This window comes from Physcomitrium patens, chromosome 3, assembly GCF_059467195.1.
Source record: "Physcomitrium patens ecotype Gransden chromosome 3, ASM5946719v1, whole genome shotgun sequence".
NCBI classification, from domain to species: domain Eukaryota; kingdom Viridiplantae; phylum Streptophyta; class Bryopsida; order Funariales; family Funariaceae; genus Physcomitrium; species Physcomitrium patens.
Genome location: NC_143412.1, coordinates 17,799,758 through 17,871,846, shown reverse-complemented (window position 1 = coordinate 17,871,846; position 72,089 = coordinate 17,799,758). Strand labels below are relative to the sequence as shown.

The 72,089-nt window shown below is 32.0% G+C and overlaps 3 protein-coding genes across 15 annotated transcripts; 2 read left to right on the top strand and 1 right to left on the bottom strand.

Moving 5' to 3' along the window:
• The first annotated feature begins 11,830 nt into the window (after positions 1-11,830).
• LOC112280343 (NAC domain-containing protein 79) lies at positions 11,831-15,963 on the top strand. Of its 4 annotated transcripts, none has more exons than XM_024515733.3 (4): positions 11,831-12,182; positions 13,056-13,823; positions 14,014-14,297; positions 14,463-15,963. In XM_024515733.3, exons 2-4 carry the CDS (start codon positions 13,619-13,621, stop codon positions 15,246-15,248), a joined length of 1,275 nt encoding a protein of 424 aa, XP_024371501.1. In that variant the 5' UTR covers positions 11,831-12,182; positions 13,056-13,618; the 3' UTR covers positions 15,249-15,963. The 4 variants fall into 4 exon arrangements, with proteins under 4 accessions (XP_024371501.1, XP_073388987.1, XP_024371502.1 ...); XM_073532886.2 differs by having other exon boundaries at positions 11,900-12,148; XM_024515734.3 differs by having other exon boundaries at positions 11,900-12,264.
• A 21,369-nt stretch (positions 15,964-37,332) lies between these two features.
• LOC112279856 (uncharacterized) lies at positions 37,333-41,252 on the top strand. Of its 8 annotated transcripts, XM_090249075.1 has the most exons (6): positions 38,163-38,625; positions 38,810-38,890; positions 39,218-39,384; positions 39,743-39,793; positions 39,930-40,063; positions 40,257-41,252. In XM_090249075.1, the coding sequence occupies exons 1-5, from the start codon at positions 38,382-38,384 to the stop codon at positions 40,041-40,043; spliced, it is 657 nt and encodes a 218-aa protein (XP_090105201.1). In that variant the 5' UTR covers positions 38,163-38,381; the 3' UTR covers positions 40,044-40,063; positions 40,257-41,252. The 8 variants fall into 8 exon arrangements, with proteins under 8 accessions (XP_073388922.1, XP_073388925.1, XP_073388923.1 ...); XM_073532822.2 differs by having other exon boundaries at positions 38,155-38,625; positions 39,743-40,063; XM_073532823.2 differs by having other exon boundaries at positions 38,165-38,625; positions 39,930-40,265.
• On the bottom strand, positions 40,222-50,023 carry LOC112280615 (C2 and GRAM domain-containing protein At1g03370). Of its 3 annotated transcripts, none has more exons than XR_016502203.1 (14): positions 49,133-50,023; positions 47,258-48,292; positions 46,559-46,758; positions 46,044-46,231; positions 45,240-45,708; positions 44,941-45,099; positions 44,161-44,494; positions 43,661-43,843; positions 43,181-43,461; positions 42,874-42,990; positions 42,352-42,602; positions 41,685-41,921; positions 41,260-41,538; positions 40,222-40,916 (listed from the first exon to the last, which is right to left on the bottom strand). XR_016502203.1 is itself a non-coding variant. In XM_024516279.3 (14 exons), exons 2-14 carry the CDS (start codon positions 47,601-47,603, stop codon positions 40,692-40,694), a joined length of 3,219 nt encoding a protein of 1,072 aa, XP_024372047.1. In that variant the 5' UTR covers positions 47,604-48,307; positions 49,133-50,023; the 3' UTR covers positions 40,222-40,691. The 3 variants fall into 3 exon arrangements, 2 of the variants coding, with proteins under 2 accessions (XP_024372047.1, XP_024372046.1); XM_024516279.3 differs by having other exon boundaries at positions 41,685-41,871; positions 47,258-48,307; XM_024516278.3 differs by having other exon boundaries at positions 41,685-41,871.
• Positions 50,024-72,089: the final 22,066 nt, after the last annotated feature.

The window sequence follows — 72,089 nt, the reverse complement described above, 5'->3', positions numbered from 1 at the left end:
TCTTTTTGAATGATATAAGAATGTATTAAGAATTTCTTTTATTGAAATTCATGTCCTTGATACAAACATCATATCATTGAATTAATCACTAGCTAGCTTAGATTGTATATAAGTGCAACAGTGTTAAAAAAGACAAAAATATTCAAAAATTCCAAAAAATGCTTTGATCTTAGACAATAATTGTTGAAAAACTTAGCATATGGTATAAGCAAGATGATAATTCTTAATTATAAGTCTTCAATCACCAAATAATTAAATATAAAGTTTAATTATTATTTGGCTAAAACATGGATTATAGATAAATATTGCAATGAGATTTTAAAAGGTCGACTTTGTTCATAGAAATCCATATCCAACTCATTTTAACAATGGATATAAGATTTATTATGGATTAAATTTTCCATATTTTATTTTATATAATATATTGACCGATTTGAGTGACATGTAAATAATTGTAGTTATAGAGATTGGCCAAGAGCCATGAAAAAAAATTGTTGTTGAATCAAGAAGAGCAATTCTTTTTAGAGAAAAGATTTGAGATAAAACATGGCACTCAATTATGTATTGGGTGTTTTACCAATAGATGATTTAGACTAGTTTATTACAATCAAGTTTAGAATTTAGGATCTTTATCTATTATAATTGTAAATACACAGTGTTCTTTATATAAATAAATAAGTAAAAATAAAAATAACAATTTTAATTCTTACTTTAGATTTTCCTGTCTTTTTATTCTTGTACAATGTATTATATAACATCAAGTCTTCTAAAATTATAAAAAATATAATAAATTAAAAAACAAAATATTGAACAAACTTAGCTTAATTTTTCATATATAATAACTATGTCTTGTATATTATATACATCTATATTAATATTTTATATTTGAGTTAATAAATATGTAAAAGAATGAGAAATAAGTGTGTTAGAAGCAATGATTTATTGGTAATTAGTAATTTTGATATGACAAAAGTATGAGCAATGGAACAAAATTACGGGTTGTAATATAGTAGTATTTAGGATATATGAGGTGTTTGGGGGATTATATCAATAACTTCTCTCTCTTCCCTTGATTCAACACATCTTTGTAATAAAAATGTGTTGACTTTGCATGACACGTATCTTAACTTGTAAGGCAAGTTTTTTATATGGACGCCACATACTTAGCTTGTTTTACAAGCTACTAACACATGTGGCATGTCGTTAGCTTATTGACTAAATTTTTAACCTATCAATCAATTACAAATACACGTAAAGTCAAAATAACATCTAAAAAGCTTCTAAGAAGCTTTTCTATAAGATATTAAGAAATTAATATATTTTTATCCACTTCTATATATTCATGTTATCTAAATAATAATTATAATATATATATATATATATATATATATATATATATATATATTTTTTTGAAAATTATATTCTTTTGTCTTTTATCAAAGTAAGTTCTTCATCTCATTATGATCATTTTTCATTGGTCAATTCATCCACATTACAAGAAATTTTAAGTAGCACCAATTCTATATCAACAACTTCATTGCATGGAGTATTGATAAAATTTTACATAGTTTAAAATAATTGGTCTTTAGAGATATATCTCATTTAAAAGAATTAAGTTTATTAAATATTAAATTATAGGAGAGTATAATTTCAAATTTTTAAGAATCTAATCAAGGCAAAGTTATTTCTTAAGTTGAAAAAGTTAGTTTAGACCTAATTGTAGGAATTTTTATTTTTATTATTATTTTTTATACTAAATTTTGGATTCTATGCAAAAAAGGCTTTAAGGAGCATAATTTTGTAAGATCGGCTATTTTGTAGTAAATGCAATATAATAAAATATGAAAATTTCATAAGACTAAAAATATACCACAAAATACAATATGTTATCTCAAGATACATAACAAAACTTTTAAATTCTATTGTCTTATGCAAGAGCTCACAAAGACATATTCTCCAAAATCCAAAGCCTTCATAACCTTGTATTCAAGGAACCATAAACCTTGCACCTAAGGCCACCTTAAAACTTTCTATCTAAAGAATCCTAAATCTTGTATCTAAGACTTCCATAACCTCACATCCAATGCCTCTAGAACCTCATATCTAAAAAAATTCATTCCTTCTTATATTAATTCCATTTAATAAAATTTAGGCCAATGTATCAAGTTTTAATATTAAAAAAGGTAAAATCTTACAATAGAAATCAAAAAAATTAAAATAATAAATAATAAATATAATTTAATTTATAAATTAATATTTTATTTATATATTTTCTTTACAAGAGCTATAATCTATTTAATTTCTTGCATGTTTCATCTTATTCAATCTCAAAAGAACTTGTCTTTTCTATCACATTTTCAAATTACTTAACTTTTTTCCTACTCTACAACCAATTTATCTTATTCAAATGCCATCTTATCTCTCTTCAACTTCTCTTTCATTTTAAATTCTTTTTATAAATGAGCATCAATTCTCTCACTTTCTTACTTTAATAAAACAAGCTCTTTGTTATTACAACAATTTTTTATTCTTGTGACTTTACAAATATATTATCCATTGTATAGCATCTCTTTAGAGATTTTCCTTTGAACTCTAAAACTTGTCGTAGGTGACTCTTCTTATTTAGGATGATAATGACAATATTGCCAAGTAATAGATGTTGTACTAAAAGTGATACTGGTGAAACAAATGGAGACATGGCTACAATGGAGGAAAATAAGAAATTATATTCATCCATGTACACCTCTTTTGTTTCATCAAATTCATCTTGCAATAAAGCCTTCTAAATATCCTTAGGTAGCAATTTTTTAAGCAACAAATTTAAATTTGAGAATGGACATGGTGAAGTGATCATAGAATCTTACAATGGCATAGTATCCATTACCGCAATGGAGTCCTTCTTGTAGAGGAGGGTCACATTTGGTCTTACACTATACAAAGCATATATTCTTTCAAAGAATAAATAGTTGTCCTCCAACTTTGTAGTCATTGTATGTATATACCACTTTCAATCATTATTATTGATGTTAGTACCAATATCTATTGACTAGACATATGCGGCCACAAATTTTGCTTTGAAAGTATGTAGTCAACCTAATATGTTTATTATGGAAAGATTAAACTTGTCCTTTGTTGCATTATTCACTAGATAGGTAGCTGCATCAAAGCTCTAATCCAACTCATTTGCTTCTCACATACCTTAACTTTGATGGAATTGTGTAATTTTTTGAAATTTGTTGGATCTTCAAGCTAGTAGATAATCATGGCATATTCATTTACATCAAAATGATGTCTTTTACCACTATTTGCAAGACTTGGAACCTTCTTCAAAGGCATAATGAATAGTACAAAAGAGTGAGAAGGATGGACATAGAATGTTGAGTTGACATATTAGGTCAACTTAATATCACTTAATATGTCACCAAAATATCAAATGATACTTCAGAAACTTGAAGATGGTTATAAAGTTTGAACGATGATATTTTGGAAGGTGATATTTTGAGTGATCTTGGAAATACTACTGCTAAAACCCATAGTATTTGATTTCCCAATAAACTTAAGTTTGAATCCCCTTAATATGTATATTTGTGCTCTCTTCAAAATTAAAGAATAGGGGAGGAGGTGAATTAAGAAAAGGCCTCTACATCCAATGTTAGTGGACCTAGTCCTGAAGAAATGTTTTCCACTGACCTAGACGCACTAGAGCCTATTTTAACAACAAAACAAACTAAAAAAATAACATAAAATAAACTTATGTCGGCGTCACAGAAGACATCAGCACCCACACTCCATCGATGATCCAGACTCACTAACTCCTTGTCTCCGTTTTCTTCTGTCTTTTCGAGTATTTAGGGCTGCTATTTTCAGGACGTGGAAAAGAAAAACAGTTTAGAACAATGGCACACAGAAAGAGAGAAAAGAGGAGAAGGTTAGAAAGGACCTGATCATCGAAATCAACGGAGGGCTAAATAAAGGAGTTGAAAGGGGGGCTGGAGCAGCCAGGCAATGATGGGGATTCGGAAAGAGGCCAATAACAAGGCCAGAATGATGTTTAATGACCGGCAACCATGTGCATCCTGCAACTAATTTTGGTGTGTTCGGAGCTTCACAGTACAGTTGTGTTCATCTCCCCTTGTTAGGGAGGAAAAAGCACTTTTTCTCCTTCCCTCTCGCTCCTTCACTCCCTCGTCCTCTCTCTCTCTCTCGTTCCTCCATATCCTTGACATGGGTGTCCCTTGCTATAATTTCAACTCCCCCGCTCGTGTGACTCTCCATCTCTGCGGGATCTTCACTCCTGTACAAGAAACGGAAGGAGAGGAAAAAAACAAAACAAAAACACAACAATAACGCCCCAGGTGGAATATGCAATCACCTAGGATTCAGTGATATATCAACGAACTCGACCTTTTCCATCACTTATTCCCACATAAATCCTAAAAGTTTGGGTGGCATTGACCTCCCACCCCACCCACAACTTATCATTTTGTATCTGAGAATTTGAAACTTACATTTTAGTTGTCCTGGTCTTGAGGATCTGCCTATCTGAACCGCGGTGAAATTGAGGAAATGAATTTCGGTGTACATCCTCACCCGTTTTCTATTTTTCTGGGTGTGAAGAAGTGGGAGCTGGCTGAAGCCCCATGGATTCGAACACAATCTTTTGGACATCCTCGACCAGGTTCTCTGACCGACTGTGGATGAACGTGTAGATGGTTGTCCCTTGGAATGTAGCATGAATCTGCGTGTGATTATGATCACTGACGAGCATACCAAGATAAGCATTAATAAAGGTTTTAAAATGTTTCGCACCAGGTAACAGAGGCTGCCCACCTTGTCTACCATGTCTTTTTATAGAGATCGCTGACCTTTCCAAGCTTTTTTGAATCAAGGACGCTTCAGGTGGGTTGTGTGCCATCTGTTCTCATTGTTTGTAATTTCAAAATGGTGAAATTAGATCATTAGATAAAAAGCGAATGGAATGTCTTGGATGGGATCAGATAAATATGCTGGCCATTTCCGAAATCGGTGTGGTCTTTAGATAGGGTATTTGTCTGCACACACATTTCTAATTAGATAATGTGCCCAACTGATGTCTAAATTTCATATCACTTGAAACGCTCGAGGCGAACAAGACGATGTTCGTAATGTTCCACCACGCGTTATCAGAAGAGGAGACGCAGAAACAGCGGGTCTTAAGATTGAAATACAAATACATGTATATGTATATATATATGTATATATATGTATATAAAGATGAGGGCGAAAAAGAAACCAGGAATTTCGAAAAGACCCAAAAAAGCATGAAAAGCATATCATCGTGCTTCGTGACGGAATAGTAAGACCTTGAGGCGAGCAATACTGTAGAAACAAAAGCCGAATGGATATGACATGGTGGCTCCCACGGTTGTGTACTTGCTCCGCTTGATTGGTGGATACCCACATGGGTCGCCGAAGCATTGTGAATGTGGATTGGTCTCTCCCGGAATGAACGAGCAATTTCCTTCCGAGGTCAAGTGGTTATACCAGAGGATCCTACTGTCTAAGATGGATCTTTCGTGGTGCGTCCGTGTATTAGCTTCCTATACTGCAAACTGGTCCTGTAGAACACGAGGTTTCATGAAATGTTCTACCCACAAGAAAATGCCACATTCTCTGCATTATGCATCTTTCCTCAGCGATCCATAAATTCCGACGATCTAGACATTGGAGGATGACCAACCAAAGCCTGAAACTACAAAAAGCGAAACCTTCCTCTAGGGTCAGGCGTGAAGGACTCGTAGCAATGCCTTCAGGTTGAACTCATTCAACAGTAGAACCTAGTCATTATCACAATAATGTAAAAAGCTTAAAGATGTTCGGATTCAGGTTGCTCTGTCACCAACCGCAGCAGTCCACATCTCGTCATACCAGACAAGTCCTAATTCACTGACATGCTGTTGCTTTTTCATGACCTTTCCCACAGTGTCGAATACAACTCTTTACGCTCCAACCTCAGATACAAAAATACTGACCTTGCCGGGTGTATCCACTCTGTTTCATGCAGTGACAGATTTCAACCTCTCACGCCACATATTCACATCATGCCATCCTGTCCTACCTTGTAATTGGAGTAACGAAGCCTCGTACAAGTAACGCCATATTCAAATTGCCCAAAAGGTCACTTACTGACCTGTACAGCTCAATTACACACATCTGGTACTTGTTCCTGCAGTTCTCAAGAGTCCAAGAGTTCAAAAGAGCATAGAATCAAATTAATGATAGGTTCAGCACCCTCTTTGCACTCATTGGAATTACCTCGAAGAAACGTCAGATATAGACCCCCATCAACAGGGAAGATAATGAAATACTGTCCTTGCAAGTCGATGACCCTCGAGAGTGCCCAGAAATTTTACCCAGGTGATGGATCTTCCACGAATTTGCATATTTTCTAATACGCAAACCTAAATGAATCGGGGTTGTGGAAGAGACACCGTAGGACCACAAGGCCAACCTGCAGAAAAGGCTAAAATGCTAAAGTGTTACAACTGTCTCCTCGTGAGCTAACCACATCAGAAACCCTGTTTGTCATATCTCTACAAATCACTGCAGATCATTGAGTCCTTTCCTACTCGTGCTACCATTCCACATAATTGCAGGGCATAATTCTGCACGATGGCAATGCTTCTGAGTTTGTATCCAATGCAATACCGCTGCCCGACTGCTACTCTTGATGAGGAAAAATGATCCACATCGACAAAAAAAAAAGTAAAAACATACTACGCCCAGACCAAAAATGCCCCTGCCCTGAAACAAATACATGGACCATGAAAAAAAAATTGTATTCACTGTAATTACGGTACTTGAGCATGCAGCAACAATCTTAGAATGCATTGCGAAGTGCGAAGAAAACCACGGGAACTCGCGCTTCGAGAATGCTTTCACGTATCCTCAAATATTTAAAACTTCGATTTCTCACAATGTCTCAACATCGTGTTTCGTGAAGATCGCATTCAGCAAGAAAAAGAATTGCGAATTCCACTACTTTCAAATAAAACCAAGTCCACACTCGACCCACAGCAAAACATCTGCGTCATCATCTCAACCGACCTTAATGATTGTTCTTTAAATTTAAAATAAAAAAAGAAAATATATACAATTTTTTTCTGTAAATTTTGGAGTCGGAAAAACATGAAAAAATTCAGCAGACGAAGCCGTCGACAGCATAGACTCGAAGCCCCAAAGACCCAAGCACCTCTTCCGTCCCGGTATCTTGGACTTCAGTCTGTACCCTCTAAGGGTATCGATACCAATATCAAGATTCTTTTCTCCTCCGCGCTAAATCATTCATTCCTTTCTTCTGTTAAGACGGCGTCACAACCAAGGCTCCGCATCCCGTGCCGGTCAACGTGGTTTGACCCAAAAGGACCTCAGCAGCGGCACCCCCACGGCCGTAGGCCCGGTCAGAGTGTGTATGTATATTTTTGATTCTGACAGGGTGCTTACCTGTCACCAGCTTTATACGACCGCATCATACGCCTGTGGTGTATAATTATAACAGTATGTTTTGGTACTCGTACCTTGTCACGGGGGTTCGATGATGACATGGCTTCCGTCTCCGGTGGAGGGGGGAGGGCCCAGTAGCCGTTGAATGGGCGGCTGTGACCGCGGTGAAGGGGGGAAGGAGGGGGGGGGTCCAATGAGAATGGGGCTATGATAAGTGAATGACGATGAATGCGGCGTGTTTCCTCCTGTCCCAACCCTCTTCTCCTCCTCCTCCTTTTTGCTTTTTTACTTTTACTTTTTCCTACTTTTTGCCATTCATCTTTAACCCCTTCACATTTCACCAATCACCGTATTTTTGTTTGAGATATACTTGAAATATATTTTCCCTTTATTTTATTTTTTTATTAATAATGATGAAACCTCGCACTTTTCTTATGTGTCAAAATTTTCTTTGTCAACGGAAACATAGCTTGCAAATTTTTCAAATGATCCTTGGTTTGGTTTGACAATAGGAATAATTTTTCATATTTTGAATTGATAGTTAAACACACACACACACACACGCACATACACACAGGTAGTGGAGGACTTTTTACAATTTATTGAAAATTTTGATTCCGTTTTTGTCCTTTTTAAATATGAAATCATGGTCTGGAATTTCCATCGTCATTTGTGTGGGGTGATGAACTCTTCTCCAGTGAAGATGTTAAAAAGTTATTAAAGTAATCCGTTTAAACCTATGCAAACCCTTCAAGGTTTGAATTTTATTTTGTAAATAAACATATTCCAGGTTACAACTTGATTGCAGTAGTAACAAATTTATCTGAATATGGAATTTGACACACATGGTTGCAGAAATCCATAATTAGATTATTAAAACATTTCAAAGAAGGTGGTCGAAGGTATTAAATTGTGCTTGAAAACTTCAAATGATCAGAATCGAGTTGGACAAATTGAATTGTATCTGCTGGTTAGAATTGTTGAGAACCCTTTGTACTTAAGCAATTGACATTAATGAATATTGAATTGAAATTCTAACCCAAATTAGTCAAACACTAGATTAAAAAAGTTGTACCCACATATCATCAAAATTCTTGTGCTAAAATGTATTATTTTAAAATACACCTTATCTTTATGGATTGTATATTATTCGAAATATTCTAGACCAGTCATGTTTTATATTTTTTTTCTGTGATGTTTTTATAAATTGAAAATTAAAAATTAATTTTTATACAATTTATTATAAATAAATATATTGTTATAAAAGATAACCATGTTAAAATAAATATTACAATCATCATTAAGATATCATTTGATAAATGGTTTCAATAACAGAAACTGTTTAGTGATATTTATCAGTTTTTGTTATCAATAATATTTATTAAATGGTACACATGATCAATTACCAGTTTTTGTTATAATTATAGTTTTATCATAATTGATTTCACAGTAGTATTTATGCGATGCTTTTATGATAAAAATAATTTAAAAAATAAAAAAGATGCACAATAATCTAACAAAAAAGTTAGTTAAAAATTAAATTAAATTTTTTATTAAATTCAAAATAGAAATTTAACATAATAAAAACATCTCGTATGAGATTATTGATAAGTCTAATCTAAAATTTATTTAGACATGTAAACTCATTATTAGTCATTTATCTTTGTTCTTATGATTATTATTAATATTATTTAAAAAAAAAAAAAAAAAAAAAAAAAAAACAGGCGTGTGCATCATTATGCGTTCTTTACATTATTAAAGTTTTATTTTATTTTTGTCATTGGTTTTTGAATTTTTATACACTATTCTTTTTGCATGTTACCAACTTATAAAATATATATATTTATGTTGTGTAGTTATGAAAATGTGGCAATAATATATATATTTATGTTGTGCATATTATTGTTTTTAACTTGTAAGGATATAGGTAGACTTTACATTTTAGGGAAGAAGGCGAGAAGTCTCACCTTTTGAATCCTTGATCAGTTAAATAAAGAAGTCTCATTTTGTTAGCCATATCCTACGGGAAATTAGCTTAAAAATTGTATGAAAAAAATGTAAGATTGATTTTTTTTTTTTTTTTATTTTTTTTTTATTTTTTTCACATGATAAATTGTGTTGTCTCTCAAATTCTATGGTAAGTCCATCTCCAGAAGTGGTTTTCACTAAAAGTAAAGGAGCCATATCAGTCTACTTTATGCAATTTTCAGGACAAAATATATGAGCTAACATATTGAGATTTATGATACAACATAAAAATAAGAATAAAAGAATAATCCATTTAAAGATCTCTCATTTCTTTACACTATCTTTGAAGAATAAGGGTTTAAAAGGACAATTATTCTTTTTGAAGGATACCTTTTGAAGTCTTTTGTACCATAGCTTTTCTAACTGGACTTCAAGGTATAAAAACCCCCTTCTTAATATGAATTAAACATGACGTGACTTTTAATGCTACTCTTTGTTAGTCTTAAATGTACTTTTATACAAATAAATATATTTTAACAAACATATTATTTTTTGTTTTTAAATTTTAAATATAAATTTAAGTAATTATCAAGAAAGATAATTTTAAGTTATTTTTTATTTTTTTTATCTAGTTATTGGTAATTATAAATTTTTGTATAAACATAAGCATAGTTGTATTAATATTTACAGAACTTACATTTGCAATTGTTTGTAAATGAACTTTTATGAGTGAATGTATTTAGTTCAATTCTATTTAAGTCTATATTAGTACATATAATCCTATGGAACACAGAATTCTATTGTATTTTAAATATGTATTTTAAACTTAGCTCATTACTCTAAAGAAAATCATGTTTGAAACTAGATATAAATTTTGCATATTGCAAAAATTAGGGTTATTCATGCATTGATTGAAAATGCAAGTTTAATAATATAATACGTAAAATCCAAACACACCTCATTAATCATAATTTTTCTATTACTTACTTTTGAAATCAAAATTGCAATTGAATAATACCTTAAAGATGATTTATAGATGTACTTTAGAGACACAATACTAAGTTTTGAAATTTACCCCAATTTCCAAAAAATCATAGATTCACGAGGACTGCACATTAGAAATGGAAGTATTTTGTATAATAGCAAACATAAATCATCTATGATAATGATGTAGATTTAAATATACATCTAATAACTCTTCCCGATTTTCCTGAATAATTTCTACCAATTTTTTTAAAAAAACCCAAAGTGTGCTCAAGACATAAGAAGTTTTAAACTAAGAGTAACAAACACACCATGAAACCATCTTAAATGAGAATTCCAATACATTAGACACATTTTAAAGATAGTAATTAGACTAATTTAATGTTTTAACTCATGCCAATAAACACTACACGACAAAAACCTCTTTCAAATCTACGAAAGTCGTTGACCAGCCACACATGCAGACGAATGAGAAACCGAATGGATGAACGGAAGCGACTGAGGAACCAGGTCAGCAAGGGGGTCGGGGCGAGGAAGGTGGGGGAGGGGGGGGGGATGGAGAGTGGGTGCACCCGGGTGGGCCACATCAGCACCAACACCAGCCCCAGGCCCGGCCAGGCCTAATCCCGCCGCAGATGGGCACAGTCTCCTACCCACCCACCTGTGCAGGGTCAGTAGGAGCCAGCCGGGCACCTCTACGACCCCCCCCCCTCCTGCTTGCTGGTAATAATCCCCTTGTTCACACTGGGCTAAAACAACACAACAACAAAATACCAATATCAGCGCCACCACCGCACGATGGCAGCGAACTGTGCGTTGAGCTCTTTCTTTCTCTTTCTGTGTGTGTGTGTGGCGCCTGCCTGCCATTGCCTCGAATGCTCTCTCGAGATAGTGTAACTGGCGCATGAGTTATACACGGCCTTCCCTCTCGCTCTCTCCCCAAAAGCTTTTCAAACCTTGGGGATGTAGGGATAATGCGAGAGAGAGAGTGTGAGGCGTGGTGCGTTCCTAGTGTAACTGAGCGCGCTGACGCGACTGGCTTCAACAGCTGGGTAAATCTCTCAAAACTAGAAACAATGAGGAGAAACTTCCCTGGTGAACGGATAAACACAAGCGAGAGAGGAATCTCTTAGATGGATATGGACTCGGTAAAGGGACAAAATACGGAGTAGCTCAAGGGAGAAATAAGAGCCAATTCTTAAGGGGAAGAAAGGGTGGGGGGGGGGGGGTATACATAAGGCTACATGTAGCTTGAAGGCAGGCAGGGAGGGAGGGGTTGTAGGGGCTATGGATTGATTTCCGGAGAGAGAGAGAGAGAGAGAGAGAGAGAGAGCGCGAGCTATGGGGTGAGAGAAAGTCTTGGTGGGGAAGAGGGAGGGAGGGAGGGATGGAGGTGGGCTCTCTGCCTGGCACCTATATTCATACATACATACAGCACAGCACACACACACACAGGGAAGGAAGGGCGGCGTGGCCACAGGGCGCTTGATTCTTGTCGCCAGTCCGGGATCAGCACCGCAAAGTGTGCGCTCTCCGAGTAGAGTAGACCACCATGGCTGCCCTGCCCGAGACGAAATAATTTTACCAATATAGCCGCTGCGTCGGCATCACCTTTTCCCACAACCACCCAGTCGGTCCCACTCGCCTCGCTCGCTCGCTCCATCGTTCGCTCGCTTCCTCGCTTGGAATCGACATTACTGTACACCCTTCCCCAGTGCGATCTCCGCTCCACTATTTCCCCTCCCTTGGTTCGTTGCCCCTCGCACTCTCCGTTTGCTGGGCCCTTCTCCAGTGGTTAGCATAATCAGCTTTAATTTCCTTTCGGTTCTGGTCAGTTGCAACGTTCTCGGCGTTCTGCTGTGGAGTGGTTTTGATCCTGATGTGCGTGTGTGTGTCTGTGTGTGTGGCTTCGAGGTTGTGAGTTCGTGTTTGAGTCTTGGATGCATGGAGAGGTTTCTTTCGTAAGTCTTGACGTGGGTTTGGGGGAATAGATTGTTGAATATAGTTTGTTGATGTTGTTTGTTCTTTTTCGGTGCGTTTCGGGTGAGGTGAGTGTGTCGGTGAATTAAGACAACAATGAACTGGATCGACGCAGTGAATTGGTGTTTTTGGGTTTCTGTGTTGTTGTGGGAGTGATACGTGACGTTCAGAGTTTAGTTTTACACCGAGTCATGTGGTTTGAGGTTTGATGAAGAGCCTTCGTTGAAGTGGACTTCTTTCCTTCACGAATTCTTCCACGGTACCCATCTCCTTCCTTGTTAGCGTCTGATTTTGTGTTTCGTTTGGTCTTAATTTGGAGAATGCTTCGTTGGGTTGGGGTCTGTGAGAGAATTGCTGGGTCTTTTGTTTTCATTTGTTGAGTTACTGCTGTTCACCCGCTCCGAAATTCGCCTAAATTTTGATTGCTATTTTTCCGCCGTGGCATCTTCAACTGCCACCTTATTCAAGCATTCATTCCATCTTCACACTTGTAACCTCGTGAAAGCTCCTTGATTTTTTTTGTCCTCCGTCTTCATTGTTAGCCCTCACTTTTCAATGTCTTTCAAACCTTCGGCCTCTTTAATTCCTGCCTTTCCCCGATTTTCGCATTTGCAGTTATATTGCTGATACTTGCAGTGCAGATCTGAAGCTCACGAACTATTCTTCACCCCTTCTCGAGGTATACTAAGTCAAACGAAACCTCTGAGCGTTTCGAGCGTTCTAACTGAAGAACGAACTGAAGCGTGAAGTATTTCCGAAGGAGACAACCGGCGGAACTCCGTGCGTTTCAGTAGTAGATGCCATGACGAAGTGCAGGACCAACCCCCGCATACAGCACTGTGAGGCCAGCCTCATTGTAATTGAAGCCTAGGATCATTTTCCATAGATATCTGCTGCTGGCTGCGGTGAATCTTCATAACGATCGAGTTCATGAGTATCAATTTTTAAGGCCGAAAACGGAGACCCACAAGAGAAGCCATGGAACCTTGTGCTCGAGGTCGTCACAACCACCTCCAACTATAGCATTACGCCAATCCGAAGCCGCTTCAAGTTCACGGCAAGATCCCGCGCTTCCTCCATAACCCCAGATTCAAGGAAATTCTTCCCCACGTAGATAACAGTCCCGCAACAGTGTGCCTAGCTCCAAGTGTAGTCCCCGGGGACGAGTTTGTCCGCGGAGCCCTCTTGAGATATCAGTCAATCTATGGCAGCTCCATGGCATCAGGAGCCGCAAGGCAAGGATCAGAGTCAGCGAGTAGAGTCATTCTTGCCTCCTGGCTTTCGGTTCCACCCCACGGACGAGGAACTGGTCAGCTATTATCTCACCAAGAAGGTGCTTGATAGCAGATTTGCAGTTCGCGCCATTGCGGAAGTGGACCTCAACAAGTGCGAGCCCTGGGACCTTCCTGGTTAGCTATTCTCCTACCTCCTCGTATACCTGCAGTAAGACACAATCAGACGCGCGAGATGTGCACTCATCTCGCACTTCCTCAAATCTGTGCTGGAACTCGGTTTGTGGAAATTCGGTTGCCAGTGTGTAGATTGCAAACCAGATAGCATTGGAAACTGATGTGAATTGTGATGTGGTACGTGCTGCAGAGAAAGCCAAGATGGGAGAGAAGGAATGGTACTTCTTCAGCTTACGCGATCGTAAATATCCTACAGGCATGCGCACTAATCGAGCCACCGATGCGGGATACTGGAAAGCAACTGGCAAAGACCGAGATGTGCTTGCTCATGGACGACCTCGTTTGATAGGCATGAAGAAGACTCTGGTGTTCTACATGGGCCGCGCCCCCAAAGGGGAGAAGACCAACTGGATCATGCACGAGTATCGGTTGGAGAATGATGGTGGACATCCTTTGTCTCCTCGCGCTAACAAGGTAGACAGCGATTACCATTTTAATTTTTCCCTTTACAGTCGCAATTCTCTCAGGAATCTCCGAAGCGCGCGTTGCATGTCGAAAACCTTTGACAAAAATTTCGGTTGCAGCTTGGGTATGATTTTGTTTTCTGAGACGTTCGTTGTTATTGAAATTTGTACGCAGGACGAGTGGGTGGTGTGTCGTATTTTCGAAAAGAGTTCAGGAGGGAAGCGAGGTTTTTCGATGTCAGAATCTCATATGCGCCAAGGCATGGCGTACCAGCTTGAGGATGCGAGATCGTCTTTGCCACCGTTGATGGACAATGAGTCGCCGAATCCAACCGTCATTGATGAAAGGACTGCCACCAACTGCGAGACGTTTGTCGAGACAGAGCAGATGTCTTGTTACAATCGCGTCCAGGACTTTGATCACAAGAAGGAAATGAATTGCGTCATGTCGTGGATTAATGTGCAACCAGCTGGAATGGACATGGTGCCGCAAGTAGGAGGATTGAGCAGTCTTGACAACGGGCTTCCAAAGCCATATCCCGGGAACGAAATCTGCGAGAAGAGTATGAGCTTGTCAAGGCAGGCAGGGTTTAACCAACAAGCATTGATGCAATCCGCCAACATGACAACGACTACGGGATTCCGGGTTACAAGCTTGCGGCCGAAGACAGAGCCATTGTCCTTCAGCGAGGGCGAAGATGAAGCACAGAGCACCCAGAAAGGTTGTGACTATGTAAATTGGCCTGCCGATTTAGCCGGTGCGTCTCTCTATCAAAATGACGGCACAGAAGGCGACTCGTCGTCGCCATTGCAAAGCTCCACTGGAGGCACCGACTTGTCTTGCTTGACTGGAAGTCTCTGCAGCGGCGAGAACATGAGCTTCGACTTCAAGTACCGACTCCAAGACATCACTGCGCCTGTCGATTCTGGCCACGGCCCCGAAATCATTGGCTGGGCCTAATGAATCAATTAGTTAGGGTTTCTCCAGCGCATCCATTGCATTTCAAGTAAAGAGTTGGGGTTCGGTGCGAGACACTGGAGAAGGATCGCTCGTAAACTGTAAAGTTCCAGACCAAAACAAAAAAAAAAACCCAAAACCCCCAAAAAAAAACAGAAAAAAAGAAGCAAAAACACAAAAATCGGTGATCCTCCTCGCACTCGAGCTGCCCTCACATCCATGGACTTGGCCTAACCCTACTTATAACCAGCTGTGTAGACCATCTTTATTGTACATTACCTGCTTCACATGTTTGGAGATTGCTAGGGACCTCGATACAATGGCGCGTTGTGGAGTTGCGAGGGCTATTCCAGCAGTCACACGCTCACTGATTGTAACAAGGATCCGCAATCTGCATCCATCTGTACATTTGTAATCGAACGTGTACTTTATTTGGGTGAACACAAAACCTGTACATATGTAATTCTTTTCATTATACTGATTGCACATGCAGCTTGCACACGGGAAGATTGGCAGGCAAGGACAACACTAGACAACCAGGAACGAGGCCCGTGTCTGCAACGAAGGATAGGGTGCTTCGATGTTTCCTGTCTGTAATGGCATCACAGGGTGGGTATATTATGAAGAGCAGACGGAGTGCACTTGATCTGATTCAGATGTTGCCTGTAAAGGCATTGCTTTCATTGCCACATCAATACACGTTGCTTGCTTGACACCATCGCCAGAATTCTTCACCCGAATTGTGGCAGCTGCGACCCTGTTTTCGGTGTGTATGTGTGTGTGTGTGTTTTTTTGGGCTGTTTGTTTGTTTGTTTGTGTGGAGGCTAGATGTTTCGATTCCACAACCAGTAGCTGTTTGCAACGATTTTTTCTTCGTGGTTTTCCACAGTGTCGATGGTACATTCTGATGTTTCTCAGCTTAGGACCCGATGGAATCATCGGCAGTGTGTATGAATGGGTGTGTCGGTGTCTCAACGCTCTCACAAAGTGGAATTTAGTTTAGGGTTCCTCAACTTAAATGAACCTTTCTTATTCATGCATACCCATGCCACTTTAAATTAGGGCTTTCCTCGAAATACCTAATTTATCTTATTCTAAATTGTGGCCAGGTTGTATTTTAAGTAAATTAGAGATGGATGAAATTCATCTTAATAGTTATCTATAATCATCCATCTTTATCAAATTTGATAGACTTTGTTGAATTGTTTCAAGTATATGATACTCTCAAGTGAAAAGTTGATAAGGCATTGTCAAGAGTTATTATTCTCCTACTCGATTACAAAGAAGTCAGATTCAATAGTGCTTGTATTAGGAAAAATAGACGCTAGCTTGCTACAAAATCCTTGAAGTCATGGAAATTGGCCATTGCAATGAATCCATTTGATGTGAAATTTTGTTTGCAAATTAAAACACTTGTCAATAATATTCTTGAAGGTAATCTCCTTGCGGTAGGTACACATCATAGCTCAGTGGTCATTTTCAATATCCTTGATTAAATGAGCATCCTTCCTAGCTAATTCCAATTGCATCTTATGCCTATGGATGGAGATGCACAATAGAGACGTCCATAGCCTACACAAATTGTATGACAAGACTTTTGAAATGTCATCATGGTTGGCATTGTTGTTATAATCTTGTTAAGCAATAATAAATACAATGTTGTTAACAAGACCATTAAACAAGGCTACTTCCAAACAAACCATAGTCTTAGCCTTGATTGTCAGTAGCAAAGCTAAAGTGCTCATCATAAAGGTATCTTGATCTTAAATAAAGGCCTCTACAATCATGAGAGCCACACACCAAGATTCGTAGATGACCAAGTTTGAGATGCAATAAATCATGGCCAGAGTCTCTACACTATGTGGACCTTGCACTTCACACAATAAGACCAACAACTAATTCAAGCCTTTGACTTGGACTTTCTATTGCTTCAAAAGGGTGTTGAGTCCTTATAACCATGTCAAAATAATAGAAATTACTTCGACAACATCATTGAGAAAGAGCAATACCACCTACTAAGAAGGAGGATGAATATATGTAGGCTACTTTTGTATAAGATACTCGCAAATTACTGTATGTCCTTGCCACAAAAAACTTGATAGTTTTTTCATAGATGACCACTATGTGTCCATGAATTTTGGGCATATATAACCTATTTTCTTGATCAGATTGAATTGCTAGCAAGGTAAGAGATAAGCTCATCAAGATATTGATAACTGATTGTCATACAACTTAACATATTAGGTGTCATGGACAAACATATTTATGCCAATAGTTACTTAAATAATATGAATATATAAAAGTAAGTAAAAGTAGATTAATTTAATAATATCTTTTGAAAAAGCTTCTTAAAAGCGTTATAGATGGAGTTTTATCTTTATATGTGTCTATAGGTGATTGGTAGGTTATAAACTCAGCTAATAAATTAGTCACATGTTGCACATGTTAGTAGCTTGTAGTACAAGCTAATGATGTGGCATATATATAAGAAACTTACCTTGCAAGTTAAGACATGTGTCTTGCAAATTAGACATTTGTTGGAGGTCTTATAGAATGTCACCACATAATTCTAAGTTATATAGTATATATGGAAGAAGAATGAAGCCTTTTCCATTCTTGTCAATTTTTTTTTTTTTTTTTTTTTTTTTTTTTAGTTTCAAGTCTATAAGTTTTTAGTCTTTGGCAATAGTTATTCCAATTTCTTCTTGAATATACATATTTTTTGTTATCATTTTTCCATCTCTCTTTGATACTTATCTGAGTTGTTTACGTATCTTTTTATAGTTCATGTCTATAGATTGATAAGAGTACACTTATAATATCAAATCTTTGTCTTTTCTTGATTAAGAATGGATTATTTTTTTCTCTTGATAAGACATAAGCTTATTACAAGTTACAGATTATCCACTTCTAAATTGATATTCTTAGAATTTCTTTTGTTGGCTAGTCTTCTTTTCTATTTATCTTGAGAGATATTAGATATCTTCTTTTTTATTGCATAATCATGGCACATCTTGTTGAAATGAAAAATACAATAGCACAAATGGAAGAGCAGTTGAAGGAATTAATGCTTGTAATGCATCAACTCAATTTACCACCACAAGGAGCAATAAGATTGGTAGGAAGTGAAGATATAGAGATGATTGGAGCTGCTTCAACATTTACACCAAATCATGTTATTCTTCCTATGATAGAACACTGATAAAAAATTAGAGAACCAAAAATTACCTTGCTTGAGAAATTTGATGGAATTAGATTAAAATTTCAAAGATTCATTAATTGAGTTCAATTAATGATTAAACTTCAACCTCAAAACTATCCAATTCCAAGACCATAAGTCATGTTTATTAGAATGCTACTCTAAGATTCTACTTTATCTTCATTTTTATCTTTTCTTGAACAATATGATTCAATATTAGATAATTTGGAGGCTTTTTTGATAGAATTTCAATCTATATATGGAAAACATGATGCAATTTGTGTTGCAACTAATAAGATCCTTATTTTGCTTCAAAGAAATCAATTTGTAATATTATATGCTTTATAATTTGAACAATTTATAATTAATATTAAGTAAGATGATGCTACATTTATTAGCCAATTTTTCTACGGATTATAATATGAAGTAAAGAAATTAATGCTCAACTTATTTGATCCTCAAACATTGAGTCAAGTAATTGATTTTATTATGAAATGTAACAATTGACTTTTTAAATTTCAATTTGAGAGTCATACAAGTCAGCCTCAACATCTTAGAATTCAATGGCAATATTATTGCCTTTTCAATACATACATTTGAAAGTGGAAGACATGTAAATTGACATGATATATTTTAATCCTCTTATTAAGCAAAAAAAGACTTGGCATAGTCAAAAGAGACTATGCTTGTATTAAGGAGAATCAAAACATACTACTCAATATTGTCTGAAGAAGCGATACAACCACAAAATGAGAATTATGACTGTCAAAGATGATAATATGTCAAAAAATAAATTTTTCTAGCTATAATAAGAACCATTATCGTGATGCACTTAATTTAAGTGCATCAAAGTTATTTGAAGGATAATTAATCTCATTGGTAGGAGAAGAAGAACATAAGGTAATATATTTACAAATTTGAATGGAGATTTACAATAAGAAGCTATTGATTTGAATGAATTATTTGAACTTGAAGATATTATCTTTTAGAATAGACACTCAATTATATAGTGGTTCAAGGCGGATATTGGAAAAAAGTAAGGGCAAGGATTTTAAAATTAAGCAATTTTTTTTTATTTTTTTATTTTTTTATTTTTTGCTAGAATTTTTGAAAAGAGAGAATCAATACTGATTTGGATTTTTCTACTCCACTAATTATATTTTTATCTTTTTGTGATAATATTTTGAAAAAAGCTAAATTTGATTGTGAGCTTTTCAACAAGCTATAAGATGTAAAAAATGGAGCTAAAAGTAGAGAGATCCAAGCAAATTTGTGGGATGGAGTTGCTAGAGTTTTTGGACAATAAATTTCAAAATTAATTTGGAATTTTCCATGCTATTTATTTATTTATTTATTTATTTATTTTTCTTTTTTCTTTTTTCTTTTGTATTTTCAATGAGCTAAACTTTGCCTAGAATGAATTAGTAATAAGTGAGTTATAGATGTTTTAGTAAAAAAGGATTTGGTTTTGAGATTAAAGTTTAAGATTGGGTGCATCCTAATACAAGAAAAAATTAGTCTATAAATTATACATAGTCTTTGGATTGCCTTTTATATTTGATTTCTAGTTGGTGATTTTTGAGGGACTGATGCAAGTGCCACTAAGGGAGAAAGTGCTAATGATTTGCTTCTAGTTTTGAATATGTTCAAGGAGAGATAGCAAAAGGTACAATCACATGAAAAAGAAGTAACTAAGGCATTATAAGGCGTAGTCAACAAACATAGAAGGTTCAATGGAAAGAACATTACTAAGTTTTTCCAAGCATATGTTGAAGAGATGGAGGTATATTAAATCCCCAAGTCTTATCATATCTTTAATTTTGAATTGACGTATATTCTTGAAATTCCAAAGGACATAAAGAATTTTTACAGAGATAATTTAGAGGCCTAAAATGACTTTGAAAGAAACTTAAGAGATGATTTTTTTGATAAGGATTTAGATAGAGTCACAAAGAGATTATTTTTGGAATGGATTGAATAACAACTCGGAAAATTTCCGGCCTCTAACAAGTTTTTTAGGAAGTTTGAGAAAAAATTCTGTCAACTTTCATCATTAGAGAGACTTTTATTCGATGAAAATAAGACCAAGTTCTTCTTAGAAGCAATAGATGAAGTACTAGGAGATATATTTTTTGTCCTCTTAGTTGATAAGTCCACCAAAAGAAATTTAATTAATGATTTGAGTAGAATGGATGATGCGGTACTATTGGTGACTAAGCAACAACAGATGAAGGTAAGAAGAGGGACTTTTAGTCATGAAGCTCTACCACCTATGATGCCAATTATTCCATCAAGTCTAGTAACATCTATTCTAATCCAAGAAATATATAAGACTCTTCTCAAAGACATTCTTCACAAGTTGATTAAAGGCATGAGAAAATTAAGAGTAGAAATGAATAAGTTGAAGAAGAGCCAAAGGGCTACTTCTTTATGTGCATCCGACGGATTAAGGAATTTGTTAGGAGGTGCATGTATTGTAATAGTCCCGAGCATGAAAGGAAAGATTTCTTTGATTATGATAGGAACTTCAAAAAAAGAGTTATCTTCTTCAAAGAAGGTAGAATTAGTTCACCACTATGAAACAACCTTTAGAGCTCAATTTTGAAAGAGAAGGTATGAAGAAGCTTGTAGAGGACTTTTTTGAGAGATCAAATAGATTATACGTAAGAAAGGCCAAGTCTTATTTCATTGAAGTAGAGATTGGAGGCACAATGGCTATTTCAAGGCTATTGGAAGAGGCTTTGGTTAGACATGCAGAAGCTATTAGAAAGGCAACTTGTTGAAATAATCTAGTTGATGCTATTAACATTAAAGTCTTTTTAAGTGGTAATAAAGATTTTGAGGATTAAGATGGTATTTTAGAAATAAAGAAAACTAAAACTTGTCAAGAAGATATGGTGGAACTTCCCAATAAGAGGAAGCCATTAAAGATTACAAAGTCTACTTAAAGAAGAAAAAAGCCTTCTTATACAAAAGCTCAAGAAGTGCCTTTATTTCAAGCAAGTAGTAGAGTTGGAGCTCAAGCAAGTGGAGCAAAAGACAAGAAAAAAGAAAGCTCAAATAAGCCTAAAAATAAAGGTCCTTCCTATAAGCTTTACATGGATATTAAAAGCTCTATTGATATAAAGAAAATTTTAAATGAGAAGATTCTTAATACAAAAATTAAATTCTTCTTAAAAGAGGTACTTGGCATTACAAAGAAGGACTTTCTTGAGCTTATCATTGATGTCAAGAAGCGAAAGACGTAAATGATGGTTGAGGCAGTTATGGTAAATGCATTGAATTTCTATTTAATGGAGGAAGAAGATCAAAAGTTAGGACAAGACTTCTCCCAACTTTGTACACCTATGTTTGAGGAGATGCCACTTAAAAGAAATGAGGTAATTACTCAAGGCCATGGTAGAAGCAAAAATCAAGGTGAAATAAGAAGCAACAAAGAAATGGAGCATGGTATAGATATAAGTGAAGTAAATGTGTCTAATTGTACTTTTCATAGAAGGTTTGAGGGTGAGAGGATGAGTACTCAATTTGTACATTTTTTTTGGACTAAGACTACTACGGAGGCTCAAGTGAGATTGAGAGACTTTAGAAAGCACACCTTGGTATTTATTGATAATTGGTTAGAGATCAATATCATGTCAAGGAGAATTTATGAAATGGGCAAGTGGCCCATTGATATTAACTATGGATGGCTATTGAAGGCCGCTAACAATAAGTGAGGTGATTTATATAGGCCATGTGTAGAAGTTAATATAAAGATTGGAGATATAGAGATAGAGCAAAATTTTGTTGTGCAAAACTTCACTACTTATCCTATCATTTTAGAGCAAACTTATATCATGGCTATAATGATGAAGAATAAGGTTTTAGATGTTGGATCTCACTATGCAAGGATTAGGAACTATGATGGAAAAAAATTAGTATAATTTGTTACAATAAGATTAAATCATGAACAAAATAAAGACCAATTGAAAGAAGCTCCTTTGAAGACCAATGAGGAGTTTTTGGATTTCTAAAGAACATTCCTATAGAATGTAAGTATAAAGGTGCAAATAAGTCTTTTATCCATATGCTTCTTAATATAAATAGCTTTGAGTGTGGATTCTTAGATTTGACAACTTTGGAGGTTTTGAGATTTTAAAAGATTAAAAATTTAGGTCATATGTATAAGAGTTGGGTGAAGAAATATGAAAAATATTTAGAAGGATTGGATGTGATTTCAAGTAATGAATGCATTTTGGGCATTATTAAAGAAGAAGAATTTGAAGATGATTATATAAAGGTTTTAGAGGGATTGGCTTTGTATATGGATGGAAGTAGAGCTAATGTTGTTGTCAAGCTTCACTCAAGGTAAATATGTGAGGAGATTAAAAAGTTTTTCAAGAAGCTTGGGATAATTGATAGTCATATGATATTACGAGAACCTATAGTGCAGACTAATTATAAAACTATGGCCAAGAAGATGAAACACATGGCAACTTAATTATCTCCAGATACCAAAGAATACATCAATCAAGCCACTTTGGAGCTAATATTGAAAGAGTCAAGAAAGATTAATCATAAGTTTATTAAGAAGTCTTTAAATAAGTTGAAGATTGGAGGAGGTGATTTTTTTATCAAAGTGAAAAGAAAAAAGTTTTTAGAGATGATCTCCAAACATGATAAGGCTTTTATCTTGACAGTTAAAGAAATTAGTTATGTGGATCTTAACATAGTAGCACCTATGGTTATTTTTACCATTCCACATGTGCCTTCGGACTTAAAGCCTATTTTGATGTCAATGGCTTTTCTTTCCAAATTGATAGATTTGTTGAAGAAAAACATCAAGATGGGCATCCTTAAATCATCTATTGCACCTCATTCTAATCAATGGTTCACCATGCCAAAAAATTCTAGGGTACTTAGGTTTATTCAAGACATGAAACCAACCAACAAGGTAACTATTAGGATAGGGGATCTAAACTAGTGGTAGATGAAGTAGCAGAAGCTTTTACTACTGTAAGATATCATATACTCTAATAAAAATTTATACTCGAATTATGATGAATTTTAATTAGTAGAGGAGAGTAGGATCCTAACTACTATGAAGATTCTTTTGGATTTAGTAGGCATGTGTATCTTATTGCGAAGTACAACTAACTTTGTGGCTCATATGCAAAATATAATGAACCAAATTTTAAGAGAATTTGTGCCAAAGAAGACCATATCTTTTTTGGATGATATTTTAATAAAATATTGCAAGGATGATGCTAAGAATTTGACTTTAGAAGGTGCCATAGCAAGGATAAAAGCATATAGGAGTACTACCAAGGTAAGAAGATTTTTGGGTGCTTGTATATTTTATCATATATAGATTTTTTATTATACTCACATTGTAGAGTCTTTATATTAGTTATTGAGAAAAAAAAGAAATTTGCATAAGGTGAAGAATAAGAGTTGGCCATGGATGGATTAAAGATGGTTTTAAAATTACCACTAATATTAAGGTAAGTGGATTATAATTATAGAAGATTGATAATAATTACAATTGATATAAGTTTCATAGCCATTGGGTGGACTATTGGACAAGATGACAAAGATGATAACCGATTTGTAATCAAGTTTAGAGCAATGATTCTTACTTAGAGGCAAAGAGCTTATCTACAAGTAAAAAAGAAGCTTAAAGATTCACTTACCACATTGAAGGCTAAGAGGAATTATTTAATAGGTGCTCATATCATGTTTAAGACCAATTGCTTGTCTTTTCTTGAAATGATTTTTAATTGTACTACATCGGATATTACTATGCTTAAATGAATTACTATTATTAAATCTCTAAATCCTATTTTGGTATACATCATGGATAAAAAACCTTAATGGCAGATATGTTGTCTAAGGTTAGATACTTAAGACAAAAAAAATGCTTGTATAAGAGAAAGATGGACACTTGATCCAAAGCTTTGTATTTGCCACAAGTAGAAGAGATCAAGGTGATGAGGTTTTATTCTTCAAAATTGATTTGTATAAAAGGAGGTTGAAAGACATTGGCTTATATTTGAATACAATGGAAAATAAAGAAGGTTGGTTAGACAAGACCTTTAAAGATATTAAATGCCAATCCCATAATTATTGTTTATATGATGAATTCTTATGGAAGATACCAAAAAAGAGATGGTATACCATTGAGAGTAGTAGATAATTTGGAAACTAAACATAAGGTATTAGGTAAATTTTATAATACATTGTAGTTTGAACATAGAAGAATTTGGACTACTTATACTAAGATTAAAGAGTGCTATTAGTGGAAGGACTTATACAAGAATATAAATGACTTCAAAAGCTCTTGTAAAAAATAGCAATTGTAATCCAAGGTGAGATATAGAGATGATTTATGCCCTACCTATCTACTTGCAATTTATTTTGAATGGGTGATTGATTTGGTAATCATGCCAATAGATCTTTGAGACATGAAGTACTTAGTTTTGGCAAAAGAAAAAATCTCCAATTATATGGAAAGGTAGGCATTGAATTCAAAGTCTATAAAGGTGGTATATCAATTTATTTTGGAGGATATTATATGTTACTATGGAAACATTGCAAAAATAAGAATAGACCGAGGTAAGCTTGACATAGTACAGGCATGTGATTTCTTCACAAGATATGGAATGCAATCAAAATTGACCACTTCCTAGAACTCCAAAGCCAATGGTAAGAGTCAAAAAGAGATACCTTCTATTCATTCAAGCTTCAATCAAGGCATGTAGGAATTAAGTAAAGTTGTGGTCCAAGCTTTTGTCATATAGGATTATTTATAGCAAAATTACTAACTATATATTAGTAGAATTGATGTTGAGACAAAAGTCCTTAATGCCTACATAGCAATGTATTTTTTCTTGGTTGTTTTTTATCTTAGAAGGATGATATTCAAAGGAAGATATTATTGGAACTTTGAATTTATCAACTAAAAAGATTGCCCCAAGATTATCAAGTTGATATAGAAAAGCTTAAGGCACGAAGATTTAACAACAAAGAGAGGCTTAGTAAAATTCATTGATTAAAGCCTAAACTAATTAAAATATATGATTGGATTTTGATTTATCATAATAGTTTGATGCATCAAAATTCTATTCTTTGTAAGTTTATATGGCATTGATTTGGATCCTATGTGGTAGTTAAAGTGTATAATAATGCAACTTATTTTCTTTAAGAATTAGATGGAATACTATTGAAGTCTAGGATTGCAACAAAGGAAATCAAAGTCTTCAAGCGGCAAGATGAAATGAATTATATGGAGGATTTAGAAGCTTTTGAATATCAAAATTTTGATCAATGGTTTAAAAGTGATAGAACTCACAATGACTTTGATTTTGATGATGGTAGTATTGAGGTCTAATTCTTTGGTACATATTAAAGTATAAGCAGGTTTAGAAGGAGAGAGTGTTATGATGTATTTAATTTAAGTGCATCAAAATTATTTAAAGGATAATTAATTTCACTAGTAGAAGAAGAAGAACATAATGCTAATATATTTATAAATTTCAATAAAGATTTATAATACGAGGTTGTTGGCTTAAATGGATTATTTGAGCTTGAGGATATTATCTTCTAGAATAGATATCTAATTATATAGTGGTTTAAGGCGGGTGTGAGTGTAAATGTCACTCCTCAATTCCAATTATAAGATGGCCTCAATTAAAAGTTTTTTTGTAATTGGTGGTGTAAAGTGAAGTATGAAATCGGCAAAAAATCCAAAAAGAACAACTACAATACAAGTTGAAGGAATGAAATCAGGTAATTACAACATCCAAAACTAAGTCACAGTCTGTTCATTGCATTTTCATCTAATAAAAAATAAAAAAGAGAGGTAAAAAATATATTTTTATATAGGTAATTTTATTATCTTTCTAATTATGTAAAAAACATATAAATCTAAATTATTATGAATAAGTTATGAAGTTTTAAAGATAGGAAGTAAATAATTGACAAGGCCACTCCACTTTTAAGAGAGGCCACGAAGCCTTAGTCTTATCCTCCTATTTACCTTCAAGGTACTACAACCCATATGAGACTTGTGCACCTCCTTTTCTACAAGGACTATACTAGCTGCTCGTCCTCCTATTTTCTATTAGAAGGACCAATATTTTTGCATTTTTGACCTCATCATAGTGTTCAAAAACACCCAACTAGTCTAGGAATCTTGTGTGGCCTTCTAATCTTGCGCCATTTCTTCATAAAGGCTCCCAAAGTGATAAAACTCATTTTTACCAAGATCTTGAAAATTGCTCCAAAAATTCCTAAAAAATATTATATAAATTCTAAATAATTTCTAAAAAATCTTATAATATTTCTATAATATTAATATCTATTTAAATCTATATTTTTCTATCTTGGTGATTTTTGATAATAATAATAAATAATTTAAATCTACTATAAAACTTATTTTTTATATTAATAACTAAAATGACATCAGGTTTTTTCTCATGCTTCTTCTAACTACTAACATTTATAGTTTTTATAAGTAGTACCTATAGATAGAAGATTGATATAAATATATTTTTTTTATAAATAATCCTTAATATTCAAAAATGAATAAAAATACTAAACTAATGAAGATAATTGCCTCCAAGACTTATTAAGACTCCATTTCCACTACTAACATTTTAATTTTTTATTTATCTAAGGATTTATACACTACTCACTATATATTGTGATTTAAATAATTCTAAATATATATTTTTATCCTAACACAAAAAATGAATCAATTTGATGACTTATAACAGGTATTGAAAGAAGGTAAGAACAAGGGTTTTGGAATCAAGTAGTTTTTTTTTTTTTTTTTTTTTTTTTTTTTTTTTTTTGCTTGAGTTTTTGAGAGAGAAGATTCAATCTTGATTTAGATTATAGTATGCCACTTCTTTTATTTTTAAGTTCTTATTTTTATATTTAGAAAGAAGCTAAATCTATATATGAGCTTTTTAACAAGCCATAGTAAGTAAAAATGGAGATGTGAAGAGGGAGATTCAAGCAAATTTGTAGAAAAAGAGTTGCTAGAATTTTTGAGAGGGAAAATTCAATATTGGTTTGGATTTTTCTACACCACTTCTTACATTTTTATTTTTTTGTATTGATATTTGAAGAAAAGCTAGATTTGATTGTGAGCTTTCTAATAAGCCATAGTACGCAAGAAGTAGAGTTGTGAAGAAGATCCATGTAAATTTATAAGATGAGGTTGTTGAAATTTTTGAGTAGCAAGTTTTAAGATTGATTTGGAGTTTTCTATGCTATTTATTGGATTATATATATATATATATATATATATATTTATTTATTTTTAATGAGCTAAAATTTTCTTAAATTGAATTAATAATAAGTAAATTATAGATATTTTAGTGAAAAAAGATTTATATTTGAGATTAAAATTAGATGTTGGATATATCTTAGTACAAAAAGAAATTAATTTATAAATTATGTCTAGCCTTTGAACTGCCTTTTATATTTGATTTCATTTGGAACAACATTATGCCTTCTTGTAACTTACTTGTGATCAAAGATTTCATGTTTTTCTAAGGAGGATTGTCTTCTTGATACCATGCACCTAGGACCTTGTGCAACAACTACTAAAAGTTCTATTTTCTCTTGAAAACGCTTTCTTTATTTCATAATAGATGTTAATTTAGGACTTAAATATCACAAAGCCTGTGCCTTATTATATTCAAGTTCTTTAGCTTATTTCTTAGATGAAAAACTTATTAAAAGACATAGTATATTTTAGTGAAGAAAACTATACTTATTCAAGTAGAACTCATAAAGGGTTGTTTGTTGTATTCTAAAGATATTACTCATGAAATTTTTTGTATAGAAGTTACAAATAGTAGTTATAATAGATTTGTGATATTTAATATAATTAAATCTATTTTTAATTTAGGAATTTAGGTTTATAATGGCTAAAAAAGTGTAATCCTCAAATTGATTGGATTAATTATAATCTTAATTTTTTCTAAAGTAAAATTAAGAGTTTTGTTAACCAAATAAAAAAATAAAAGTCTAATGTAATTAACTCCTTATTTATAGATGCAAGAATTTTTTTGCATGTTAAAAAAAAATGATAGCCTTGTATTATTTATGTTACACCTATATCTAATAGTGAAAAGACTTCAAGTGGTATTGTAAGCCAATATCAAGATTTTCAAGATGTCTTTGAAAAAAAATATATAAATACTCTTTTAGAACATTGTCTTTATGATTATTCAATTGATTTTTAAGAGGAAGCTCAACTACTATTTAGATCAATTTATAGTTTTTATAAAATGAATTGGTTGAATTCAAAAAATATATTCAAAAAAATCTTTTTAAAAATCAAGTCAAATTATTTTCTTTAATAATAAATTATTAAATTATTAAAAAAAAAGATGAATGGAAGAATATATTTTAAACCAAATAAGGATATTTTGAATATAATGTCGTGCCTTTTGGACTTATAAATGTGACATTAATTTTTTAACATCTAATGAATGATATATTTTTAGAATTTTAGATTTTAGATTTTAGATTTTAGATATTTTTTTTTTTTTTTTTTGTTATTTAGATGATATTTTAATCTATTCTTAGAGCACAAAATAGCATAAATTTTATATTTTTTGTATGTTACAAAAATTAGAGATGTAAGATTATATGCCAAGTTAGAAAAGTGTATATTTTATACTACTCAAATTAACCTTTTAGGATACATTATTTCAAATATATCTTAAGAAAATCTAGACTATCATCAATTAGAAGATTTCAAAAATAATAAGAAATGTCTAATATTTTTTGAGATTTGTTAATTATTATTGGATCTTCATTAAGAACTTTTTTCAAGTTGTTGATTTATTTATACATTTGACTTATAAAGACAAACTTAAGTAGAATAAAACAACATTTGAAGCTTTAAAGACAGATTTTATTTTTGCACCAATCTTATATTACATCAGCTTTTCTAAGTTATTTTTTATGAAAATAAATATATTGTATTTTTTTTTGAATGTTATATTATTACAAATAGAAATAGATGATAAATTTCATTCAATAACTTTTTATTTAAGAATATTTTTAGTACCTAAGATCAACTACAAGATTCATGATAAAAAGCTTTTTATAATTGTAGATTTGTTTCAAAAATGATGTTATTATTTAAAAGACATTTCTAATCTAGACCTTAAATATTTTATATTAGTACATATTTTGAATTATTTTCAAGATTATTGGAACATGTTCTTATTAAGATTTGAATTAAAGATCACTTATCAATTAAAAAAATAACAAAATTTTTCATATTTCCTATTTAGAAAATCTTGTCTTGTACCAAAAAAAAGATATGCAGCTTTGAATTAATAATGGATCATTTTTTTGAAATCAGAGCAATTTCATTTATAAGTAATAAAATCAATACTAATTATTCATTCAATTTTTTTTAAATAAGTTCAATCAAGTATGTCCAATGATTTTTTTATTCATGATATTAAAAAAAATCTTTCAAAATCTCATCATGCTTCTAAGTTTGAATTCAAGAAAAATTTACTTTATTTTAAGGGATGCTTATATATTCGAAAAGATGAAGCATGATTATGTATTCTTCAAGCTTATTAAAACTTTCCAATAATAAGATATTTTGGATATAATAAGACTTTAAAACTAATATCTAAAGATTTTTAGTGGCTTCAAATATAAAATATAATTAAAGTTTTTTTATAATTATGTGATGTTTATTGAAGATCAAAAATATTTTATTATCAATCTTATGGACTTCTTCAATCTTTACCTTTTTTTTGAACAACTATGATGTTTTGTTTCTATAGATTTTATTATGGATCTTCTAATTTCAAGTTCTTATGACTCTATATTTGTAATAGTAGATCAATTAATTAAGATAGAAATTTTTTTATCATATATAAAATTCATTATAAATGAAGAAACATACAAGCTTTTTCTTGATAATATTTATTGATACCATGAATTATTAAAGAATATTATACCAAATAGAGAGACTCAAATTATATCAAGATTTTGAAAAATAATTTTCAAGACTGCAAAAGTAGACATAAAACTATCTTCAACTTTTGATTTCAAATGATGCACAAATAGAGCAAGTGAATTAAGTTTTGGAGTAGTATTTGAGATGTACCATCAATTGCCAATAAGATAATTGAATGACTTTTTTGTCATTAGTAAATTTTTTTTATAATAATATGATACCTTCTTTTACTTACAAATATCTTTCTTTATTAATTATAGTTACCATCTATAATTTCATATATTTGACTTTTCAAATGTTAATAATCCTTTGGCAAAAAAATTAACAAATTATTCATTAGAACTACATGCGATAATGAAGATACAATTAAAAAAAGCTTAAGAACAACAAAAAGATTAATAGAGATGCTAATCATATGGAACAACCTCAATTCGATGTTGGAGACAAAGTATGGTTATTTTATTGTAATATTAAGAATATTTGTCCTTGTGATAAGTTAAATTATTTGACTTGGATCGTTTTTTATTTATAAATAAATCAATCCAGTTGCTTATCAATTACACATGTTACAGTTTATGAAGATCCATTTTGTATTCTATGTATCTCTTCTTCAGCCATACAAGATAATAGATATACTAGAAAGATGACAAATATCACTTCTTCCTATAGAAGTAGACAATAATTAAAAAATATGAGGTTGAAGAAGTTCTAGACCTAAGACAATGCCAAAATAGGTTGAAATATCTTATTTATTAGTACAAATACAATATTAATGAATGCATATAGAAACCAATAAAGAATCTTACAAATATTGTAAAGAAGGTCAAAGCTTTTCAAGAATAACATCTATCTTAATGAAAATAAAGAGTTAAATAACTCTTTGTTATAAAAAAAAATGATATTCAATAAAGATTGTGTTTTATTTTCTATCTTTTATTATAATTTCTTTATATTAGCAGTGCTAACAAGATGGAGAATCAATAGCTAATAAATTCAATTTAAGAACTATCATTTGTTGATTTATCAAATAAGACATTGTAATTATTATAGCCTTCAAGATGATGTATTAGAGACAAAGACCTACAAGAATGATATGTTATTCTTTAAATAAATGGAAAGATATAATGCATTTGATATCACAACATTGGAAGAGACTCTCAATAAATGGTGATTTTATTAGAAGTAGAAACAACTCTTGATGGTATTATAAATCTTTTGTTTGAAGAAAGTTATGAAGGCCTTAATAAAGATTAAATAACAAGATGATCTTATTACCTTGAAAAAAAATATTATTAATGGTTGAAAAGACCTATCAACTACCTTCAAAAGAAACAAAGATCAAAGTATGTATCAAATATATTTTGTTGCACCTTGGATTTCATCAACATATAATCACTGTTCTTCTTGGAATTTTTTCTTAAAATAAGGTATGATATTATAAATATATATATTTATGTCAATAGTTATGTAAATAATATGAATATTTTAAAAATAAGTAAAAATAGATGAGTTTGATATTATCTATTAGAAAAGCTTTCAGAAGCTTAATAAATATGTTTCATCTTTATAAATGTCAATAGGTGATTGATAATAAGTTAGCCACTTATTGCATGTGTTGGTAACTTGTGGTACAAGCTAATAATGTGGTGTACATATAAAAAACTTGCCTTGTAAATTAAGACATGTATCTTATATATTGCATACATATCAAAGGTCCTATAGAACATCACGATATTATTGTATAGCAATACAACCAATAAGTAAAAGAAGAAAGAAATTATTTTATCATAAAAGAATCTAATTAAAGGATATAATAAAAAAATATAGATAGAAGATAAGAAGGTAATAAAATCTTGTAATATTAAAATTATTTTTTTAAGCAATAGATCCTAATTACTTTGTATAGCCATAAATAAGGCAAAACAAGGTAGATTAGAAAAATAAAGAATATGAGTATGTAGAAGAAGGAATTGAGAGTTTATTTTAGCAAAAATTATCTCAAGAAAATAAGAATTGATACTCGGAGAGGAGCGGTTGCCAATTAGGATCAAAATCAGATCTTGAGGTACAAAACAAAGCACTTATATTATTTTTAAGGTTTTTTATTGATCAAATAATAGGATTTGAGAGTAAGTTAAAGAAAAGATTTTTGAAAGTTTGTTTCATATCATTTGGATTAATATTGAAGTTTTAAAGAATTTTCAAAGTTAGTAATATTTTTGTTAGATTTAGATTTTGAGAAATAAAAATATGTTAATATATTTGAAGGTTTTTTTTGAGATTTATAATATGTGTAGAAGTAAAAATTTGGAAGTCTTTTTTTTGTACTTGTTGCAAATGTGAGAAATTTGAAATCAATGGGATAGTTAGATTGAAGAGTATAAGAGTTTTTAAGGATTATAGTCTTAGATTATTGAGATTTAAGGTCAATGAGGGAATTTGTAATTTGGCAATATCTATTAATTTGATTGAAGCAAAAATTGGTGAGAGCAATTTAGACTTAAATATTTATACTCAATCTAAATTTTGGAGCAATTGAATAGTTCAACAAGGAAAAATCTTTGTTGAAAGATTAATGTTCAAGTTAAAAAAGAAGGGCAATCAATAGCTAAAAGTTTTTGAGAGCTTTTCTTCTAATTGATATATGCAAACTTCTTCAAATATTTTGTACCTATCGCTAATTCAATTATTACAAAGTTTGCAAAATTTGAGTCAAAATCAATAGTTTAAATATTATCTATTGAATTTTTAATATGCTTTAGGATTTATTAAGAATTTATTTAAGATTTGGAATTTGATTAAAGATTAATTAAGATTGGTTTAGGATCTATGATTTGATTAGGATTTGATTAAGATTTGATTTAAGATTTGATCAAAGATTAGGATTTATGATTTTATTAGGATTTTTTGAGGATTTGATTAAAACTTAGAATTTGATTAGGATTTAAGATTTGATTAAGATTTATTTAGGATTTATTTAGGATTTAGGATTTTATTAAGGTTTAATTAGGATTTTTCTAGGATTTAATTAGAATTTGATTAAAACTTGATTTGAAATTTGATTAGGATTTAAAAAATTTCTAGAATTTGGTTAGTATTTAAGATTTGATTAAAATTTGATTAAAATTTGGATAGGATTTTATTAGGATTTTATTAGAATTTATTTAAGATTTGATTAGGATTTGATTAAGATTTGTCTAAAATTTGTTTAGGATTTGAATAGGATTTTATTAGGATTTTATTAAGATTTGATTTAAGGTTTGGTTAAAATTGGTTTAAGATTTTATTAGGATTCAATTATGATATCTATTTTTTATATTTTAAAAATATTTTTATATTATATCTTTATATATTTTATTAATATTAATTTATTATTTTTTATGTTTCTTTTGTAAGTTCTTGAGATTTCTTTTGGATTTAATTAATAATTTATTAGTATTGTTATAATTTAATTAGAGTTTATTTAAGTTTTAATTAAAGTTTTTAAAGTCATCTTATTGCAAGTTCTATTTTTCCTTCCATAAGCAAGTGTCTAATGGATTTTCAAGCAAACTTCACGTAATATGACCATGTAGCTTTTAATTATATAGTATGTATGAAGGCAAGAATAAAGCCTTTTCTACTCTTTTCAACTCTTTTTTTTCTTCTAGACTACTTTCAAGAGTCTCTAGATTTTTAGTCATTGATAATAGTCATTCCAATTTCTTCTTGAATATACATATTTTCTATTATTATTTTGTCATCTTTCTTTAATATTTATTTCAATTGTTTATATATCTTCTTTGAGTTTTTGTCTTTAAGACTTGGCATTAACCACAAGATCAAGTTGATGTAGAGCATACTACATTTGTACAACTCTATTAGTAGCCACCTTGACCATCTTTATTGCAATGCCAAAAAGCCGCCTTATTATTGTCTACTTGGTATTCATGCTAATTCCAACAAGTTGTATCTTTTATTTTTGGAGCAATAATATTTTGAAGTTTTAAATCCATAGCAAAGATTACTTCAATTGTCTTGCAATCAAAATAAAGAATAGCAAAAAGATGGAGATTGTGCACTTTAGATTGATACTTGAATTGAATTCAAAAGTCATGGTACAATGTATCTTACTTTGAGCTAACATCATGAGCAAGAAAAAATGCCCATTGGATATAAAAGAACTCTATGATCTTTTATAAGCTCTTAGCATAAATCACCTTCATGAACAAAGCTATATAATTTTTACTACATCCATTGAAGTAGCTTATGAGCAACACGATTTTGGTGACATCCACGAGATGTGCCACCATTTGAAATACAACTTTGCATGAAACAAAGCTAATTACGAAATAAAAAAAATGCAAAGATTTAATCTCTACCTTATATGATTTGTGGTTCTGATCTTGTTGTCTATTATGCTCAATCTAGCTATTATTTGCATCTTTAAATAGCTTAAAATTTGATAATGTCTATTCACATATCAGCATAAATTTTCTTATCATCGACATTAAACAATATGTCACTAATAACTATGTCCATAATATCTCAATTGATTGTAAACGTGAATGCCTACTTAGTGTTGCAATGAATTAAGAGGGCATTTTTGAAATTTACTTGGTCAAAGAATTGCTTCTTTAAGGCATCAAAAAAGGTGTTGTATACTGTCCATGCTTTGGCATACTATGACTTATATGCACCATGATGTTGTCAATGTAAAAAAAAATTAATTTTTTTTTTTCTATTTATCATCTGCTTTTACCTACGCCTTATAAAATTGACTTCTTTGCAACCAAGCTTCTCATAGAAAAATTAGTATGCTAAGACAACTTAATCTTTGTTTTCATCTTGTGGGTTTGGTATAAGGTCAAACTTTGTTCAAAAGAATCTATAGCTCCTTCACTATTGTGAATTTGATGTGCATACTTCAATGTGATTGCTATAATTGTAAATTGCATCATAAGGTGCTTCTCCAACCATGTGGAAGAATAATATTGAGGCCTTATTTTAAAACATCTCTCATATCTTATTTTAGAAAAATTCGGATTTTTAGCTAAAAAGCCCTAATTTAAAGTGGCATATTCATATCTAACTAATTGCACTTTTTTTCTCTTCTAATTGTTATATTCATCACATTGAATATTAAAAAAAAAAAAAAAAAAAAAAAAACATTAATTAAGGTGCTTGATATGCATTCAATTAGTATTAAACTCTATACTTGTTTTTTATGCCTATATATGAAAAATTTCATAAAAGTGATGCTTTTGACATATTGAGAATATTCACAATATAGGTTGAATAATTATATTGTAATGCAAATTTGTGTCTTTGAAAATGATAGTAATTTTGACATGTTCTTGCTAGAGTGTATTGAATTTAATTGAAATGAATATATATATATATATATATATATATATGTAATTATAAAAATATATTAATAAATATAGATAATGATGAAAAAATTGCTTAAAATCTATGTATAATTATGACTAATATGTTGGAATATTTACGCAGTAAGTACACACTATATTTTTTCTATAGGTCAATTCACTTTGATTGTATCAAAAAATAACATTTCTTTAAAAGAAGATACTAAAGCTTTAAAAAAATGCATGTTATTGTACAAATTATGCATAAATTATTCAAGCAAAAATAAACTAGGCTTGTAGATATTTATATAGTAGGTCATTTTTTGGATATATATATTTTGAACAAAACATACAAATTTAATCAATACTTTAATACATGTATATTTTTCTTTTTTGAAACTTGTGTTTAGAATCATTATATTGAGTTATTTAATTTTATTTAAAAATAAATTAAAAATAAGATTGTAGTTGAATCAAACCATAAGTACCATTATATATATTTTTTTAAATTTAAAATTATTTTTTTCACATAATTTATCATTTATTCTTCATATATATATATATATATATATATATATGTATGTATATATATATATATAATTTTAATTTTTTTGAATATTTAACCTAATTAAAAATGGAAAAATAAATTATTGATATGATTCACGATTAAGGTTTTAATTAAATGATTTTTTCTTTAAATTACACTAATATTGTTGTATGTAATATCAAGTCTATTGTTACAATTTGAAATTAAATTGTCAATGAAAATAGGTATTTATAAAATATTAATATGTAGCAGGGTTGATTGTAATTTTGAAACCAGATTCAAGGTTCAGAGTAGTGATTTCAACTTATTGTAGTAAAAATTGTGATTAGAAAATAAATGTGATGTATTTTTGGTTTTATTTTCAAAGAATTTGTAATTTATCATTCTAATTTCATTCCAAAATATGATTTAACAGCTCTAAAAATATAGGGCATTCAAAGTTTTAATTTCTATTGTATAAATAAGAGACAATAAATAAAACTGTTTGTTTTGACTTGACACTTATTCTTGATAAATTTTGTTGTACTCTGATGTTATTTAAAGTAAAATATTTTATTTTAAAAATATAAGTGCTAATTATTTGGCACATTATACAAAATAAAAATAGTATTTTAGGTTAATTATTTGTAATTTTGGAAAAAAAAAAAAAAATTTAGGCAGATGATGGTTTTTTTAGAAAAGTATTAATTTATTGACTTGGAATATATAATTTTTTGATATCAATTTGGTCAAAAATATATTATATAAACAGTAGCTAGTAGGAATTAAAAATAATTACACATTGATTGCTATTTTTATTTTGTAATCAATATTATTTATTTTTGTTTGTATAATGTGTGTGTAAGTGTTATATATATATTTCTTTGAAAATTGATGTATGAAGTATTTTAAAAAATAGAAAAAAAAGAAAAAAAAAGATTTTTATATCAAAGAATTAAATATTAATTAAATTATGTAATTTTTCAAAAATCCCTAAAGAATCAAAAAGTTTACATAGTTAGTAACATTATAAAAGATATATTAGAACATAATCTTATCACAGTGAGAACTCATATTGGATGTAAATTAATATTCCTAGTGGATAAAATCAAATTCAATTTTACATGAAATACCTATATCTTGTCCACATAAAGTAACATTGGGTGTGTGTACATGTATATAGATACATATATACAAATTGTGTCCACTGAATACACAAAAAGTACACAAACATGAAAATTTCATTATACATGTAATCTGATATCAAAAAATGACTATTAAAAAAGTGAACAAAACATGTACACAAAAATATTTAGGTGATTTGACTACTATTGCAACTAAGCAATCAAACATTTAAACTTTTTTTTCGATTCTTCACATTCTGCACGACAAAAACACAATACAACAAACATGTCAAAAATAAAATAAAATAAAATAAACTAAAACAAAGAAGCCCAAAGTTGATGAAAACATAAGGAAAAGGGGAGTATGCAAGCCAGTCTCATAATCATCGAGTTCTTTCACCATTTTCGCAACAGAACAAATCAAGGTTTCCACAACAATACCACGATGCATGCTTCCTGTGGTCACCGACACATCGATCCAGAGCTTCAAATAGATGCAAAGAGCGCGAGGAAGCAAGAGAAACAATCTAGATGGGGCAGCAGCAGCAGCAGCAGGTGATGTGGGGCACCTCAATCACCAATTCCAGAATGCCAGCACCAAAGAGGACTGCTGCTGGTTGATGGATGGATCAGTCCCACCCTCCACAACTGCATCAACTGCTTGGCTTCTGTTATTTCTTAACTGCCACTGTAATCTTCACCCCCTTTCTAACCTGGTTCCATTGTGGGTTACACTCCCATGTTAGTGTGTGGAAAGTTTTTGGGCCTGAAACCCAAACTGAGCATAAGGTTGTAAATCAGGTTTGTTTCCGGCGACTGGTATTGTGGTGAAAGCTTGCTTGTGCATCTAGGATAAGTCTCGATGGTAAGCTTCAAACAGTATCTTGGTCCGTGAAACTGGTCAACCGTGCGCATTCGAGATTGGAATTCGAGAAACGGAGAAGTGTGTGATGATGCACTGCTACTACTTGTGGGTGATTGCGACTGCATTGTCATTTCTTCAGTTTCTGGTGTTCCAGACTGTGGATGCCTCGACGAGGCATTCTTCACTTGTTCAGATCGGGGCTCATGTTGAAGCGCCCATGATGCTGCCAAAGCTTTTGCCCCTCATCCCCGGTCTGGTCGGATCGAGGAACTCGTCATCGCAACCACATGCAGATTTGATTTTCCAGCCACTGGGACCTGCACCGTCTGGTGGAGTTCTCGTGAAAGTTCTTTTTCTTATGAATTGTATTCATTGCGATTTCATGGACGCGGGAATTAAATATCGCGTCGTTTTGTAGTGCTTCTGGTATTGACCAACACATGCTAAACCATTCGAAATCTGCTCGTGACTGAATGTATGCAACTGAATATGTGAACCCTGGAGAATGTGCAGCTACATTTGACTACGGTGATGGTCCAAATGGACCGAGCCACTGGGGTGAGCTGAATCCAGAGTGGGCGCTGTGTAAAGCAGGTAATCAGCAGTCGCCTTTGGCCATCCTTCCAACTCTCATGGTCACCGATCCTACTTTGGGGGACTTAAAAGCTAATTACACTTCGGAGCCAGTTGATGTTACCATTGTGCACGACGACCATGATTTTAAGGTGACTACTCTCCATGAATTCCATCACACAAAGTCCGAGAGGATTTGAATGCATAAGACGCATTCTTAGCTCAGGTAATTTAACACAAACTTTTAGCTTTCATCCATGTTAAGATGGCACTGTTTTCTGGCTGGTTTGATGTATTTTGACGGTCTGCTTTTGAACAGACCCCTGCTAAATGAAACCAATCCACTAGTTTGGCAGTTCCTAGACAAGCTGCCAACGCACAAGAACCCATATAGAAGATTAAAAATCCAGCCAATCACTTTACCGAAGGTTGAGCCAAACTACGGTCGATACCGAGGCTCTCTCACTACCCCACCGTGCTCCGAAACCGTCATCTGGACAATCATGCTGTGGAATGTAAGTGAAATCCCAAGTTCCATCCTGCTCTGTGCGCCCATTCTAGCAGGTAGTGTTGGTTTGAACCTCCCGAGAATGCTTCAAAGAAAGAGCTCAGGAGGAGCTTTTTCCTTCTGCGATGCTGAAAATCATAATGCTCACTCCATGCATCTGTCCACATAACTGCTCACACAAGTGAAAGTTCTGCACACCAACATGAAATAGACTACAAGCTACAATGTGCATATGTAAATATATTAATGAGAAAATGACCTCGTATATTTCTTCGAAGAAATCAAAGAAACAAGAACTGCCTCTGTAAAAAAAATATATTAGAATTGAAAATTGATGTACGTGAGAAAATTGTTGGGGTTGACAGTTTCCCTCTGTTTCGAACTACCAGTTCAAACTTATCAAAGCTGCAATGCCGGTAAGCTCCTCCGCAACACCTCCTGGGAAAACCATTGCAGAAGAAAAAATTAAGTTTGTTCCGCTATTCTCTTGTTGCTCCTGTTTCCAGTCTTGTGGTGTTCCTGGCACTGACGCAAACATTCCTGGTGGTGTAGACGAGGAATTCTCGACCGGGGTTTTCAAGCTGGGGAAGGAAGTTCCGCATCAACCATGCACTCAACTGGTCGTTCGTGAAACAGGCTTTCCAGGACCATCACTTCACGCATTAAACCATAACCGTAAAAACAAAGTACGAAGACGAAGGAGAAGGAAAACAAATCTCAAAGTTATGTTTCAAAGGATTGAAGACATTGTGCTGTATACGAATGGTGTCTTAACTTAAGCTCTATAACTTCACTTAAAAAAATTAACACCAAACAAGCCCCCCAACGTATGTAACAATGAGAATCTTGTAATATCAAAAATCTCAATCTTTCTTTCAGGTGCTGTAAACAATGCTTCAAGCTCCTGGATTGCTTCGAGGGCTTACAATAGGCTTAACGCTAAAGCCAAGTCTTATGACTTGCCCCTCTCAAGTGAAAAAATATGCAGCTAAACCCCCACAGCCCAGTTTTGGGTCAAGCTGTGGTAGAGATTTGTGTCTGGTTTGGCTTTGAAGAGCAGAAGCAAAGCTGGGTTATCAATAGGACCTGATTGTTCTGTGCCTTCACCAGTCCATGGATGAGCTCCTTCAGGTGTCGTTCACTATCAACTACTGCAGATAGAAGCTCCTGCGAGAGGAGCTTGACATTGTCTATTCAGCAATATGTTTGGTTTTAGCTTCTACCGCAGTGGGCATGGAATACAAGACCTCGACGTCCACCTCCTGGTCACTTCAGCTGTAACCTTGTTCGAAATGGTCGAAGCCTGTAACCACCTCATGAACCATTGGCTGAGTTTCTCATGTCCTTCACAAGAGCCTTGACCTCTTTCACGCTCACGTTCATGGCCTCTCGTATTTCTTTTGCCATGTGATCCTGTACGTTTTTGGTGATCTTCTTCTTGAACTCTGTATTCTTGTGCCAAGACACTCCCACATATGCTTTCACAGAGCTCTTCGGTGGGTTTATGGAAGTGGTTTCAATATCTCGCCTCACTTGAACCTGCGCAGTACATGAAGTTGTTAGTTCCGTTAGCCAACCACGGGTTCACTGAAACGTAACGAACGATGAGAATCTCCTACTCAAGCCGTTTTCTGTTATTCAAGAGTAAAAAAGGAACTTGCAAGTTCACATACATGAATTAAAAGATACCTCTTTGATTGTTTCATTAAATAGCTAATTGGGTGATAGCAAAAAAATGAAGCCATTCAGATTGAGAGTTCAGACTCATAAAAAGCATAGATAGCTAATGAATTACACCCTCAAAAAATAGCTGCCATCTATTTGGAAATTTTCGTATATAAATACACAAGATGAACTTGGAAGTAAAATAAACAATGAGTACCTGAAAGTGGTCACCAAAGGGGACATCATGAAGGGTGAGGACTTCGTCAAGTATGTATAACTTCATGTTGTCAAGCATTGTCTTTTGCTGAATGCAGGAAACTTTACTTCCGAATTGGCTAATTTGTCTGTTCAAATGGTAGCTGACCTGTCTGCGTTGGACATTATTTTGACCCTCTAGACGCTCCCAAGGTGTACTGACAAAATTTATGTAACCCATTTTCTCTGCCACGACCTCTTCCAATCTTCCTTTTTCAAAGAGTGACATCGCACTGTCCATCTGTAAGAAGGAAAAACACGCATGAGGTGCATGTCTACATATGTACACTGATTAGAAATAGCGTCCACTAGATGCTTTGAGTACAATCCAGTGCAATCTGCAGTATCTAAAAGTAGATTTATGTGGGAAAAAGGATTTAAACCTACCGTTAGAGGAATGTCGAAGGCACAAACATTAACCATGTTAGCCTCCTCCATCCCGGTGAATGTGTCTGCGTCATCTGCGGACCTCTGAGAATCTGTGCATGTCTGATCTTCAGCTTCAACATTAGCACAAAGTTCCAGTTGCTGCTCTAAGCTCAACTTCCTGTTCTTCCACAAAGCGGTGATTGTTCTGGTGATGTAGAAACCTTGATTTTAGAAACTCGAAGCGTAAAAGAAAATCTATTAATTCGTCAGCATCCAAGATCAAACGCTAATGAGTTCCAATTTTTAGATATTGGTATTCTATAAAAAAAATGCTCTGCGTGAAGAGAAAATCCACCTATCTTGGCTTCTAGATGGTCACAGCAATACCTCGTCATTAATAATCCAGGAGCAACAGTACTAGACAAAGATACGTACTGCAATTTGTGAAAAACGCATGTCTATACGGTGATGTGTTTCATATCAAACTACCCATGAAAAGGAACTTCACAAGTTTCCTTCTTTTTTACGAAAGAGACCCAAAAAATACGACAATCTCACTAGCACGATGAGACCGAAACAGTGCTTAGAGAAGCCTCACAGCAAAACTCAGTGCAGGCACTAGTTACAGAGGCATCGTGTTGTTACCACCACGTATGCATGTTCAGATTTTAGCGAAGACTCGTACCTGAAAGCTGTAACAGGCTTGACAAATGAACAAAAGTAGAACTTGGCACGACCGTGCGCGTCGATGCCTCTCATACCATTTCGGGCATCAAGACCTCGCCCCTTACGCAAAAACATGACTATGCAGGGGTTGATGGCTACAGGCGTCTCCACGATATCATCGATATCTTCCCATATAAACTGGAATTTGGTTTTAATGCCAAAAAGATTCGAGTAAAAGCCCAACATCCTCGGTGACAGAAACAGACGTCCCTGCAACAAGACAAAAATTGAGCAGAAAATCTTAGGGCAACTATGCCCACCTGCTGAGTTTATGAAATGCACAGAGCTAGTAAAAAAAGATTCTAACTCATTGACCATGGATTTGTCGAACACTGAATACTACAGAGCAGACACTCAGACCAACGAGACAAACAGCAACGGCACTAAGGTATAGGTAGTCACAGATTGATGTACAGCTTCACTTTCATCAACCGTTAGAAGTTCGTAGTCACGTGAATAATGAAGAGCATAAGCCACGAACCTGAATGAGAATTTTTTTCTTGATTGCACAGGCAAAGTCATTAATAAGAAACTCTTCAGCTGGAAGCGCAAACAGCTTCTGAAATGACCCATTCTTCTGGGCAGAGCGCTTCACAACCTGTACAAAAATGTCCGGCTTAAAGCTATGTTTTCATTTAATTGAAATGATTCTGGTTGTATAATGTGGTGTTATCCAGAAAAACGCCTATGATGCGAATATACAGGCACAGCATATGTAGTAATGTCGTCCGCAACTGTATGATGTTATCTAGTTCATCCAGAGGTATAAGGTTAAAATGAAGATTTACCTTAATCCCTTCCTTCTGAACCCGCTCAAGATATTCAGGTAGAGCATCAGACTGCTTGGTATTTGTCAGAAAAACTCGCAGATGTAACCTTGACCCATGTGTCCGAGCACATTTGCCAGATAAAGAGATCCAAAAATCAGCTAAATCCTCGGGACTCTGCTTCAAGAAATTGATCTCCGCATGACCAAGTGATTCAGCATCAGAAAATGGACCATCGTAGTCAAAGACTTCAACATCCATAGTTGATGGAGGATCCTCAGTAGCATCGAACTCAAAAACTTCTGGAATCGTTGCAAACCCTATAGTGAGTTCCGGAATTTTCCCAAAAGAACAGAAAAATTTGCTGAAATTACATCCAGAACACAAGAAGAATATTTTTTTAAAAAAAAACAAACCAAAACAAACCAAAACAAACCAAACCAAAACAAAACAAAACAAAACAAAAACGTATAACAATGAAACAAGTGGCAAGTGACGTACCACGCCAACGTGGGTTAAGGGTTCTTAATTTCACAGAGCTTGTGCGTCTCTTTCCACTGCAAGTAAAAACAGCATAAGGATTGGAAAAACTACATTCTTCGGTAGGACTTAAGTTCTCTCCTTCAATCAAGGTCACGGTCATTAGCCAACCATCGCCTTGAGCCTTGACGCCATGATCTCCAGCTGCGAAGGCAAACAATGGATAAGCTGAGCACGTTCAAGTTAAAAAGAACAGTCCTTCATTCGTCCAAGTTATTTAAGGAAACCGCAGACCATATTAGCTCTCACCCCAACAAGGGTTGTGCCCAATCTCTAGAACGTGGTGGGTAGAAAACTCGAGTACATTCTATCTTGTTCTTTTTCGCTCGAAAATAAAGATACAAAATGGAAAAGAGGCAATCCTAATCAAAAAAGCTTTTTTCAATCGCCTACTGTTTACATTGGCAAATCATCCAAAACAAAATTGTCCATAGAGCACGCTGGAAGAAATATTAACTCACATTGCCAATATCGTGCTTGAAGAAACTGGTGTACCATCTTAACAACCTTCTCAACTTGCAAAACTACTATGGCTGAAAAGAGAAACTCCGATAACGAATCGGGAAGATCGAAGCCCCATCGTATTAGAGTAGCGCTCGCTTTAGGAGATGCAAAGCCAATGTGCAAAAACACAGCGGTCAACGATAAGATAGCCATCAGCACATGTAACTTTCCAAAGTAGCCTTTTACTAACTCCCAATCACTCAGCGGAGTTTCTTCTTCTCGCTTAGCTTCGGGCACTAACTCTCGTCCTGGTGGACCCTCATAAATAGGTTTGGCATACCTCGATAAGACCTGTAAAAACCACAAATTGTTTACAATTTCAAAAATGAAAAATAAAAATACAAGATTAAACAATGGAGGACAACAGCAAGAGCACCACAGAGGAACTTTGAGAGAAAGATCCAAAGACAATGAAGACACTTGATGAGCCAAGGGGTGTTTTCAACGTCGTTTATTACAGCAATATGAAAATAAAAATAAAGGTTACCAGTACACGTGCCCTAGCAATCATTCAAGAGATATACGGAATCTCGTTACAACGGAAAACGTCTGAATCAACAAACATTAGGATTGTTTGGCCGCACAAAAGTAAATGTTAACTTTGCACAAAGACATAGCGCCAAGGGATCCTTGCTGGATAAAAATTAGATAAGAACCTCCAGACGTTGATCAGCAATCACCAACCAAAAAAAGATTTTGAGTAGAATGTGCGAAGTGACGACGTATCATGCACAAACCTCTCTGTATAGTTCGTAAGTTTCCTTGATACCAGCGCGAGCACCATTCTCAATCATTCCCTTCATCATTGTAGAGTGTAAAAAATGGAGTGTCCAAGATACTTGCAATCTACAAGTTTTTTCTTGTGACGGTAGATCTTGTCCCGCCAATATGCAAAACTAGGATCAACAAAATATACGTGAGCGTTGCAAATATCTGTTAACTTCGTACACGAACTCATGCTTATTCTGAAGGAAATTACACAAGCAATTTTTTTACCAAAGAACCAGAAACTCTCAGCATATTTGAAAGAACCAACCTGAAGCTTCACCATAAAGTTGCTACCATATGGTACATCTGGAGTAGAACAGCTTATATCAAGAATAAAACCCCTGTCATCCAACCTCCTGCACGTATGCGATTCACTGGCTTTCACAGCTTTGATAATTTTTGTCGCTGCTTTCATGTAAGAGACAACCCTTTCAATGCAGCCATTGTTAGCTCTCTTCCAAGGCTCCTCTGAGTACTCGGTTGTCTTCAGGCAAGTCAATAATTCTTGAATAAATGGCGAACCCGCCTTGCAAATGAGCGCGCTCAAAGATTTAGCACTGGTACCATATCTTTGATCCAACACCACTCCACTGGCCAAAGGTGGAGGGAAATCGTCGACAGATGGCTCCATACTCTTGCCATCATCGTCAAAAAACGATGAGGCCAATGTGTCAATCTCATCGTCGCTACAGTCTTCAGCAACTTCTGGAAATCTGTCGGGACTTTCTACATGAGCACTGCAAAATTACGAGCACCATCAACCACAGCTTGAGTCCGAGGTTTGTGAAACAGGATCTCACTTCAGTTCGTGAGAGAATATAAATGTAAGCTCGTATTGGAAGACAACCAAACTCTTTCCAGAACTCCAAAAGTTCCTCCCAGCACCTGACCCAGAATTTCTTCCCCATAAGGAATATTACATTGAAAACCTATTGAAGACCACATTCATATTTTGAAAAAAAATTGGACTACTTGGATTTGGATATCTAGATGTAATCTAATAATTATCATATTTTCAACATTCTCCTCGACCAAGCTACAACCAACTCATTTCGAGAATTGACGGACCAACCTGTCACTGAATTTTGGAGTAGACGAGGTTGATCCTTCCACACCATGTTTTGAGGCCCCGTCCATCCCTGTTTTGCATTTCTTATTGAAAACGGCAGTGAACCTGTCTGCTAAAGACTTGGGAACCTTATTCTGCTCTTTTGACAGGACTTCATCATGGTTCCATTGAGCAGCCCCAGGCCAAGTTGCCTGCGTTGATTCACATCTTCAGTATTCGAGAAGTAACCAAAATGAAAGAGATAGGAGCTACAACAAGCCCTCCACAAATGAGCCAACCAAACTTCTAAAATGCACTGCAAACCCCATCAGACGCAAACAAGCATGATTAAGCTTCTTTAATAATCACGACCAACCAGTCCCTACATCCTAAATTATAACTTAAACCCTGGCTACAAAAGAAGAATCTGAAAAATTGAGTGCAACTTGAAAACAGACAACGCGGACGTAGTAAGTATGTAACAGATGATCGGTAAGTTCCTTCGCAAATCTGGTAGATTTCGGTGCTCATTATCATACCCTCAAGCTTGGAGAACCGGGAACATCTACAAGACCAGATGTATCCGTCAAACAGTCATTCATATCGATGGAACTTGTTGGAGAAAGCGTGTAAGTGCCATCTTCAGACACTGAGTGCCTTTCCTCTGAAACAAATCGTTGAGGTCTTCGGCCAGTTGCTGAATCCCTTCCGAATAAAGAGAGACTGAGTAATATCTCACCTGTTGTGCGAGAAACCATTGTCAATATACTTTCATATATGCGATTTAGACCATTTTTTACAAACACGAACTTAAACTACATGCTGATAACTGAGTACGTAAAAGGCTATCTTATCATCGACCAAACGTAACTAATTACTGATTTCTAAAAAGCGAATAGGCAAGCGTTCTGTTCCTTACCCCAACATAATTGATCATGTAGTAAACGAAATTAATGACTTGTGCTATGATCAGACAACGCAAGGTTTGCTTGTTTCAGTTTTCTGTTAAACTTAGCATAGGAGTTTACTCAGATGACTACCTCCAAGCACTGAGAATACGCAATAATGTTTAGCTCACATCATGAGCCCACATGCTGAAGTGAATGCTGGTGTGTTACTAATTGAGCGTGAAAGGTCCTTCGAAAGCAATGTACAAACGTCTGCATTGTGAAACATGACAGCTTTCTCACCGAAACACCGGTGCGGAATAAACCAGGTCAAGAAATTGCAGCACTCACCTGTAATTAGAATTTTGGATTTCTCACTGCGCTTTTGGAGGGTATACCACTTTCTGGTGATGGTTTGCTTCTCGGCTGTCAAAATCTCACTAACAGGAATTTTTACCTGACCTAAGAAGTCATTTAAAAACCGGTCTTCGTCCCAAACCGTGACAAGCAGCTCCTCATCAGAGCCTACTACGCTGAAAAAAAACTCTTCGTGCCATACCGGATTCAGATTCTTCAGAATTACAGCTGATTTTGTCTTTGTGTTGCCTAGTTGCAGGCGTACAAAAGGATCGCTCAGACCATTTTGATCTCGAGCTGCTAGGTTCCGAGCCTCTAATACGTGCACGTGCAGCTTCATTTTGAGTAGCACTCAAGTCGATCGCGTAGGATAAGACAAGGTCAGAATTCGTAAGATCTTGCTCATGAAAGAGAAACAAACCTTCGGAAGAGATTTTCTCACAGCTGAACAATGAATCATAATGTAGGGCAACGGGCAGCTTCGACCTAGAATTTGACTCACGAATAAACAAGTTATCTGAATATGTGCTAGGAAACCCTACAAAAGATCAAGTAGGTGAAGTACGCTCGGGCATGTGCCAATTCCTACTGAAGTCTTGCATTTATGCGGAGCTCCAGTGTTTGACACCACTAGCTCTATACGTACCTCGTTGTTCCTGATCCTTCAGTGACCTAGCATTGCACGACTTCTGTGTGAAAGTGAGAGATAGTGCCATGTGACAGCTTGGAAGAGAAATCTCTGCAAATCCGTCTGCGACTACAAGGGTCTACCTCTGAGAAAAATGACCACTCCTTCTCCAGCTCGATCATAATGGACAAATTCTCACAACGTCTGCCTCCATTTCACGACCAGCCCAAGAAGAGCGATAACCGAGCCTTCTCAGTTGTATAATTCCTTCATCTCTCCCTACTATCTGCTTGGAGAGCCCTTCAATCAACCATTAGATCTTATGAGTTGGAACCAGTAACATTTTAAGTCGAGGCGCCAAAATCCCCCAAGTTCCCAATAGCACGTCGGGAAGTTGGATCCTGCACATGTATTCACTTGAAACAGCCCTAATCAATTCTTTGTCTGATTCTTACTCCTCTTTTAAATCCCGAAATACGTAAGACCGTATTTCATACTCCAAGATTCAAATTCGTGCGACCCTCTTACATTCCCAGCAAGCCCTCGACTTACGCATTAAGTATGAAACACGACAGAGGGACAAACCGAACTAGATCCTCAAATGAATTCCAAACCAAATCTTTCCACTCTAAACATTTTTTTTTTTTTTTCTTCTTCTTTCTTTCTTTATTTCACAGCAGATTCAATGTGAAGCCGACTTGCTCAAAATCATTCCACCCGTGCTCAGCTGCCCCGAAGTGCATAAAATCATTAAGCCTACATGAAAGTATTAACACAACAGGGAACAATCCTAAGCAGAAGCATAAGAACTAGGTGGCGGAACATTTCACGCACTCTAGTTACTCTTGTTCAAGAGACACAAGTCCCTCCACCTCAAAATAAACTTAGCCTGCAGTTCTCTCAAGAAGGCATGGCTGTGCAAAGGGCACAAGGATCACACTCCAAGTCTTTCACAGCGCTCACCGCTCTCAACACTAGGTTTCGCTCTTGGTGACAGCAACCCCAACCCCAAAATCGCAGAACGTCCTTCCCATTACTTTTCAACACTCCTCCTCACTCGTCAAAAAAAAAAAAAAGAAAAAAAAGAAAAAAAAAGAAAAGAAACCCGCAACAGCAAAACTAATCCATCCCACGCTCCTTGCACTGGCCACATGCTCAACAACAATCGAGTACCAAAACCCGTCGACAATCCCAAAACCAATCTTCAAGCAACTGGGCAGACAGGCCACGGGAGCAAATACCGTTCAACCACACGCCAACGAGGGAGAACGTCCTTCATTGCCAAAACCTCACCACACAGGCATCACCGTCGCAGCGTGGCCGTCACTCCCCCAACGGCGCATCACCAACCCACCCACCCAATGCTCCATAACGCAATCACTCCCTCTCTTCAGCCATGGTAGGCAAAGAAAGAGTATGCAACTCGGCAAGTCTCAACACCCAACACAATCCCATCCACGCAACAACAACAACATCATCATCTCCCAGGCATGAAGAAACCCAGAAACCCACAAAAACCCAGGGAGGACAAACTGAGGAGAAGCAGCAGCAGCGAGTGCAAGCAAACACGTCGTGACATGCAATTGGGGCTTTAGTGATTCCGTGAGTCGTCAACACAGCGACAGTGAGGGTCGGGGAGTGTGTCGCCATGGCCATAAAATGCAGTTGGGCAGTAAGTTATGCTTTCTTTGCTTGCAAGGTTAAGGGAAAAGTGGACAAAATCCCGGATCCCGCACTTCACACGAAGTACTCCGAGAAGCTGCTGCGATGGACGAGCCGCCAGAAGAGGACGACGACGAAGAGGATGAGAGTAGATGAGATGCGATATAGATGCAGCTCTCGGTCGGTCGGGTGGGCAGATTACCGCCCATGCAAATCCATGAATCCATAAATGAAGAATAGGATCTCTTCATCTCTCTCTCCCTCTCCCTGGAATATGAATCAGTTGTCGCCGCATCCCGGCCATGGCGGCGCTGACTGACTGATTGACTCACTCACTCACTCACTCACTCACTGACTACAACTCACTCACTCACTGACTACAACTCACTCACTCACTCACTCACTCACTACAACTCACTCACTCTCTCAAAAGCCCCTTCGCTCCTTCCGAAGTCTCTCTCTCCCTTCGCTCGAAGCTTCTATTCTAGCCTATTTTAGAGTTTGATTGGGCTCCTTTATTTTTTGTGCTTGGCGAGAGTTTCGCTTTTCGTCTCTCGGTCCAACCTTCATTTTCTGACTTACATTTTGCTGTTTCTTATTTGTATTTATTAACGTTGTTGTTGTGGTTGTTGTTTGTCCATGTGGAAGGGTGTGTGGTTGGTTTTAGAGAAGGGGTCGATGACTTCTAAGCTTTTTTCAGTGAGTTTGTTGTTGTGAAGAGAGAGAGAGAGAGATGGGTGTGATGGGAGGGCATTGGAGGATAAGAATGGGTGGGTGAGATTTGAACGGAGAATTGTGTGGTCAATAAGGGAGTGCCTAAATAAAAGAATTATTATTTCAAAATCCTAGTTTGTGGATGGAGAGGGAAATCTCATTATAAGTTTTTGGAGAAGAGTGATTGAAAGTGGGATTAAAAGTCATACACTCCATGTGAAGGATTATATTTTCAAATTGATATAAATATATATATATATATATATATATATAACTTTTTAAATTTCTTTATTTCTTGAGAAAAAATTTTAATATGTAAAAAAGATAAAAGTGATGAAGTTTATCATGTATTGTTGATGAAAATATCACTTAGAATTAAACAAAATAATATGCTATGTCTAAAAGTTTATTTTAAAATTAAGTATATTTGATTTAATGCACAACTTCAATATACTACATCTTTATTAATTAAATACTACATAATCATTAATTTGTTGATATAATTCTAGGGGCCTTGAAAATTAAAAATAAATTTTAGAACAAAATTTTAAAAATTAAATAGAATTTAAAGTAAAAAAAATTAAAAAAAATTAAAAAAAATTAAAAATTTAAAAATTTAATAATTTTTATTCTTTGAAATAAAATATAAGTTAACTTTTAATAAATCTATAATTTTATAAATAAATTAGTAAATAACAATAATATCTATATATAAAAAGTTATTAAAGCCCCACCTTCTTCTTACCTCATAATCCATTTTGTACATGTCCCTTGTTTCCAACCCTATTTCCATCCCGTGTTCCCACTTTTAATCTCTATCCTATTCCAATTCTACTTCCAATCCTAATCCCACCTCATTTCTATCTTTGTTCCCACCTTGCCCATATCTCCACTTCACCCATCTATAATTATATGTATATATATATATATATATATATATATACATATAATTTAAATCCTAAAAAGATTATATTATAATTCTTTAAATAATATATTAAAATCAACATCAAAAAAATTTGAAGAAGATTATTATTATTAATAATTTGGCATTGAATCATTTATTTATTTATTTTTTAATAAAACAAGTTTTTTGTAAGAAGTTAATACTTTTCAAGTTTATTATTTTCATGTGTACATGACTACTAAATAATGGACGACTTATTCAAATATTTTTATTTTTAAATTTTATCTATTTATAATTAAATTTATAAAAATAAATTTCCAAAATATAAAATTTAATTTTTGGATTTAGAAACATTTTAATGAATATAAAAAAATTATAATATTTTGTAGTCACAAAGAAGAAGCATGAATTTCTAACTAATAATGTGTGACTTGAATTTGTATTATCACAATGTCACAGACATATATATTTACTCTAATAATCATTTATATAATTAAATAGAAATAGATTAATATAAATTAATTTCATAACATCTTCTAAAAAAGCTTCATAGGAGCTTCATAGACATTGTTTTGACTTTATACATGTTTGTAATTACTTAAAAAGCTAGAAACTTGGTCAGCAAGTTAATCACATAATACTCATATTAATAGCTTGTAAAAAAAACTAATTATGTGGCGTATATATAAATAACTTGTCTTACAAGTTCAGGTATGTATCTTGCAAAGTCAACATATGTTGGAGGTCCTATAGAATATTGCCATGTAGCTCCTAGTTAGAAAGTATATATGGACACAAGAGTGAAGCCTTCTTCACTCTTGTCAATGCCTTTTTAATCTTTAGTCTTGTTTCAAGACTTTTTAGTCTTCTTGTCTTTGGCAATAACCATTCTATTTCAACAAATTACCATCTTTGAGTAATTTTTTAGTCTTTTTCAATGACACAAGAATATATTGACGATTTCTTTCTTCAAGATTCATATCCTTCACAATTTGATAAGAGTGATAATTTATTGCTCTTATTTTATTTTAAAAATGAGTGCATTATTCTATTTCTATTTGAAGATTGCAAATTATCCACCTTTAAACAAATAATTTAATTTTCTAACATTGATTTTTTCTTTAAAGAGAGTAATTATTCTTCTTTGTAGAAATTTTCATTTGATATTAGAGATTGTGGATTGCCTTCTTTTATTTTAACTTTTTGAATTTGTTGAAGTTGTCTATGCAAAAAAAAATTATAGATGCTACTCTTGCTAAAAAAAAAAAATTACAATTATTGCAAATCTTTATAAGCTTATTAATACTTGTAGGATAAAATCTCTTATATTTTTAATGTGAAGCATAGAGGTACTATTCTTATACCTATGGAAGAAATCAATAATGAAGTTCAAAATTTGCACAAAGAAGTTATACAAATATGCAAAGTAAGTTGATCAAGCTCACAATTGAATTTAAAGAGCCTTGCTATTACAAATATAAGAGAGGCAATGATAAGTATGTTAGAGAAGTTTGATGGAACAAGATCAAAATTTTGAGGGTTTTTATAACAAATAGAGTTCTATCTAAGATTGCATCATTTTCAATATCTTGATGGATTTATTCAAATTAACTTCATAGCATCATTTCTTTCTAGCAATGTTCTTTTTTTATTTTTATCTTTGATAGAAAAAGATTCACAGCTATTCTATGATTGGAATTCATTTTTGGAGGTATTTATAGCCACATTTAGAAAAAGTGATAAAAAAAAAAAGTAGCAGAGATCAAGCTTGTATTTCTAAGACAAGAATCATATTCAACTACTATGTATGCTATTAAATTCCAAAATCTTGCTTGCAATATCAATTGGAATGACAAAGCCCTTATCAATTAATTTTGATATGAGTTAAAAGATAATATCAAAGATTTATTGTCAACAATATTGAGAGCATATTCATTGAAGTAATTTATTACTTGAGCCATTGCATGAGACAATCAATTCTTTGAAAGATACTAAAAACAAAGATTTGGTTGAAAAGATATAAGTCAAGCCATGGCAACACCTTCAAAGTTTTTAGAAGCTCACTCATCTTGACCAAAGCCTATGAAAATTGATACAATATGTTTTAAATCTCTTATTAAAAAAAAAAGACTCATAGTTGTCAAGAAGATTTGTGCCCATATTATGGAGAATCAAAGCTTATTATTTAGTATTTTTCAAAGAAGCAATGCAATTATAAAATAAGGAGCATGGTTGCTAAAGAGAATGATGTATCAAAAAAAAAAAAAATTGTATTATAATAGAGACTATGTGGTTGAAATCTTATGTGATACTTAATAAAGGTCCTATTTTTTTTTTTCTTCATATTCTTTACTTTGTTTCATAATAAAATTTTATTTAAGACCAAAAAATTACAAAGTCTTAGCTTTGTTAGATTTAGGAGCCTAAGCTTGTTTTATAGATAAAGATTTTTTTTATAGATAAGACATATCAATAGTCAAGAAAACTAAACTTGTTGTCAAGGACATGAATCTTGAAGAAAGAAAATCCTCAATACACTCTTGTATTACTGGAACCCAAAGTTAATATTGAAGTAGTAAATATTGAACTAAAAAGGCTATTGCCAAAAAAAAGAAGTTACTACAAGAGAGTATTGAGGATTGTAGTATAAGGCATCACCCAAAGTTAATATTGAACTAGAATAGCTATTGCCAAAAACAAGAAGTTATTACAAGAGTGTATTGAGGATTGTAGTACAAAGCATCACCCAAAATTAATATTGAACTAGAATAGCTATTGCCAAAAATAAGAAGACTAGAAAGTCTTGAAATAAGACTCAAAACTAGAAAAGCATTGACAATAGTGAAGAAGGCTTTACTCTTGCCTCCATGTATACTTTTAACTAGGAGTTACGTGACAATGTCCTATAAGACCTCCAAAACATGTTGACTTTGCAAGACATGTATTTTAACTTGCAAGATAAGTTTTCTATACGTGCGCCACATAATTAGTTTATTCCACAAACTACCAATATGTGATTAACTTGTTGACCAAGTTTCTAATCTATCAATCAACTGTAAATACATGTAAAGTCAAGCAATATCTATGAAGCTTTTAAGAAGCTTCTTAAAAACATCTTATAAAATTAACCTACTTTTATCTATTTTTATCTCTTCCAATCTAATCACATAGGTATTTACTAGAATACCTATATATGTCCGTGATATTATCTCTCCTTTTAGAGACGAATTCTATGATGAGCAATCTTCATATGTTGAAAAAATCCAAGATGCAAAGAATTATATTTGCTACATACTTTGATCTTTGTTTTCTTTCAAGATGGTTGATATGCCCTCTCAACCATCAATAGTGTTTCATATTAGGGCGAGAAGTCCATCCTATTATTTGGTCATTGTTGAGGCTTTTGTAACTTCTTTCAAATAAAATATTTAGAATACCATTAGATATTATTCCTATCTCTAATAAAATCATCAAACATCAAGAGTCTCTTCGAAGGTCATGATATCAAACACATTGTATCTTACTATTTATTCAAAGAAAGACATGTCATTCTTTGGGATCTTCATCTCAATTTTATCATCTTAAAGCTTATGACAATCACAATGCCTCGTCGTGTAAGTCCGCAAATGAAAGCTCTTCAGTTGAATCGATTAGTTGTTGGTTCTCTATCTCTTTAACTACAAACGCTACAAAGAAGGATAAAAGGAAGAGTGTTATCTTCTTTTAATCTTATTTCTTTTATAGCAAAGATTTGATATTTTTTATCTTGATTTCGATGGATGTCTTAAATGAAAAGCTTCAATCTTCTTTGCTGCATTTGTAAGATTCTTTACTAGCTCCTATGTGCATTCACTAATATCATATCTATACCAATGAACAAGATATTCGAACCTATTTTGGTGCTCCTTTAAATCTAAGACTTCTTCTATATCAAACTCTTCATTATTATGCACTTAAACAGGAAGATGTGGCATTTGTCTTCTTCTCAAGTTATTCATTGATTTATACAACTCAAGAAAGGATATGTGAAATATAGGGTGAATCTTCATAGACTTAAGTAGATATAATCAATAAACAAAAAGATTGACTTATTTACTAAGAAGGAAAGGTCGAAGCCTACAATAGTCCAACTTGTCACAAAGATAAGTAGTCTGAATATTATGACAAAGTAACCATATCTTATCACTTACATGGAATTTTAGTTGTTTCTTAGAATAGTATCACGAACATATACATTTACTTCAATAATTACTTATATGATTAAGTAGAATTAGATAAATATAGATTAATTTCATATAGTCTTTTAGTAAAGCTCCCAAGAAGCTTCACAAATGTGGTGTCGTACTGTAAATGCTTATAATATGTAAAAATTAGTTAAAACATATTATATGTTGATAAATCTAGATGTGTGTTAGAGTAGCTAGTAGATTAAATTAAAGAGAGTTAGTATAAGAAACTTTATTTTATTTCTTTACTTGTTTTGATTTTGACATTAAAAATTATATATATAAATATATAGGACCTAAATATTTAATATGAAGCCTTGGAAGAAGTTAGAAGCCTAAGGATGAAAATCTAAACTAGTAGGAGGCTAATTGAGAGGGATGAAAGCAAGGCATGGTCGGATGAAGGCATGGAATGGAATACTTCATCCGTATTGATCGAATACCATGCCCAATGGGCTTTGAGGAGGCTGCTTGCGACCTAACAAGAGTTTCGGCGACTTCAAAGGAGGATTCAGAGATTACAGGCTAGGATTGTAAAGTTTAGGATTTGGGGTACAAATTGTGTACAAAAATTAGAGGATTTGGAGTTAGGCTAAAGAAGTTATAGCCATTTGAAGTTAAGGTGTTTATTTAAGACATACTATTACTCTTTTGAGGATATGAGGAGTTTTACAGCAAATTTTTAAGATTGAAAGAAGCGACTAGATTAGCGATTTCAAGGCCTATATCTTTCACGAAAGAATTATTGTTTTTGGAGTTCATATGAAGGAGTTGTAAGGAGTTGAAGGCGGCACTTCCAAATCAAAAGCAATAAGTAAGCGAGTTTGTTTGTAGTAATGGTTGGAGCCATAACTTGAGTTTTCGGATGAATTTTTGGCTCAAACTTTTTGGAGAATGAAAAATTTTGTGTTCAAAAACTATACAGATAAATTTCGTGGCATTTGAGCTATATTTTGTGAGATATGAAGAAAATTGTATGCACATGTATAAAGACAAGGATTTGAAGCGACTGTTAGGGTCTTTAAGATATCTCAAGATCTACAATGAATTTGCAGTTGAAAATTGTTGTAGAAGTTAATAAGAATACATTAGTACCTCATATAGAATTTGAGTTTTTTTAAACGGTCGAATTAGGAGATATAAGGTATTGAAGTTCAAAAAAATCTCGACATAAGAACAAACAAGGTTTTAGAAGATTTTATCATATTTTGAAAGTTATGGATTACTTGAGAATTGTGTATTTGGTGTAATTACTCAAAAAGAAAAAAATTATATATAAACTTAGGACTTTCCTTATTTTCAAACTTGATTGAATAATTAGTGACAATCAAAAGCCCAGAATTTTCTTGAGGCAAATTCTCTCTACCCCGACAACGGTTTTGACTTTAGATGTGTTTGTAGGTCAAAAACTTAGCCAACAACTTAACCACATGTTAGTAGCTTATAGAACAAGTCAACTCCTCAAAATAGCTTATAGAACGAGCTAATCATGTGGTGCATACATAAAAACTTTGCCTTGCAAGTGAAGTCACGTGCCTAATAAAGTCAACATATTTTGGAGGTCCTATATGACATCGCTATGTAGCTTCTTATTAAGAATATATATATGAAAGCAAGAGTGAAGCCTTCTTCACCCTTGTCAATACCATTCTAATCCAAAATCTCATTTCAAGAATTTCTAATCTTCTTGTTTTTGGCAATAGCCATTCTAATTAATATTACATTACCTTTGAAGTGACTTTCTACTTCTCTTCAATGACACAAGAGTGTATCAAGGATTCTCTTTCTTTGAGATTCATATCCCTAAAAATTTGATAAGAGTGCTAATATACTATTTTTTTTTTCTTGTTTTAGAAGTGAGTAGATTACTTCATTTCTATTTTTATATTTTGAAGGTAGCAAACTATCAATATTTTAAACAAAAAAAATCTTATTTTCTAACATTGATCTTTCCTTAAAGATAGTGGATTATCCTTCCTTGTAGAAATTTTTATTAGAGGTTGTAGATTACCCTCCTCTAATTTAACTTTTTGAATTTGTTTGAGTTACCTATCGAAGAAAAGATTGTGGACGCTACACCTAGCGGAAGTGAAAATAGATTTATAGTTATTATAGATCTTCATGAGCTTATCAACACTCTTAGAGTAGACATCTCATGTATTTTTAACATGAATCATAGAAGTACCATGCCAACACTTATAGATAAGTTCAAAATCTATGACAAGAAGTTGTACAATTGAAAGAAGCAAGTAGATCGACCTCATAACCAAATCCAAGGAGTTTTGCTTCAATAGGTATAACAAAGAACAAAGATTAGTATGGCTGAGAAGTTTGATGGGACAAGATCAAAATTTTGAGGATTATTGCAACAAGTCAAGCTCTATCTAAGGTTGCACCTTTTTTAATATCCTGATGGATTTATTCAAGTTGGATTCATAAACACACTTATATCAGAAAGTGCTCTCTTTTCGTTTACACCATTAAAAAAAAATAAAAATAAAAAAAATAAAAATAAAAATTACAATTCTTTTATGATTTGAATTCATTCCGTAGAAGTGTTTATGGTGACATTCAGAGAAAGTAATAAAAAATGATTAGTAGAGACCAAATTCTTATCTTTATTGATAAAATGATAAAGTACTCATCAATCAATTTTGATATGGATTAAAGGATAGAATCAAAGATTTATTATTAATAATATCAAAAATAGAATCTTAGAAATAATTTATTGCTTAAGCCATTACTTGGGACAATTGATTATTTGAAAGACATTAAGAACAAAGACTTGGTTAAAGAGGAACAAGTCAAGTAATGGCGGCAACTTCTAAGTTCTCTGAAATGTATTCATCAAGGCCGAAACCAATGCATATTGATACGATATGTTTTAAAACTTTTAGAGAGCAAGAAAAGACTTGATGTCGCCAAGAGGGTTTGTATTTATCATGAAGAGAAGCTAAGCACACTGTTCAATATTGTTCAAAGAAGCAATACAATTGTAAAATGAGGAGAACAATTACCCAAGAAGATAATGTATTAGAAAACAAGTTTCTTTAGATACAAAAGGGACAGTGCGATTGGAATCATGTACAAAACTAGTAAAGATCTTATTCTCTCCTTAGACCATTTACCTTATTATATAATAAATGTGTGTTTAGGACCTAAAAATCACAAAGTCTTTGCATTGTTAGATTTAAGAGCCTCAACTTATTTTATAGACAAAGATTTTTTCAAAATTCAAAAAATATCTTTAGTTTAGAAAACTAAATCCGTACATGTAGAAGTCATAGATGGTCATTTGTTGTCTTCTGGAAATATTATCCATGAGACTATTCTTTTAGATGTAAAAATTAAAGATCATAAAAGTATAGTAGTATTTAATGTAATAAGATCTCTTTCTAATCCAGTTATTTTAGGATTATCATAGCTAAAAAAATATAACCCTCAAATAGATTGAATTTTTTGTAACCTTAACTTTTCTGGTAATATAATCCAAGATCAAGTTAGCAAAGTAGAAGTACAAAAGTTTAGTACTTCCAAACCTTTATTGCTAGGTGCAAGAGTTTTTATGCATGTTGTAAAAGAAGGATCATCTTTTGCTATATATGCTATGTCCATTTCTAATAGTGAAAATATATCAAGTGGTATTCTTAGCCAAAATAAAGAATTTCAAGACGTTTTTGAAAAAAAGAATACAGATATTCTTTCAAAGCATTGATCTTATGATTATTCAATTGATTTGCAAGAAAGCGCTCAATTATTATTCAGACCAATCTATAGCTTATCACATAATGATTTGGCTACATTAAAGGAGTATATTAATGAGAATTTAACAAAGAACTTCATATGCCATTTTAAATCTCCAACCAGAGCTCCTATCTTATTTGTGAAGAAGAAAGACGGATCTTTGCAAATGTGTGTGGATTATCAAGGACTCAATAAGATCACCATCAAGAATAGGTATCCTTTGCCTTTGATTTCAAGACTTCTTGACCAATTCAATCGAACAAAGATCTATACCAAAATAGATTTGTAAAAAGCATACAACTTAGTTTGTATTAAAGAAGGAGATGAATGAAAGATTGCTTTTTGAACTAGGTATGGATAGTTTGAATATAATGTCATACCTTTTGGACTTACGAATGTACTGACCGCTTTTCAACATCTTATGAATGATTTTTTTTGTGAGTTTCTAGATGATTTTGTCATTTTTTATTTAGACAACATTCTAATCTACTCTAAGAACACAGAAGAACATGAGTTTCATGTTTGTCATGTGTTACAAAAACTTAAAGATGCAAGATTATATGCCAAGTTAGAAAAGTATGTATTTTATACTATTCAAGTTGACTTTTTAAGGTATATCATTTTCAACGAAGGCCTTATGATGGATCCTAAAAAGGTCCAAACTATCATAAATTAGAAGAATCTAAGATTAGTACAAGATGTGCAATGCTTTTTAGACTTTGATAATTACTATCAAATCTTCATCAAGAACTTTTTTCAAGTTGTAGTTCCATTTATACGTTTGACTTGTAAAGACAAACTTAAGTAGAATAAAGAAGTAGAAGCATTATTTGATGTTTTAAAGAAAGAATTTACTTCTGCACCAATCTTGTATTGTATCAACTTTTTTGAGACATTTTCTATGGAAATAGATGCGTTAGATTTTGCTATGGATGATGTATTGTCTTAAATGGGAATAGATGACAAACTCCACCTAGTAGCTTTCTATTCCAAAAAATTTTCAATGGCAAAGTTTAATTATGAGATCTATGACAAAGAACTCTTTGCAATTGTGGATTTATTTTAAGAATGGCATCATTATCTAGAAGGCACTTTAAGTCCAGTTACCGTGTATATGGATCATATGAACCTCAAGTATTTCATGTCAACACGTGTTTTGAATCGTCGTCAAGTCCATTGGAGCATGTTTTTATCCAAATTCAATTTCAAGATCATTTATTGATCCAAAAAACAATAAAGTCTATTTGACGTCCTTTCTAGACATTCTTATCTTATACCAAAAGAAGGAGATGCATCGTTTGATCAACAAAGAATGATTCTCTTGAAGGTCAATCATTTTCATCTTTGATTAATAAAATTAACATTAACTATTGATTCAACTTTTGTCAAGCAAATTCAATCAAATATGTCATTTGATCCTCTTCTTCATGATATTAAAAATACTTCCTCTAAGTCCTATGATACTTTAAAGTTTGAATTTAAGAACAACCTACTATATTTTGAAGATTGCTTATATATTCTAAAAGATGAGGCACGATTATATATCCTTGAAGTTTGTCATGATATTCTAACAGTTGGATATTTTGGATACAATAAGACTTTGAAACTAATATCAAAAGATTTTTGGTGGCCTCAAATGTAGAAGGTGATAAAAGACTTTGTACAATCATGCGATACTTGTTCAAGATCCAAAACTCTTTGCCATCGATCTTATGGATTGCTTCAACCGTTACCTATTCTAAAACAACCATGGTCTAATATTCTAATGGATTTTATCACAAATCTTTTTGTCTCAAGTTCATATGATTCCATATTTGTAATTGTAAATTGCTTCACCAAAATGGCACATTTTGTAGTATGTACAGAATCTATTTCAGATGAAAAAATAACTAAGCTTTTTATTGAAAATATCTATTGCTATCATGGATTACCAAAGGATATTATATTGGATAGGAGGACTCAATTTGTATTAAGATTTTTGAGAATCTTATTCAAGATTTCAAAAGTGGATATAAAACTTTCTTCGGCTTTTTATCCTCAAATTGATGGGCAAACGGAACGGATAAATCAAATTTTGGAATAGTATTTGAGGTATACTATCAATTATCATCAAGATGATTGGACAACTCTTTTGCCATTGGCAGAGTTTGCATATAATAATTTGGTACATTCTTGTACTCAACAAACTCCTTCCTTTGCTAGTTATGGTTATTATCCACAACTTAATACTTTTGACTTTTCAAAAGTTGATAATCTTGTGGCAAAAGATTTAGCAAATCATTTGTCAAAGCTACATGCAACAATGAAGATACAATTAAAAGAAGCTCAAGGACGGCAAAAGACCAATGCGGATGCCTATCGCAAGGAGCAACCATAATTCAACATAGGTTATAATGTATGGTTAATTTGTTGTAATATTAAGACTACTCGTTCTTGTGATTTGTTGGACTATTGAGGGCTGAGATGTTTTTCTATTTGTGAATAAATCAATCCTTTTGCTTATTGATTACCTCTACTAGAGTCAAATCAAAATCATATACTTATAGCTAGAGTTTACATTAATTATAGATGTACTTAAATATTTTTATCTTTTTTTCTATTATCTAATTAAATCTTAGATTATTTTTAATCTAATTGCCACCTAAAAATCCTATCTCCTATCATAATAGCATCTATTAATCTTTTTTATCTTTTATTTATTAGCAACTTATTATGATTTCATTCTATGTATTGGCAACTATGTAAGATCTTGCTAATTTTCAATATTCATACTTTGCTAATTGTCAAAAGGCTTTCAAGCCTAATGCTTCTATCAATTTTTGGTATCTACTTTTTACCAATGTTTTTGTAAGCACATCAGCAAGCATATCATTTATAACACAATACTTCATATCTATTATTCCATCTTCAATTCTCTCTTATATGAAATGATATTGAACATCAATATACTTGGTTCATGAATGGTGCTTTGAATTCTTAGCAAATGTAAGAAACCTTTGATTATCACACATTATTGGAATTGCTTCCAATTGCACTAATCGAATGTCTTCTAAAAGTTGTCTTATCTAACATGCTTCTATTGCACAATGACTTGCTGCCATGTATTCAACCTCCATGGTTGGCCTTGCAATGTAGGGTGTCTCTTGTAATTCCATAAAATGGCTCCTACTCTAATAAAGAATACATATCCCATTGTGGATTTTCTATCATTTACATCTTTAGTCCAATCCACATCACAATATCCTTACAAATCAATGTTTTTACCTCCAAGACACAATTTGAGGTTTTTTGTACCTTTCAAGTACCTCAAAATCTTTTTTACCATTGTCCAATGCAAAGGTCATACCTTAGACATGTATTGGCTCACAAAACTTATATTAAATGCAAGATCTACTCTTGTGGCTACCATTGCATATATTAGTGAGCATACTATTGCCTTGTATAGAAAACTTTGCATCTCACCTTTGACTTGTGCATACTCTTTATTTTTGAATTTCATCAACTTCAAATTGGCCTCCAAAGATATTCCAATGGGCTTGTATTCCTCCATATTGAATCATTTCAATACTTCTTAAATGTACTTAGTTTAACTCATTGTAATAGTCTTATTGCCATGATCTCTTATGAACTCCACTCCCAAGCAATAGTAGAGTTTTTTCAAATTAATCATCTCATATTCTTTTTCTAATATGGCCTTTATCTAATCCATCTTTTCTATATTATTAGCCAAGATGATCAAATCATCAATAAAGAGGATTACAATCAGTAAAAACTTTTTAGATTGTATTACATATAGTGAATGATCAGCCTCACTCCTTACAAATCTCTTATTGACAAAAAATGTGTCAATATGTTGGTACCATGCTCTTGGTAATTGTTTCAATCCATACAAGGATTTCTTCAACTTACATATAAGGTGTTTTTTGCCTTGTTGTACAAATCCTTGAAATTGATCTATGTAGATGTATTCTTATAATTTTCTATTCAAAAAAGCCATCTTCACATTCATTTGGTACATTTTTAAATCCATTGCTGCCTCAATTGCCACAATGCTCATAATAGTAGTAAATTTGGCAATAGATGTATAAGTCTCATTGAAGTCAATTCCAGCAACTTGTAAATATCTTTTGGCTACTAATCTTAATTTGTGCCTCACCACCATATCTATTGCATCTCTTTTAGTCCTAAATACCCACTTACAACCAATACTATATTGATTTACTAGAAGAGATTTCAATTCTCATGTACCATTATTCATAAGAGATTGGTACTCTTTTTTCATAGCCTTCTCCTACTTCATTGCATCTTAGAACTTTATAGCATCTTTACAAAGACAGTAGATCAACAAAGAGAAAAATATTTGTATGTTCTTTACTTACTTGAGGAAAGATGTGGTTCTTCCACTATTTGCCATGAGGTCTTCATTCTCTCAAGGGATATTTTCTTTCATTTGAAGAAGATTTAGCTTGTTGTACTCCAAGATCTCTTCCAAGCTTCTTCTCTTAAAGCTTGTATTTTTTTACTTAAAGGTTGATACTCTTTATCATCATCATCATCATAATCTTCAACATCTTTATTGCTGGTTGTCAGAATTTATAAGGCCTACTTTTTCATCTTCTTTGCCTCTTCAACTTTATTCTTACTTTTATCATCTTTATTTTCTTCATCTTCTTTGCTTCTTCATCTTTATTTTTACTTTTATTATCTTCATTTTTTTCATCTTCTTCTTTTATTGCTGAAATTGGAGATGTGTCCATAAATACATCATTACTTTAGCTTGGACACATCTCTAAATACTCAAAAGTACTTTTATATTCTAAAAACTCAACATTACAACTTTTGATAAACTTTTTGGTGTCCAAACACATTAAGCCTATATGCCTTGGTACCTTCACAATATCCTACGAAAATATACTTTGTAGCTTTTGCATCGAATTTGGACCTCATATAATCTGATGTCTTTGTATATGCAATACATTCAAAGGTCCTTATATGCGAAATATAAGATTGTGTCTCATTCCAAGCTTCTTATGGTATCATTGATTTAAGAGCACTTGTTTGACACCTATTCTTTGTATATACTACATTCACCATAGCTTTTGTCCAAAATTTATAACCAAGATTTCAAGCATAAAGCATACTTTTTGCCATCTCCATAATGATTTAATTTGCTCTTTTAGCAACACCATTTTATTTTAGAATATATAGAATTTTTATTTGTCTAGCAATTCCTTCATTCTTCAAATAAATATCAAATTACTTAGTTATATATTCACTTCCATTGTTCATACGCAAAACCTTGATCTTGCTTTCACTTTATTTCTCAAGAAGTGCTTTAAACTCCTTAAACTTCCAAAAGCATTCATTCTTTGCTTTAAAAATATAAATCTAAATTTTTCTTAAGAAATCATCAATAAAAATAAGGAAATACCTTGCTCTTCCAATACTTGTGTTTTTCATAGGTCTACATACATCAGAATAGATAATTTTCAATAACTTTGTAGCATGTCTTGCTACATGACTTGGAAATGAGGTCCTTTGTTGTTTGCCTTGTATGTATTCTTCACATGCAAGTTGTATTATATTTTGGCTTGTTTTGCTAAGATCTAAGCTACTTACTATAGACTTAAGCTTTGCCATGCTCTTCACTTTTAAATGACCAAGGCGACAATGCTATATATTCAACTTGACTTGGTTAGATGTAAACTCAGAAAATACATCTACATCTACTCCATTGACCTTCTTATACTTGATATAGTACAAATTTCCCTCTCTAAAGACTTTAGCAATCATATTTCTACACCATGTTTTTACAAAATATCCATTTTTATTGAATTAAATTATAAAATCTTCCATTATAAGTTTATTCATTGAAAGTAGGTTTTGCTTCATCTTGAGCACATGGAAGATATTTTTGAATTTGAGCCTATTGGTTTGTCCATTTACAACAATCTCTATCATAAAAGAACCAATTTCAATAGCTTCACATGTGCCACATTCCACCAAAATCACATTTGATGCTGAAATAGCCTCATGAGTATCAAATGAACACTTATAAGATGTCATATGCTTCAAACAATCTGAATCCACAATCCATCTTGACATTGTAGCCATAGAGATTTTGTTTTTTAGGATGAATGGATAATCTTATCTTCCAAACTCATCTTGTATAATATTTATATATATATATATATATATATATATATATATTATTTATTTATTTATCTTTTTATCTTTGTAGCAATTTTGAGTAAAATATCTTTTTTTACCACAAATAAAGCAAGTTTTGACATTACCTTGTTAGTTTGAATAGTTATCCTTATCTTGTCATGACTTGAGTACTGAATCTTCACTTTGATTTTTTTTTATTTTTCTTTTTAGTTACTTTATGAGTAAGTCTTACTGTCATATAATTCATTTTAAGTTCTTTTATCTTGATGAATTCCAAAGCCACAATGAGATAGTTGTAGAATTTCAACAAGCTCATGAATAGACTCATGACAACATTTACTTTCTATAAGGGCTTGTCAATAATTGCAAGCTGATTTACAAGTGTCTTCACCTTATTGATGTGTGCCACGAGATTTTCATCTTCTTCCATCTTATATGTAAAGAACTTCCTCCTTAAGTAGATGATGTTGGATAAGTTTCTGCTGTCATAGATGTTGCAAAGAATCTTCTATGCTTTCATTGGTCCTTTACAAGAGATAATGTGAGAGAATTTGGTTTCATCTATATTGCATGGAATCAAACCAAAGACCTTTTTTTTTACAATGTTTGTAGTCCTTCTTCTCTTTTGTATCAGCATACATGCTTGGAGGCTCTTCACTTTCATCTACAATATCCAATAGGTCCAAAAAAGCCAACAAAAGTTCCATTTTGACCTTCCAATGGTAGAAATTCTCACTTCTAAACTTTTCAAGTGCTCTCAAGTCTTCACCTTCACTTGAAGCTATATTTAAGAAAGAGATGTATCAAAACAGATTAAGAGAAATAGTCCTAAAGCTCTCAAAATCAGCAAGAAGGAGTTGCTATCTTAAAATCTTAGAATGCCTTTTTTATGAATGAACCATCATTTTCACTCTCAAAACACTCTCAACTTCACTTCTATAATCTTTCATAAGTTCAATGATCAATATATATGTCTCAATTCTGATTTGTTACTCTTCATGTTGAAGTTCACTTATATGCTCAAAAATCACCTCTAGGCACCATAAGAGGTCTTTTAAGCACCTTAAGCTCAGTTAACACATGAAACTAAAATGTTAATCTACAAAGGATATTAATCAATAAGAAAACATAATACTAGTATTCTATAATATCACTATAAGGTGAAAATCAAACCTTGAATCCAAGATGCAGTTAACAACAAGTAAGAGTAAACAAAGATTTAGATCTACATTTGAATCTAAAAGTTAGGATTATCAAAATTCAAACATCAGCAACAATAATATGATCTACTCTATATAACAACATAGTCTTCATAAAACTTCAAAGAAACTTACAAAAGAATGTGAGTGGGTCCATAACGTATTGAAGAAAGAGAACTAAAAAGCCACAACACTTAATAACAACAAGGTTGCACACAAAATGAAGTGTGGAGTAAGATGACTCTCACTCCCAATACTCTTTACTTATAGCTAGAATTTACATTCATTAGAGATGAACTCTTTTGTTTTCATCCTTCTTTCTTTCATCCAACTAAATCCTACATTATTCTTGACCTAATTGCCACCTAAAAATTGTAGTCGCCACTATAGTAGCATCTTTTAATCTTTTTTATCTTTTGACTATTAGCAACTTAGTATGAATTAACTCTATGTAGTGGCAACTATGCAAGATCTTGGTGATCTTCAATATGTCTTTCATGTTCCATTCTATTTAGTTACTTTTAGTTTTATTCTAGTATGCTTGGTCTTATGTTGTATTGAGATCTTTGTTGTTATAGATTTGATAAGATTTTGGACTTTAGAGTATTTAATCTTGTTTTACTTATAGTTGACTTTCATCAATATATTTTTTATTTTTATTTTTATTTGACTTACATATTTTGTTTTTATTTTGAGAAGAATCAAAATAAGTATATTATTATATATAATATATTTTCTTCATATAAAAAAAATCTTATTTTTTTAGAGTATTTAGATCGGATTTATATTATTAATAGTATAAATTGGTTTAAAAATTAAACTTCTATTTATTAATTTGTTACAAATATAAATTTTATTACATCTATATTAAATCTCTTTTAATTAGTATATATATATATATATATATATATATATATTTCCACAATAGTTTTAATTTATTGTATCTCCATTTATAATTGAAATTAAATTAATTTTCTTTAGATCTTTAAAATTTTAATTTAAAAATTTAATGATTATCATATTTTTATAAAATTTTAAAATTAGATTAATAATAGATATCTATTAATAGAAAATTAAGTATTAATTTGTCTTTTCAAAAAAAATTAAATTATCAATAAAAATAATAGAGAAAAATTCACACATATCCTTCAAATATCTTGAAATATCAAGAATATCCCTATAATCTTGATATTAGCAAATATAAACCTTATATATAATAGGATAGCACTACAAGGGAGATATTTGCTATTATTATGAATATAGGGATATTCTTGATATTTCAAGATATTTGAGAGGTTTATATAAAATTTTCTTTATATTTTATGGTTTTTAGTGCAAAATTCCAACTCTAAATTCTACATCATAGAAAGTTGATTTCATAGACAAATAGACCATTTAGAACAATTGAAATAGAAACTACTTATTTTGTGGTTGTTCTAAAGTTTATCATGCATGATATAGCTTTAATTATACAAAGCTTTATCAAGTCTTCTTTCACAAGCCATGGTTAAATCAACCTCTTCAACTTTGTTGCAAAAATTGATTTTCTTCCTATACAAAGGACTTATAGAGCAGAAATTGATTTCTAGCATTATAATATTACAATTAAGAAATTTCACTCCAAGCATGTCTTTCATACAAAAAAAAAATCCTTGCATTCTTGATATAGCAAATGTACCTTTTGTATATAATAAAATATTACCATGTAGAATATATTTGCTATTATCAAGAATATAAGAATATTCATAATATTTTAAGATATTTTAGATGTATACATAAAATTTATCCAAAATACTATTAGCAATAGTTATAGCTTTAGTTAGATTTTAGACATTATTTAAAGCATATATATAATATTTAGTTATGAAAAATCATGATGTTTTAAGAATAGATAATGTTAAAATTTCTTTTTTTACATAAAATAGTATTTTTTTATATAATATAATTATAATAAGCACATAATATATCATAGATATAGGTTTTTTTAACTTCAATAAGTGATAACTAAGTATATTTAGACACTAAAATTTTGTTGATTTTTTTAAAATTCTATACTAGCAATAATTAAATCTTCATTTTATTATTTTTTTAGTCACCATAAATTTTTTATAAAAATATTAAATCTTTAAAATTATCCAATTTTTTAACACTTATTATGTATTCACATGAATTTAAATTTTATTTTTGCATTTATTTGATAAAGTAAAAATTCTTATTTCTAAATTATAACATATAAAAAATAAAAGATATATTATAGTTATTTAAATATATATTAAATTTTTTAAATTTTATTATTATTAAAAGAAATAAAGATTTTTTTGAGTAATTTACATAATATTATTATTAATGTATGTAGTGAAAGGAATTTACATGATAAAAATAATACTTCACAATAAGGAGAAATTTGTGGTAAAGCAAAATATACATCTTTTATAATTTTGATTGTAGAACATTATAATAGTGTCTAATTTTTTTATTCTTTTATTCTCATAATTTATTATATTTATATGGTATATATATTAAATACAAGTTGATATATGAATTAATACATAAAAATAATTTTTTAATGTTATTTAATTTAAAATAAGTTTAAAAAATATTTTTTTATTTTTTATTTATAAAGACAAGTAAAATATATATTTATAATTATTTATAAATACATGTGAATGATTTTTATTGTGATTTTTTAATATAATATTCTCTAGTTTTAATTATAGTTTATATTTCTCTTGTTCCGATTTTTCTTTTCTTTATCCAAATTTTCTTCATTTCAGATTTGTTTTTAAAATTATTTTAATGTTTTTATTTGTTCTTGTCAATTTTTTAATGAATTTATTTTTCAGAAATTAAATAATTTTTCTTATCAATAAATACTAATCATTTTTATAAATATTTTAGATTTAGACCTCTTAAAAAATTGATAATATTAAAAAAATTTAGTAGTTTTATGAAAATATGTAGATTTATACTAAGAATCTTATAGAAAGTTTAAGATGGTTAAAATAATATTTTTTAGTAATTAACGTTTTTCATAAATATTAAAAAAAATATTATCTAAAAATAAATAGAGATTATATATTAGATTAGAAATCTCAAAAATATGTATCTTTAATAACATCTATTAAGGTTTGAAATTTATTAAATTATTCATAAATCTATTTATTAAAATTATTTGTTATTTAAGACATTTAATTTAAGTTAAAATAATTTTACTTGTATTTCTTATATTTTTATAAATATTCAAAATATACAAAAAATGATTTTTCAGTATTTTTTTATATTCATTAGATTAATAATGTTTCTTTAGAATGTAGAAGTTTCAAATAAATTACTTTATTTATTTACTTATTTATTTATTTTTTATAAGTAGAATTAATTCTTAATTTTTTTGTATTTAAAATATATGACATTAAAATTTGATATCAAATATCAATCAAAGTAAGGAATTACTCTACTAGAAAAGTTAAATAGAACTTAAGATAGGAATGATTATTATTTAATATAGTTTCTACATCAATCTTTATAATAATTTTAAATTAGTGTCATCTTTGAATTATTTTGCATTAGGAAATATTTTTTTTATCTATATAATATTTTCTCAATTTTTATTATATATTTATAGTTCTATCAAAATAAGATATTATCTAGACTATATACTTTCATTTATTATCTAGATTCTCTACAAACTTGCCTTATCTTAATAAATAATAAATAACATATCTTTAATATTGAAGTGCTTTGATATCTAAGAATTAATCAAAATTTATTTAAAAGAATACTATAAATTTGAAATATTTTTCAAAATGATAAATGATTCAATGAAAAGTTGATATAAATATACATATATATATATATATATATATATACATACAGAGCGAGAGAGAGAGAGAGAGAGAGAGAGAGAGAGAGAATTGTTAAAGTTACACCTCTCCTTGCCATTTCATTTTTAGTTCTATCCATCCATTGTCTTTGTATTCCATTCCTAATTCCATGTCCCTTGTTTATGTCTCTATTTTCTTATTTCCAACCTCTTCTACTTCCTCCCTAACCTCTTGCCTTAGGATTAAAGGAGAGGTCAGCATATATAGATTCAAGTTCTTTAATAATTATTTATAATTTTAAAATATATATATATATTTAATATTTAATTCAAATAATGATAAACTAAAAAATAAAAGAACAAGGATTATTTATAAATTAAAATAAAATAAGATAAAATAAATTTAAGAGTAAAGATTTGATTTTATTTATAAAAATTTATTTAAATAAATATTAATAATTTAAATATTTAAAATATAGAATATTATATTATAATAATTTCATAGAATAGAATTAAATAAAATTAATATAAATTATGTTATGAAATATAATATTTTCTCTCTTTCTCTCTCTTTCCAATTTTAAAAGGAAGGATTCAGAAGGATAGAAGAGAAGGGTGCTTGAAATAAGAAAATAGAGATGAAAAGTGAGTCGCAGTGCCATTTTGTAATACAACTATGTGGTGAAAATATAATCAAAAATGAATTTCTAATTAATAACTAGTTATTAATAAAAAAATTATTACTGAACCATATATAATTTCTAGTTAATAATTAATTAATAACTAATTTCTAATTAATATCTAGTTATTAATCTTGGTTCAATAATAATTTGAGATATTCAAACATGACTTTCATAAAAGCCTCTTAGTTTATTTTCTTGTCTTAATAGTTAATAGATTAAAGGTTGGTTAGTAATTTTACCTTCTAGATTGTAGAGACTTTTTTATTGTCTTAGAAAGATTGTAAATTAGTAAAATTAAATTAAAAAAAGATAAATAATTAGCATGATTGATATGAGGATTAAATTAAGGGTAGGATTGGGCTAAAAAATCCCTAGGATAGGTTAGATTGATATCCGGAGATCAATTGTTTGTAAGATAGGGTCAAAATCAGTCCTCTAGCTACTAAAACAACTGTTTAGGACAAAATAGGAAAGCATTTGAAGCTCAATAATTAGAATTGGAGAGCTAACTTGGAGTTTGATTTAAAGAAATAATACTTCTTTTTTTAAGGTTTGATTTGACTTTGCAATTATTATTCAAAGTCATGGTTTATATCAGAGACTTGGAATTTATGCAATACAATTAGGCCTAACATTCTTGGCTAGTTTATAAAATTGGTGTCACATATATAGTTCAAAATTCAATAATATTTGGTTAATTAAGTGTCCTAAGTGTATGTAAGATTTTGTGATAATCTATTAGGATAGTTGAGAGATATCTATGTTTTTGTATAAGAAGGTATCAAAAATTGATAGTTTGAAATTGAGTAGAATTTCTATGAAATCTAAAGATCTATTTATTGGATCAAAGTGAAATTTGGTATGGTTTTGAAGACTTGAAGATCAAGCTATACACCAATTTTGAATTGAAGTTAATAGTTGGAGAAAGAGAAATCACTGCTGGAATATTTGCATCAACTTTCAAATTGGCGGCCAAGTAACATTAGTATGGTTTGTAGGTGTTTTTTCACAATATGTAAGTTAGATTGGAGTAAATTCTTTTTGAACACATAGAAGACTTATAGTAGCATTTGTT

Bases quoted from the DNA above. Each gene is read 5' to 3' on its own strand.
- LOC112279856 (XM_073532820.2), top strand. From the start codon at position 38,382: ATGATGCACTGCTACTACTTGTGGGTGATTGCGACTGCATTGTCATTT. The intron at 38,626-38,809 runs GTGGAGTTCTCG...GAGAATGTGCAG, and splicing joins ACTGGGACCTGCACCGTCTG to CTACATTTGACTACGGTGAT. The intron at 39,385-39,742 runs GTAAGTGAAATC...TGGGGTTGACAG, and splicing joins GGACAATCATGCTGTGGAAT to TTTCCCTCTGTTTCGAACTA.
- LOC112280343 (XM_024515733.3), top strand. From the start codon at position 13,619: ATGGCAGCTCCATGGCATCAGGAGCCGCAAGGCAAGGATCAGAGTCAG. The intron at 13,824-14,013 runs GTTAGCTATTCT...TACGTGCTGCAG, and splicing joins CGAGCCCTGGGACCTTCCTG to AGAAAGCCAAGATGGGAGAG. The intron at 14,298-14,462 runs GTAGACAGCGAT...ATTTGTACGCAG, and splicing joins TGTCTCCTCGCGCTAACAAG to GACGAGTGGGTGGTGTGTCG.
- LOC112280615 (XM_024516279.3), bottom strand. From the start codon at position 47,603: ATGAAGCTGCACGTGCACGTATTAGAGGCTCGGAACCTAGCAGCTCGA. The intron at 46,232-46,558 runs GTATGATAATGA...GAATCAACGCAG, and splicing joins CCGGTTCTCCAAGCTTGAGG to GCAACTTGGCCTGGGGCTGC. The intron at 42,603-42,873 runs GTTCGTGGCTTA...GTCTTGTTGCAG, and splicing joins AGAAAAAAATTCTCATTCAG to GGACGTCTGTTTCTGTCACC.